The 62699-nt window shown below is 42.2% G+C and overlaps 3 protein-coding genes, 1 long non-coding RNA gene and 1 other non-coding gene across 5 annotated transcripts; 4 read left to right on the top strand and 1 right to left on the bottom strand.

Annotated features, from left to right (window-relative positions):
• Positions 1 to 14563: 14563 nt before the first annotated feature.
• Positions 14564 to 16824, top strand: znf706 (zinc finger protein 706). Its single transcript, XM_048229558.1, has 3 exons — positions 14564 to 14687; positions 15389 to 15536; positions 15768 to 16824. Exons 2-3 carry the CDS (start codon positions 15402 to 15404, stop codon positions 15861 to 15863), a joined length of 231 nt encoding a protein of 76 aa, XP_048085515.1. The 5' UTR covers positions 14564 to 14687; positions 15389 to 15401; the 3' UTR covers positions 15864 to 16824.
• Positions 16825 to 33705: 16881 nt separating this feature from the next.
• ywhaz (tyrosine 3-monooxygenase/tryptophan 5-monooxygenase activation protein, zeta polypeptide) lies at positions 33706 to 44287 on the top strand. Its single transcript, XM_048229484.1, has 6 exons — positions 33706 to 33808; positions 35692 to 35994; positions 38676 to 38799; positions 42561 to 42724; positions 42906 to 43001; positions 43162 to 44287. Exons 2-6 carry the CDS (start codon positions 35704 to 35706, stop codon positions 43219 to 43221), a joined length of 735 nt encoding a protein of 244 aa, XP_048085441.1. The 5' UTR covers positions 33706 to 33808; positions 35692 to 35703; the 3' UTR covers positions 43222 to 44287.
• A 1640-nt stretch (positions 44288 to 45927) lies between these two features.
• On the top strand, positions 45928 to 52476 carry pabpc1b (poly A binding protein, cytoplasmic 1 b). The gene is made up of 15 exons (XM_048230073.1): positions 45928 to 46714; positions 47612 to 47805; positions 47949 to 48064; positions 48348 to 48487; positions 49202 to 49296; positions 49471 to 49608; positions 49973 to 50068; positions 50197 to 50469; positions 50611 to 50701; positions 50848 to 50958; positions 51080 to 51216; positions 51422 to 51506; positions 51607 to 51737; positions 51873 to 51971; positions 52070 to 52476. The coding sequence occupies exons 1-14, from the start codon at positions 46522 to 46524 to the stop codon at positions 51963 to 51965; spliced, it is 1893 nt and encodes a 630-aa protein (XP_048086030.1). The 5' UTR covers positions 45928 to 46521; the 3' UTR covers positions 51966 to 51971; positions 52070 to 52476.
• LOC125285904 lies at positions 49740 to 49873 on the top strand. Its single transcript, XR_007192090.1, has one exon. It is a non-coding gene; the product is annotated as a small nucleolar RNA SNORA5 (small nucleolar RNA).
• A 5899-nt stretch (positions 52477 to 58375) lies between the features above and the next one.
• On the bottom strand, positions 58376 to 60912 carry LOC125285749. The gene is made up of 3 exons (XR_007192054.1): positions 60826 to 60912; positions 58867 to 58924; positions 58376 to 58474 (listed from the first exon to the last, which is right to left on the bottom strand). It is a non-coding gene; the product is annotated as an uncharacterized LOC125285749 (long non-coding RNA).
• Positions 60913 to 62699: the final 1787 nt, after the last annotated feature.

Raw genomic sequence — 62699 nt, 5'->3', positions numbered from 1 at the left:
AACAAATCTGGCAAAATGATGGTTTGAGTAAGGGATATGTATTGTCCACCAGTCAGTACTGGAAAATTAGATCTAGAACTAGAACTACAGCTGGAAGGTATATCTGAAACTAATTACATTGTTAAGACAACACATCTATCTATATGGAATATTTTAGTCATTTCCATGATCATATTCTTTATAAACACTTTTTTGTGATGCACAAACTTTCTTGAATTGGTTCCTGTGCTGAAAATGGAAAATAATGGAAATAAAAAGTACTTTACAGCAAAATCTAATTGAGATGTGTTGTGATTGAGTTATGAATGTTCTGACTCAGCCCATGCAGCTCTTTCTAACGACTTTCTGTGTACATTACCTTTTGGCCATGAGGTAATCCCATAGTTAACTTGTGTTGGTCTCTTTTTTGGCAGAGGGATTTTGACGTGTCCAGGCATGACCCAGTCATGGTGGATTTTCCTCCTAATGACATACAGTCCTGATAGAAACAGAGAGTGGTTTTATATACCCTGCCATGGTATTTGTCACTCGTCATATATGATGTCATGTTGGAATATACGTCAGGTGATGTTGCTCTCCATATTCTTCACAAAGGTTTTTTTCACTTGACTTTTAATCAAGTGTGTTGGAGTGCAGTCAGTAGGGTTTAGTATGCTGTGCTGTGGTGCAATGGCCATACCATATTCAGGTCCAAGTGCACATGGGACAAAGGGAGAGAGCAGTCACCCCACTTGGCCTCGAACCTGGGTCTCCGGGGTACCAAACCTTCAGCTTGACTGCGACGCCAAAGAGCCAGTCAGACCGTATACTCAACGTATAGTGACGGTAGTCCGTCATACTGCCCTCCCCTTTGGGAAGTGTGCCCATGCGCTTCAAGCCCACTGGCGTCCCTCAGGCGTCCACCAGCCGTGCTTCTCCCATCCCAGGGTGCCCCACATACAAGCCTAACCTATGTATCCTTGGGGTGCCTCATATGGCTCATACATTGAGCAAGCCATCCCACGTCTGACAGCACATATAGCAGAGGGAGAGAGCAGTTACCCCACCTAGCCTCGAACCAGGGTCTCAGGGCTACCAACCCTGCAGCTTGACCGCAACGGCAAAAAGCCAGGCTCGGTATGACAGTCAGGGCACATAGAACTTTCAAGATAAGGTCTCTTAACAAGAAAACAAAAAAGAAGGGGTAGGGAAAGGGGGGTTAGAGGCCAAAGGCCTCAGTCAATAGGTGTGCTGTTAGGAGTCTTTGGAACACACATAGGGAGGGGGCACTGCGTGGAGGGGTAGATTGTTCCATAGACTGGGGACAGCAGCACAGAAGGCTCTGTCCCCAAAGGTCTGGAGTCTGGTACAGGGGTGGGGGGGGGGGCAAGCTGATCCTTGTCAGAGGACCAAGGGCTGTGACTGAGAGGCCGTTTACACGACACCGCCGGGTGGATTTTCTCTTACCGCTTTCACACCTTTAACGACTCCGGCAAGAAAAAACCTTGCGTGTACACACAGAGGTGTAACCGGCTAAATGTGCTGTAGTGCATATGCCAGACCAGTCGATGGCGCCGCTGTGCAGAAGCTTCACGATAATTTCGTGTGAATCGCGTAGAAGAAAACATTGTTGAAACAGTTTGTTAAGCCAGAGAATGTCTAATAAGTGCTCTGGTTAAGCAGTTGCATGAAATAAGGAGACTACAGACAATTCGGTTTTCAATTCAACTGTTAAACTAATAAAGTTAATTTTCAAGGTATGTGACTGCTATGTGAAATTTCAAATGCTTTGCCCACGCGATTGCATTAGGTCTGAGCACCACTGGAGAAAACACTAACATGCAGTAAGCAAGTTAAGCTAACGGTTAGCTTCTAACTTAGCCACTAAAAAAAGCTGATAGGCTACATTGTGCACATAAATCATGACAGGGAAAAGAAAAACATTTTAGTATGATAAATAAATGGTTTGGTTTGTTTTGACAAGCAACATGTCAGATCGAGTGCGTGGTGGCTGAGTTGAGAGGTGGGGCTATGTCGTCATAAAGTTGCCGGCTTTGCACCTACAGGCGTCTACATGGCGAAAGTTAGCCGGCGGTTTCAAAAGTTCCCACCGGAAGCCGGTTCAAAAGCTATCGGTATCAGTCTCCTAAACTGCAAGTCGTGTACATGCAAGGCGTAACCGTTAACAAAACCTCACCGGTTTCACAAAAACCGCCGTCGTGTGCACGGCCCCTGAATGTAAGGGTGGAGGAGATCAGTGAGATTCTGGGGTGCAAGTGTGGAGAGAGATTTGTTCAAATTCAAGTTCAAGTGATGAAATGGTGCGTGGGGGTGGGGGTGGGGTGCCTGTGGAGGGCATATGTATGGGGGAGGGGGGATTGTGTATTTGGGGTATGGTTTAATGGTGTGTGGGTGGGGGTTGGGGTATTAATTGGGGTGTGTGGGGGAGAGAGATATGTACTTGTAGTATAGGTGTGTGTGTGTGTGGGGGGTAATGGGGTGTGTGGGGGAGGGAGGTGTACCTGTGTGTGTGTGTGTGTGTGTGGGGGGGGGTGAGTGATGAAATAGTGTAAAATGGGTGATGGGGGGTGTTGGTGTGGGGTGGCATAATGGGGTGTACGGGGGAGGGGCAGTATTATCAGTTTATCAACTTCTGACATTTCAGAAATAGAGTTTATCCACCTCTCAAAAGACTTTATTCATCAATTGCAACTTTTAAAATTCAAAAACCACACTGTATTATCCACATTCACACTATGTACACTCATCAACACTCACCTTTAATACCACTGGTCTGAATGGCTTTTTAAAAAATTTGATACCGCATGGCGCAGATCACCTCACTGAAATCACAGAATTCATAGTTTACCCACCTCTTGTTTTACTACTACACCCCTGGGGAGGGGGTGTACCTGTGTGTGGGGGGGTATGCTGTGTGTTTGGGTGGGGGGTGATGGAATGGTGTGTGTATGGGTGGGGGGATGGTGTGTGTGTGTGTGGGGGGGCGGGGTAATAGGCTGTGTGGGTATGGTGTGTGTGTTTGAGGGGGAATGGTGTAATTGTGTGTGAGTGTGTGTCTGTGTGTGTGCGTGGGGTGTTATGGTGTCTGTATGTGTGAGGGGTTATGGTGTAATGGTGTGTGAGTGAGGGGTGGGGGGCAAGTGTATATAGTATACTCTTTTGATCCCTTGAGGGATTTGGTCTGCATTTATCCCAATCCGTGAATTAGTGAAACACACTCACCACACAGTGAACACACAGTGAGGTGAAGCACACACTAATCCCGACACAGTGAGCTGCCTGCAACAACAGCGGTGCTCGGGGAGCAGTGAGGGGTTAGGTGCCCTGCTCAAGGGCACTTCAGCCGTGCCTGCTGGTCGGGGTTCAAACCGGCAGCCCTCCGGTTACAAGTCTGAAGCGCTAACCAGTAGGCCACGCCAAGAGAGATATAGAGAGAGAGAAATATATGGTAGGAGGGTGAAGAGACTGTGGCTGGGATGACTGGGGTCAGCGAGGTTGTAGGTGTAGGTGAGGAGGAGGATTTTATAGGTGATGTGTGACTTGACTGGCAGCCAGTGAAGTTGCATGAGGATGGGGGTGATATGCTGCCAGGGTTTTGTGCGTGTTAGGACCCTGGCAGCTGAGACCTGGACGTAGCTTATCAAGGGCCTTGCTGGGCAAACCAGACAGGACACCATTATAGTCCAGAAAGGAGGTGATGAAGGAGTAGATGAGAGTTTCAGTGACAAGAGTCCGAGCGTGAGGGTCGAAGTCTTTAGATGTTTCTGAGGTGATAGAAGGTAGATTTGGTGATGTTTTTGATATGTGACTGGAATGAGAGGGTGGAGTCCAAGATAACGCCCAGATTGCAGACTTCTGGGGATGGAGAGATGGAGCAACCACCCACATCCATGAGGAAACCACGACCTTCTTGAGCGGTGCTGCAGGAGCCCCCACCATGAGCATTACTGCTGTTGAGTTTGAAAAGATTAGCAGTCATCCAGGTTTTTATTTCTCACAGGCAGTTGACATGTGGCGTGGGTTGGAGTTGAATGGAGGGTTAGGTGCTGAGGTACAGTTGGGTGTCATCAGCATAGCAGTGGAGTAAAGCTGAATCTATGGTGACACATAATCTGACTTCAGCTCACTCTTCACTGTCCTATTTGAATAAAGCTGAAAAGGCCAAAAAACATCTAAAATAGTGTTGAGTATGTACTCTGACTGCCCCACCAACAAGCCTGGCTTTTTGGTGTTGTAGGCAGGTGTAGGTTTGGTACCCTGAGGACCTGGGTTTGATGCCCGGTGGATTGTATACTATGCATGACTTCATGACTTTCCAGGCCCTAGGAAGAACCTTACAATGCCATCTAGTGGTAAGTAATTATACTCCTAAATGTACAGCTGGGGACTGCAAGGTTTAAACATTGTCAAGTCAAGTCAAGTCAAGTCAAGTCGCTTTTATTGTCAATTTCTTTACATGCACTGGTCATACAAAGAATTGAAATTTCGTTTCTTACTTTCCCATGCAGACATAGACATGCTTTAAATACAGACATAGACATACTATAGACATAGCCATAGACAATAAACATTAAATTAAAGTGCAAGACTGAAATATAGCCCAGTTCAGCCAGCGTCTCTGTTTTTATGTCCAAAACATCGATACTGTTGTTTTCCTCCCGTATCTGCAACAGTTGCTGTCGGCTGTACATGCGTTCCGCACGAAGTTTCATCGCGATAAACATTCAAAAAACACATTTTAACAACAAAAAAACACTGCACGTTCAGGAGAAGCAAGGAGTCGCTGCATCTACATGCGCCACTCAACCGGAGAACATTGCTGCAACTATGTGCGCCCTTGTGCAAAAGTTGAAGAGGGACACAGGGTCTGATTCTCCAAAATGCAAAAGAAATTCACTGTAGTCATAACAAGTAAAAAACGCTACAAGACGATACATTTGATCTAGGAACAATGGCAAGATAAGTGATGTACTTTGATAGAGATTTAAAGAAGAAAGAAATTGTGATCAGTGTTTCCTCTGTTCTCAGACTGCTGCAAATTTGAATTTAATTTGCACAAAGGTACACATTTATTCACAATACAGGAGAAAGGAGAAAAGAAATAGTGATCAGTGCTCCCTCTGTTCTCAGACTGCTGCACAATTCAATTTAATTTGTGCAAGGGTACACATTTATTCACAGTATGGGTCTAATTACAGTGCATAGGCCACTTATACTGTCCAGTATTGCACAATACAGATACGATATCTGAAACACTACGATGTGTCTGTAAGAAATACTACATCAGGCTTAAATGAATTGAGCAAAAACAAATGTTACTGTAAAAAAATCACCCAGCACTCATAGAGTGTGAGCACAGACCACGATAACAAAAAATGTTTTGATAATAGGCTGCCATCTAGTGGTAGGTTTACAAAAAACGTGTGATGTGATGGTCCGACTGAGCAGTGATGACAGCATAGGATGACAGTCAGGTACGAAGCACTGCACCATGTTGCTAACGTTAACGTTAACCGTTTTCACACACACACAATATAAAATACACAATGATAAATATAAAATTCATAATAAAATGGCAATATAAACACAGCTAACAATGGTATTACAACAGTCCATTACATTTAATCATTGGCTACTGTAATATTGCAGTAGCCAATGATTAAATGTTGTAGTCGGGTTACCCTCACGGCGGTGGAAAAACTGGAGGCAGTGCATCAGATGTTTGGGCAAAGGCAGTTGTATGCGTTTTATTTTCTTTTGCCTCAGGTAAGCATCAGTAAGTCAGTCAGGAGAAAAGGAAAAAAAAAATAACTAACTGAAATAAACAAACAAAAAAAAAAAACTCCAATGCAACGACTCTCAATTAACCCTAAAACAGTTCTAATAATTACAACTCAAAAATATAACAATTCTCCCCTCACAAGGATTGACTGATGTGTACCACTATTCAATGTCCAGGTGTTGTCTCAAGCTCACTTTAGACCCTTCTCTTCTTTAGACCCGTTTTGGCCAAGAATATATTTTGCATGGCCTAACCCACCATCATAACCAAAATGAATTATCTCTACGAACATACATTTCTGGTTCAAATATCACCACGTCTCTGTCCATGTTTGTGAACTGTTCGTACCATGTTTCATTGTCTTTGGCCTTTCAGTAACGTCGCGATTTATGTTTGTGTTGCAGGCGGCGTCCTGAATGCCTTGGAATGTCATGTTTGTGTGTGCGCTGGAATACTATGTTTGTGCTAACGTGCTAATAAAAGGGTGTTTGTGAACCACGGTCTCAATCCCGTTCGGATCAGCTGTATTCACTTTAGGGGTAGCGGGCAGCCGCACCGCTACACTTCCCCCCTCCCATACAGACACCGACGCCTGAAAAGGGCTCTCCCAAGCCGGGCTCCATGCTCACTCCTCCCCCCCCCCTCTTCTGGGATGCGGGAAAGAAAATCCGCCACTCTGTTTGAGGCCCCAGGCCAGTAAGTCACGGTGAAGTTGTATGGTTGGAGAGACAGGTACCACCTGGTGACCCTGGAGTTAGTGTCACGCATCCTCTCCAGCCACTGAAGCGCTCTGTGGTCTGTCTCCAGCTGGAACGGTCTCCCCAGGAGGTAATATCTCAGGGAGTCGAGGGCCCACTTAATCGCCAGACACTCCAGCTCCACAGCCGAGTACTGCCTCTCCCTCGGGAACAGCTTTCGGCTGATGAATGCCACAAGCCTCCGGAACCCATCCACCTCCTGAAGCAGGACCGCACCGAGCCCCACCCCAGAAGCGTCTGTCTGGACAATGAATGGCCTGTCGAAGTCGGGGCTAAGCAGGACCGAGTCGCCGCAGACTGCCCCCTTCAGGTCCTGAAAGGCCAACTCGCACTGCTCCGTCCAGACCACTCTGTTTGGTGCTGCCGCCCTGGTGAGATCAGAAAGGGGAGATGACCTCTCCGAAAAAGTTAGGAATAAACCCCGATACCACCCCACTAGCCCCAAAAAGGATCTCACCTTCCTTTTTTGTGGTTGGAGGTGTGCAGCTGCGAATGGAGTCCACTTTCTCCACCTGTGGTCGGATCACCCCCGCGCCAATCACATAACCCAGGTAGCTGACTTCTCTCTTCCCCAGGGCACACTTCTTTGGATTTATGGTCAGCCCCGCTCCCTGGATATGCTCAAAGACCTGCTTGAGGTGGTACAGGTGTTCTTGCCAGGTGTTGCTGTATATCACCACATCATCCAGGTATGCTGCCATAAACTTGTTGACTCCCGCCAGTACGGTGTCCATGAGCCTCTGAAAACTCGCTGGCGCCCCCTGTAGGTCGAAAGGCATTACCCGAAAGTGGTAAAGGCCAAACGGGGTCCGGAAAGCCGCGATCTCTTTTGCTCGCTCCCTCAGTGGCACTTGCCAATAGCCCCGGGAAAGATCAATCGTTGAGATGTACTTCGCTTTCCCCTGGCGTTCTAGCAGATCGTCAATCCGGGGCATGGGGTAGGGGTCCACCTTGCCGGTAGTCTACACAGAATCTGATGGTGCCATCTCGCTTCGGCACCAGCACCACTGGGCTGCACCAGTCGCTGGAGGATGGCATCACGACTCCCAGCGATAGCATAACCCCCAGCTTTTCCCTCAAGGCGCCCACCAACCTTTCTGGCACCCTATAGCTCTTCCGCTGAGGGGACGCGTCTGGTCGCAGGATGATGTCATGCTTCACAGCAGTCGTCTGCCCTGGTGTCTCCTGGAACAAATTGGGGTCTAAGAGCTCCTTTACTTGACCCTGCTGGCCCTCCTCCAGGTGGGCAAGGTCCACCGTCTGTGAGGTAGTCTTGACCGGGAAAAACTGCTCCTCTGGCTCCTCTTCCTCAGTCACTGCCCGGACAAAGAGCGTCTCCACTTGGTCTCTGGAATGAAATGCCTTCAAAAGGTTAACATGGAAAGTCTTTCTTCTTACCCCGCTCTGGCATATGGATCTCATAGGTGACCTCTCCCATTCTCCTGGTGATTTCATAGGGGCCATGCCACTTAGCCAGGAGTTTGTTGTCATCTGTGGGTAGTAGAAGCAGCACCTTCTGGCCAGGCACGAAAGTCTGCTCTCTGGCTTTTCCATCGTACCAGGTTTTCTGTCTTTTCTGCGCCATCACCATGTTCTGATGCTCCAGCGCCGACATCTCTTCCAGCCTGTTCCTCATCTGGATGACGTACAGTGCCACATTCCGGTTCTCTTCCTTAGGCCCCTCCCAGAGCTCCTTCAACAGGTCTAACGGCCCTTTCACTTGCCGACCATAAAGGAGCTCAGAGGGAGAGAAGCCTGTGGAGGCCTGTGGCACCTCCTGTATGCGCAAAACAAAAGGTATGGCAGCCACTCGTCCCAATCCTTTCCGGGTTCTTTTGAGACAAAACGACGACGGATGCGGTTGAACCGCTCCACTAACCCTGTCTGTCTGGGGGGGTGATAAAGGGTCTTGATGCCTTTGATGCCCAACAGACTGTACACTAGCTTCAACAAAATTAGTGCCCTGATCTGTCACTACCTCTCTTGGCACCCCCACCCGTGAAAAAAGCTGCACGAAGCAATTGGCCACCTGTCTTGCTTTGATGTTTTTGAGAGGAAAGGCTTCCGGATATCTAGTCGCATAGTCACACAGTACTAGGATGTAGCGGTACCCCCCTTTACTTCCAGTGGGCCAACTATATCCATCCCAATACGTGAAAAGGGTGTTTCAGTGACCGGAAGAGGATGTAGGTGTGCACGTGGGACTGCTCTCCCTGAGGTAAGCTGACATTCTGGACATGTAAGAACAAAATTGGATATGTCAGTGTACATATTGGGCCAACTAAACCGGCTCCCTATTCTGGCAAGTGTTTTGTGTTTTCCTAGATGTCCTGACCATGGGATAGAATGGGCCAAGGTCATTACGCTCTCTCTGATAGGGCTGGGCACCACTAGGTTCTCACACTCTCCTTTCACTTGGTACAGGATATCCTTCCTAAGCTTGAACCCCCCTTCACCCCTTGTTGCCTTCTGAAACCATAGCTCCAGAGTCTTATCCTGTCTCTGCAACTCAACAATGTTTGTAGGTATGTCAACCTGCAATGCCATGCTTGGTTGTGGCCCCTCTTGCTTCTCCTGACCAGCCTCAACTGCCATTTTCTGTCTACGTTTCTCCTGTCTTGACAAATGTTTCCGCTCTGGTCTACTCCCCACATCCAGCACCAAGTCATCATCAGCAAAAGGAAGTGCCCTCATCTCACTAGCCCTCTGGGCCCTAGTGACTGCATTACAGTGCTTAATACTCTGGGGTACTAAATCACACAAGATTGGTAGATCATGGCCTAACACCACTTCATAAGGCAGCTGGGGTGCTATAGCAACAGACATGAAGAAGGTCTGGCCACTCACAGTAAGAAAAATTTCAGTGGTAGGGTAACTCTTCACATCACGTAGGTTGGACCCTACACTCCTCCTCTGCAACTAGACTTTGATGGACCAGTGTTTGTGAGCTGCCGGTATCCACAAGAGCTTTTGCAGATTCTCCATTAACCAAAACCTGGACTGAGTGCCCTGTGCTGTAAGATACATGTTGTGTATGTGGCGTGTGTAGTCTTGGTGTATAGCAAATGTTTGTGCCCTGTGTTTTCCTTACCTGACAATTTTGTCTAGTGTGACCGGGTTTCCCACAGTTAAATATCCTGTCTAGAATTATCTGACCATCTATTATAACTGGTTGGCCTACCCTGAGACTGACCACGCTTCTCATCACCCCAATCAGACTTCTGGCTGAACTCCACTGGCTTGTACTGGAGCCTCTCATGCCCAGGCGAGCAGACTGGAACACTTCCGCCAACCTGGCTGCCTCATCTGCCGTCTTTGGGTCATGCTCCCGGATCCAGATGGCCATATCTGTGCTCAACATCTCCATGAACTGTTCCAGGATGATCATCTCTGTAATATCTTGCACCGAATGCAGCGACCTGCAACCTGCAGGTCGCTGCAACCCTCTCGAACGTGGCCAGGAAATGTTCGATGTCGTCTTCTTTCGATAGCGGGTGGAGCTTAGGATCCTTAAACCTTGTCTCTCTGGAATCTCCCGTCAATGTAAGTGGCTGGGGTGTGTTGGCTCTTGAAGGCTCACTGCTTTGAATATCTCCCACTTGGCCTTGGAGTAGCTGGAATTGGTGGTTCATCGTCTTCCAGCGCTGATCCTGGGTCTGCACCACCTTCTCCCATCGGTTTTCCCTCGCTTCTTGGGCCTGCAGCAGCGTCTTCATCATGGTCGCCAGCTCCAATACTGCTCCCTCTGCTGGGCCGATGGTTCCTGAGGCTCCATCCCCCTCTGTTGGCCTTGCTGGTGGTGCTGGTGGTGCCCACTTGTTCGTCCTCCTGCTGAGGACAGGCATCAATCTCTTTGGCTGGCTTGCCTTTAGGTGGCATCTTCCACACTGCCCCCTGTTGAGGCGCTCCAGTTTCTTCTGACACCAATTGTAGTCGGGTTAACCCTTTAGGCGCCAGAGGTTTTTTTCGAAACGTTCAATTTTGACATCTTCATTTCAAAAGGCTATATCTTAAAAGTGATAAGAGATAGAGACTTTCTGTAAATTAGAGAAATATTAAGGATGATCCAAAGTTTATGTAGGGATTAAATGTTTATATCTAATTTGCATATTATGACGTCATATGGTGGCGGCCATCTTGGATTATAGAATTTTCATGAAAAGTCGCATGTTTGAATGATAAATGCACCACTTCTTTTCCCCAAAATGTCCCTCACCTTCTGTATGCTATATTGCACAATACTGAATGCTCAGGTAAATACTAAGTAGTAAACAAACTATGTAAATCATTACTAATAAATGGCAGAAACAAACCAAATGCATGTAGCGGTAGGCGCCTTTTGCTGTAGAGATTTTCCATTTACTACATTCAGTAGTCACTCTGATTCCATGTATGGGGCAAATATATATATTATTCAGATGACACACAAACACAAGTAGACAAGACCTGTTTAGTTCAAAAAAGCTCACTTGCCACGGCAAGGCACAGATCAGAGTGAGGTGACGAGACAAGACAAGAGACAATGTTAGTATTTGTTTTTTTTTATTTGTTTTTTGTTGATGTTTTTTTTGTTGTTGTTTTTTCTTAGCTGACAAAGACACACACATCACAAGGACATGAACACACAAAAAAAAGACCACATATATGTCCTAAATGGTCAGGAAATAGGTAATCAACAGTGTAAATCATACTCAATAAATGGCTGACAATTTTTTTTTTTTTTTTATGTAGCAGGCCTTTTGCTGTAGAGATAATGACTATCCATATCCATATCCTATCCATACAGGGCCGGCATTCCCATCATCTTGTGATAGACTATGCATGGCCTAATGGCTCTCCTGCCCCGCGTCACCACCTCTGCTCCTGCTGCAGCAGCATGGCCAGATCTGCCCGCGACTGCGATCGAAAGTGGGAGAGAATTTGCCGCCGATTCAGGCCTACTGTCATTCTCATTGCACTCCCCACACTGCCTCTACCGCTTCTCCCCTAACTGTCCTATGAGCACTTCGACCTCGTCTAACATACCCAGTGGCATTAGACAAAGGTTCCACCATGTTACATTGTCGGCCAAGGATTATGAGAGGCACACGCTCAGAAGACAGAAGCTAGCGCTTATGGACATTAGGGTACCTCCAGCCTCGTCACTCACACCACTAACACCCTGCTAACTTCCCCGGATGAACACTCCAACCCGCGGAAACATTATTCCCAATCAGTGACATTGGGCAAACGATTCAACGCTTGTGCTTTGGTGTGTGCTAAACCATGGAGTAAACTCTCACTTTGTCCAGCTGCATCATTGCAAGGCAGGGACGATCTGAAGCCTCACTAAACGAATCACCGCCATTTTCTGAAGGCAGATATTCCCCTTCAGAAATCAGGGTCCACCTAATAGAAGACCCAACACTTAATTTCGGGTAAACTTTTTTTTGATGCCATTAGACGATAATCTAATGCAAATACTCTGACGCTGGACAATATCGCCTGGACAAAGTGGCTCACACGCACACTAGTCTCCAGTATTTCACGCGACTGATTCAATGCGCTGTAGCTAGAAAGTTTTGTTTAAAGCGTGCCCCTTTTTTTCTCGACTTGGGGATGGTTTTATGACATGTCTGCTATCTAGTGGAGTGGAGGTCGAACGAAATATGACACCCTATTTGACTAAATCGGCCGTTTTATTCAGTACCGCATCTTGTCGACTAAAGTCGACCGTGGCGCCTAGAGGGTTAACCTCACGGCGGTGGAAAAACTGGAGGCAGTGCGTCAGATGTTTGGGCAAAGGCAGTTGTATGCGTTTTATTTTCTTTTGCCGCAAGTAAGCATCAGTAAGTCAGTCAGGAGAAAAGGGGAAAAAACTAACTAACTGAAATAAACAAAAACAAAAAAAAACTCCAATGCAACGACTCTCAATTAACCCTAAAACTTAAACTTCCAAAACAGCTCCAATAATTACAACTCAAAAATATAACAATTCTCCCCTCACAAGGATTGACTGATGTGTACCACTATTCAATGTCCAGGTGTTGTCTCAAGCTCACTTCAGACCCTTCTCTTCTTTAGACCCGTTTTGGCCAAGAATATATTTCGCATGGCCTAACCCACCATCATAACCAAAATGAATTATCTCTACGAACATACATTTCTGGTTCAAATATCACCATACATAGTCAACACAATACTTTTCACATATTTAACTGCCTAGCATCATTATACATCCTCTGTATCCCCCTTAAATATTCCCCCAACACATGAAAGCCAAAAACACCCCTCTTATCCCACACACTTGATCCCCGCACCTCTCTGACGTCACAACCCCAATGCACAAAGTCCTTCCCGACTTCACGTCGGGTCCTTTCCCAGCCTACAGCACCCGGAAACCAGCGCGGCCGCAGCGTGAGTGTTTCCTAGTCTCTGTCCATGTTTGTGAACTGTTCGTACCATGTTTCATTGTCTTTGGCCTTTCAGTAACGTCGCAATTTATGTTTGTGTTGCAGGCGGCGTCCTGAATGCCTTGGAATGTCATTTTTGTGTGTGCGCTGGAATACTATGTTTGTACTAACGTGCTAATAAAAGGGTGTTTGTGAACCACGGTCTCAGTCCCGTTCGGATCAGCTGTATTTACTTTAGGGGTAGCGGGCAGCCGCACTGCTACAAATGTAATGGAATATTCAACTAAGGTAGACTGTTGTTGTTCACAGCACTAAGCTATTTATGGTTACTGATATACTCTGAGTCTCTGGCCCTCTCTTAGAGCCAGGCATAGTGAGCTGGCCCTCAGGGAAAAAAAAGTTTGGGGACCACTGAGGTAAGATATTGCCTCTAAGAAGTCAATTTGATGGTAAATGAACTTGTAATAGGGGAATCGTTCACCTAGCATAGCCATACAGCACACCCAGCGAGTGCTAACGAGAGAACCAGCCATATAACTTAAAGAATAGCGCCCGAAGACATCGCGAGAATCGTAAAACAACTTTGTCAATATAGATATATCTCTTCGGAGATGGTTTTTGCCTGTTGTTAATCCTTCACCTCCACAACAAAAGCATTTTCTGTGTGTACAGGGGAAACAAGCCACAAGAAGCATGCTGGCAGAGTAGCCTACACTAAAAATATATTGCGACTCTAGGGGGCCCGGGGCAGAGACTTTCTATTCTTTCTTTCTATTTTGCATTTCTGCCAAAACGGATGCCTGATGCATGAGTGCCCAAAAAGTAGGGTTGGGCGAATGAAGGCCCACGAGGCTTTGGAAGGTTCTTCCTGATTGTATCGTAAGTGTTTCGAAGTGTCAAAGCATCGAATACAAAACAGTGACATCTGGTGGTTAGCAGACATAACGGCGGCTCTCATTAGCGATTAAACAATCACAGAAAAAAAGCGTTGCAATATGGCTGCCGAGTGGAGGGACTTGCCTAAAAGGACTTTGGTAGTGGGGACTCAGTGGTCAAAATACCTGAACCTGCATAGCGTATACCAGAGCCCAGGAGGTGTCATTTCAAGATAGCCTATGTGCGCTCATTTTAGTAAATTGTGCACTCATTTTACTAAATTGTGATCTCATTTAGTAAAACATGCGCACAATTTAGTAAATATTGTGCACGTTTTACTAAATAGTGTGCTCATTTTACTACATTGTGCTCTCAATTTAGTAAATTTTGCACAGATTTTACTAAATTGTGCGCTCATTTTACTATATTGTGCGCTCAATTTACAACAATTAAAATGAGAGCACATTTTAGTAAAATGAGCGCACTATTTAGTAAAACGTAGCACAATTTACTAAATCGTGCGCACAATTTAGTAAAATGGCTGCACTATTTAGTAAAACAAGCGCATGATTTAGTAAAATGTGCACACAATTTAGTCAAATGTGCGCACATTTTCTGGATATATACCAAAAAATATCTTGCAATGACCCCTCTAGGGTTTCGTATTAAATAAATATGTTTTTTTTTTATATATATATTAATGGCTAATTAACTCTCGGAGCTGTATCATCAGGCCTGCTTCACGACATTCTGTAGGGGCTTTTATTTTGAACCCTTAACGTCCAGGAATCATTTCCTGGACCCAACGACGTTCTCTTTAGCAGCTGTCACATTTCGAACAAGAGGTTTGGATTGTCGGCCCATAACATAACCTGCCAGGTACCCATCTACGTTAAAAGTTGACAGTTTTTTTGTCGCAAATGTCGCCCGTCTGGAAGTATCGAGTTATAAGCCAGCTTTGGGGAAGACCCATGAACATTTCAGATCTAGATAGATCGTTCTGAGTGAAACCATATGGACAACGAGAAGCTACGTTACGGTTAGCTGAATCAAGCTAAGTAGAAGGAGCACGATGCCGATTTGAGATAAGACGTCTATCGTCAGCTGTATCCAAATATTAGTTGTTTTTAATCTTGTGAAAGGTCTTAAGCTATAATGGTTCAGTCAACTTCAGTATCTTGGGCGTTAGTTAACGTAAACGTTAGCTACTCAAACCTGATGCTACCGACGTAACGCTAGCCTACGGAGGCTAACAACTCTTTAGAGATTCACTTTTGCCTGGATTGTGAGTGCATTTAATGTTATTAGCTGGCTGCGCTCATAGATATATGCGCTACCATTGCACTCTTGGTTCGCACATTTGCTCGGTGAATTCATGTAGAGAACTCACTATTTCACCACTAACGTTATATTAGGTGCTTAATTAAAAGTAGCATGGAAGTTTGTGTGTGGCTAGGTTTTGGTTTCCCAGAGGTCTTTGTTATGTTGCGGTGAAAGTGGGATTGTAACGTTAGCCTGCTTTGTAATTGAGCTGCTGTGCGAAAACGATAATCAAAAGTAATCCCGTCTTTCTTTTTCAGCGAGCAAACAGCCATGGCCCGTGGACATCAGAAGATTCAGTCCCAGCAAAAGAACGCCAAAAAGCAGGCAGATCTGAAGAAAGCCAAGGGACATGACCAGAAGACCGCCGCAAAGGCAGCGCTGGTCTATACCTGCGGCGTCTGCAAGGTCCGTTCCGAATATAGAGCTGTTTTATATCCCACTAAATTTAGCGACCGGTTGCTACTCTGTTATTTTGAACTTACTTTATTTTATTTACTCGTTTTTTGACATGGTGTGACAGAACTAAAACTATTGCCATTTAAATTGTTGAAAAGACTTTTGATTAGGGTCCAATAGGGGAGAAATGTAAGTATTGTGGAAAATGTCTAATTATTATTTTCTATCTTTTCTCCATAGTCACAAATGCCAGATCCGAAAACATTCAAGCAACACTTTGAAAGCAAGCACCCCAAGTCCCCCCTCCCTCCAGAGCTTGTGGATGTGGAGGCGTGAATTGTCCTAGGTGTGTGTTTGTATGCGTGTTGTGTAGGTATGTATGTGTGTGTGTTTGCAAGCGTGTGTATGTGTCTCAGGAAAACCACCGTACAGCAGGCTTTGTTCTCTGACCATCAACACTGGAAGCCTCTTTTTCACTGCTTTTGAAAAGACATCTGCCTACAAAATCTCTAGCCTGCAACATATACAGCAATCCTTAATACTTATGAAATGTGTACCTCTAAAAGGCCTAAGTGTTCTTACAATCATAGCATGCTTGCAGAGCCAGACATCTCGTGGATTTGCTCAGTTGCCCACAGTTGTTGACAGGATAATGCAAGCATTGGGTTTCAAGTAACACGATAAAGAACCATTCAACACCAGCATTAGATTGAGTAATTACTCTTTACTCTGTAGCATTTCATGCTTTCATTGTGTGTTGAATCAATCTAAACATTATTGGAATGGCCATCTAATGTTTGTAAAGAGTTAAAAACTGTAATTGAGATAACCACTAAAGATTTCAATATAAACTTTGTATTTATGCTGTGCTCTTTCCATCCCCTCCTTCAACAAAATTGAATAAATGTTAAATTTCTATTTTGTGTGATTTAGAGATTGGAGAGATTACAGAGGATGATTGAGAGATTGTACCGGGAACTTACCTTTAATGAGTGCATAATGAAGGCCTTTGTTGGTTGTATATGTAGACCTGTCTCATTGCAGTTGCAGACCCTTCTCCTGAAGGGTCTTCATTTTAAGTTGGTTGCTTGGCTTGCAGAGATCCCTGATCCAAAGAACTTGTTGTTTAGAGTGTCCACAGTAAATGATGAAGGGAACTCATTTCTCTGACATACGAGTTCAAGCTGATGTGTTAGCCTTGTGATCGCAAAAGCAGTTGCTGTGACAAAAAAGGCCTGTTGAATGCTTTGCGTCTGTCATGTCTGAATATGAATAAATCCTATAAATTCAAAAATGACAAATCTGCAGATCATACAATGAATTCTATATGGCACACCTTTTTTAAATGGAAATGTGGAAAACACATTCATAATTTCTGTAATTAAAGGTTTACTATGCAGTTTCAGATATTTTTTAGCGACTCTAGAACTTTGCCGTTGTAAATAGCCTACTTCTCATGGCTTGTTCCCGCTGTACACAATGGAAATGTTTTAAATAGCCTACTTCTCATGGCTTCTTCCCACTGAACACAATGGAAATGCTTTTGTTGTGGAGGCAAAGGACTAGCAACAGGAAAAAATCTCCAAAGAGCTAAATTATATCTGTATATACCTCTGAGGTAATGTTATACAATTCTGGTTAGATGTCTTCGGGTCGCCAATTCTTGAAGTTGCATTGCTGGTTATCTTGCCAGCGACCCAATATAGCTATGCAAGGTGACAATTCTCTTATTACAAGTTTGTTTACCATCACTTTGGCTTCGTAGAGGTTATATTAAGGTAAAAATCTTGCATAGTGTACCTTTAACTGAAATCTAATTTAAATTATATTTAAATAAATATAAGATGAAATTACTCTTGTCAAAAGGCATGAAAAACTGTCTTTTCATGTTGATAATACACTACTGGCTTAAAGGAAAATTCTGGTATTTAGCACTTTGAGTCCCTGTGTGGTGGACAAAGAAATTTTGACGATTGGTCCTGTCTCAACTTTTCTGACTCGTTTTGAATCGCCTTTCAAAACTGTGCAACTCACCGAGTGGTTAGTGGTGTTTGTTGATGTTCCAAAACAAGTAGCTTAGCGAAATACAGTTTCTGACGTGTTTTATTTGGCATTTTGTAAAATCCCATTGATTTCTGTTGGAAGACTCATTGCATGTTGATATTACTACGCCACCGTCTATGTTTCAGGCTCAAATATTGAGCGGAAGTTTATATGCGGTTGTGAGGTGTCTGAAAAAATAGTTCCACAATAGCAAATAAGAAGGCTGGAAATCATACATTGCGCCGATATATTTTATTTTAATAATCAACGAACACCACTAACCACTCGGTGAGTTGCACGGTTTTGAAAATGAACGTTAATGGTTGTTTTAGGACATGTTTGAGCATGCCTGTGGGCAGCCACTAGTCACTAGTCAAAAGCTATTCAAAACGAGTCAGAAAAGTCGAGATGGGACCAATCATCAAAATTTCAGTGTCCACCACTCTAGTTCATCCAAAACAAACCAGAAAAGGGACTCAAAGTGCTAAATACCGGAATTTTCCTTTAATGATTTAATAATACCAGTTGCTATTTCTTCCTAATGTCACAAAGCCATGTACAAAACTAAAAAAATAAATAAAAACAGATTTGGAATCTACAGAGAATATCTACATAAAACTAGCATGCCACATTTCAGAATTCTGGTCATACCAAAGCTCCAAAGATCAGAAAAATATCCATGATTGAAAAATGGTTACTGTAATGGCAGATTCTATGAAAACTAACAAATTTGAAACAAAAGTTATGAAAGTAGGATGCGAATGTTGGGATGCACCATGTCAGAGTGTCTTTCAAGGACATAAATGGCTAAATCCCACTTCTCCCCTAAGCCAGAGACTTTCTAATGAGGAGACACAGCACTCAAAAAATCCTCCATAGAAATGCATGGGGTTAGTTTGTAACGCCAAAAGGGCAGTTGTCTACACATATCCCACCCCTTCCGCGGCAAAACGTCGACATGTGAATACATTAAGCCAATCATGTGTGTTGAGTTATACTCCAGTAGTCAATGGGGAAATTGTATTGGATTCTTACTTTCAGAATCGGTAGTGGGCTGGACTGTTGAGCTTTATAGGCACTGTTGTTCATCTTTCCATCATTGTATAATGCCCACCCGGATATTTGATTGGTCGGCTGATTCTCATATGGCCATAGAAGCTGGTCAATGGTCAGGCTGGCTTCCAGGCTAATGGCTTGGTGAAATGATTACCAATTTGTTTGAAGACCAAGACCAGATGAAACCAAGACTGAACAATTGGCCACCTTGATTCTACACAGCAAGAGAGGAAACCAGGCACTGCTTATCACCTGCCTAATAACGTTCCAGCAGTTTAGCATGGTGGTGGCAGCATCATGTTTTGGGAGGGGTTTTCAGTGGCAGGGACTGGGCAACTACGGTGAAAGGAAAGCTGAATGGAGAAATCTACAGCAACGACCCTAAGTACACAGCCAAGACCACCCAGCAGTGGATTAGGCACAACTCTGAATGTGGCTTGGCCACATCCTCAACTTGAACCAAATCGGACATCTCTAGAGACCTGAAAATGGTTGTCCTGACTGTCCACTGGTTCTCATTCAGCTTGACAGCACTTGAGAGCATCTGAGTGTAACCCCTTCTTAATGGGTGTGCACAGGCACTAGTTACAATCAGTATGTAAAACAATGGCGCAAACAGGATCCTGAATTCTCAGCGGTGGAATGGTGAGCTGGCTGACTTTAATTGGAGGTGCACACTGAGCGGAACGTGTTTTGCGTGACGGAGCTCTAGACCGTTCCTTTACTGAGCTCCGGCAAAGTTTTCCTGCTGCCGTATCCTTTTAAGTAGTTTCTGATTCACCAACCTAAGGTTCTCAGAACTTGTACACTCTCGCTTGGTGTAGCCATCAACCCCACACTTATAGCAAAAGATGCCAGGCAAGGGAGAAAATGCAGCAGACTTTGGCTGGCTCAAGGAAACAGCCGTGAAAGTACTCTGGCTCAAAGCATTCTGCGTGACTGGCGTAGTGCTAGGAGTGACTGGGGAAGCGGTTAAAAGTCGAGTCACTAGAGACGTCAACTCCTTAACCTCTTTCCTCAAGCTATCCACCTCAGATGTCACCGGAGTCAAAGACACTTGGGGGACAGCAACAGCAGCAGTCACAGGGACCTGGGGAACAACAGCAGTGGCAGTCACAGGAACCTTTGCACTCTCTCTCACACCTACCCAGTGCTCCTCCTCTCTCACTGCTCGCATCAGCTGAGAAAAGGAAGGTGGATCTCTCAAACTGTACGTCACTCGCATGCACAGAGCCACTATGTCATTGGTGAGTGCACCTTTGAATAGCTGCTCAATGCGTGCATGATTCAAGTCCGCAGCATCAATGCCTCCCCTTGAAAGAGCACGATGGAGAAGCTTGTCCAAGCGATACAAGAACGCAGAAAGTTTCTCCCCATCTTTCTGAAAAGTATGGCGAAACGAGGCTATGAGATCTACCCCACTCTCTGTGGACCCATAAGCAGTGTCAAGAGCGGCTAAATACTCAGTAGCTGTGGCAAAAGGATTACTGACCTTCAAGAACCGTATAATGTCTGCAGCAGGCCCACGCAAACTCTCAACAATGCGTTGCCTCTTTGCGGTATCACCGCACTGCCATTCAGTAATCATCTGCGTAGCTTGCTCCATCCAGATATCATACTCTTCCTCGCCAGGGGGTACAGGTCTAAATCCAGCCTCAATTTCCTATAGCCAGGCGCCTCAGCAGAGGTATGGTTACAGCGGTCAACTAGCTTGCCTATGGCGTTCACCAAATCAAGACTGACATCAGGTTTAGAAGGCTGAGGGCCCATAAGAACAGCCTTCACATCACCCATTGACTTACCCTCCTGCTGTAACAACGCCAACAGTTTGGCCTCAAAATTATCCCCTTCAGGCACAGGGTTAGCATGCAGTATGCTACTCATCGCATGAACAGCCCACGGCCCTGCCTCACCTAGAATTCCTATCTCAGGCGGTACAGAACGCGAATCTACCTCAGCACAAGTCTACTAAAATGTACATGTGCCTACCAGTCTGTCGCCACGGGCTGCACCAATTAATCCTGTGGGACCCATCCCGACTGGGACCCAGGACCTTGACTGTATCAATACGGTATGTTTTGTTGTAGTTTCCGGGCTATGAATATATAAAACATTAAGCTAGTAGTTACTAGGCCTAGTATGTTACTGTATCACAATGTTAGGCTGAAGATGATGATATTACTGGTTCCGCGTTAGCGTGAGGTTTAGCTGCTACCAGCTAACTTGTAGCGTTAACTCATCGGTAATCAATTACATATTAAGGTTTTGCACCCACGTCCTTATGTCATGTGACCGTTTGTTTACAACTAGAGTGGTAGGCAAGACGCTTTGTCCATATTTTTACAGTCTATGCAAGAATGGTAGGCAGGCACTGTAGAGAGTGGTAGGCAAGCCTACAACAGTCGGGTTGCATGGCTACACATAGTTACAAATAGCTTCAAAATTGAAATTTTAATATCAAATATTGACCGCGATGACCAATTTGTGTAGGCCCCAACAGTTGGTTTTTACAATAAGAAGCAAAAAGGCGTGAATCACCGTTTAGCCTACCCATCCCCGTGGTTATGGAGGATGATCGTTAGCAACTGTGAAGTCTTTTTATTCTCAAGATAGTCTAATGGTGTAGCCTACTGTCTACTAAGACGTGGGCTAAAAAAATACAATATCTACAGTCATCCAAAAATGAATTGCCAGACAGGCTATGAAGGGAAAAAAAGTGCAGCATTTTAAACATGGCAAGATTATTTTTACCGAACAGTTTGTTTCTAATTTGTCTATGAAATTCGTTGCTTTTGGACATCAATCACCCTTCTGTCCTTCTATTTCAAGTTATCATGTGTGTCATTTGATTATATATAATCACAACAAATGCTAATAAATGAAAACAGAATAGGCTTTTTGTGCTATAGACTAACGTTACAGGTCACTTAGGCTAACTCCCGATATAAAATAAACTGATTTGATCCTAATAGTTTAGCGATCACAATACCGCAACAACACAGCAACCTCAAACACCACTGTTGAACCTAGGCTACTGCTTCAGTCATGTAAGAAATAAGCGGTTTATGAATTATCTTTACCCGTTTAATCAAGTCCACATGACCAAAATAACAACATATTTAAAAGGCTGAGCTAGCATAACAGCCCAATATAGAAGCGATGCTGCAATGGATAACTAATAAAGTTTCACACAATTAATGAACTTTATCACTCACATTCTGAGTTTTTCTGGGTGGTTATATATCCATGCAGATGTCGTCTTGGAATGCAACCATCGCTGTTATATGAAATAATATGTTACAGGATTCAAGGACTAGCGCCATTAATGTTATGATGCTGACTGGCGCTGGCTATAACAGTAGCTTCTAGGCTACCGTTTTAAAGTCTGCTGAGTCTACTGCCTACCAAAACCTGTCGCTGTTCAGTTGAAGTTAAATGATCAAATATTGTTTGATTTTGTGTCAGCTTTCAGAAGGAAGACATGTTCCTTTCTGGTCAATTTCACAGCTTCTAAGAAAGGCTATCGTCTTCGTGTAAACCGAGTTTTGAACAGAGAAAAAAGTTAGGCTACCATTAGGCTACATGCAGGTTTCTCGATACAGATCAATGCACCAAATCAGGGCGATTTTAGCGAAACAACGTTCCTGTGACAGGCTATCAAATATTGAACAATGGGATAACGTTTCATCATCACCTTGTTGATGCCTGAAATGTTGACATTGCTGAAATACAGAGATGTAGCCTACTGAGAGGCAGCTGCAGACAACGATGTTCAATGGGTTCAACTTTGTCCCTTGCCTACCAGCTGGATGTAAACAAAGCTATAGAACCTAGAATACGTCACATGAAAAACGTTATTATCTATGTGTTGCTGCAAACAAACATCATCAATGAGCTCACCCAGCTGGCTAACGTTAGCAACTAAATAAATATACCTTTGTGAAACTGAGTTATGCTAACACCATCTTCAGCCTGGCATTTTGACAGTAAACTCAAAAACATACAGTATATATATAAATGATTATTCTAAAGTTTCACTTGTAAGTAGCCTTCAGTTTCAGTTGAAATTGTTATCTAACACTGTTTATCTTTTTTCTTCTATTTGCAACACACATGACTCTTTTCACAAGATCATCGGTGACATCCAATGGCACTCTGCTAAGTAAAATAGCATGAGATAACTCCACATTCTGCTCACAGCTCCACTCAACAGCATGGCTAAGGTCCATATTGAGTGCCTCAGGTAGGATAACAATAGCTAAAACAAATAACGACTAATAATTTACAAACAACCTACTTGTCTTGGTAAACAGAAAAATCCCAGCGGTGCCTCCAAAATGCAACCCCTTCTTAACGGGTGTGTGCATAGGCACTAGTTACAATAAATAACACAATAAAACAGTGGCGCAACAGGATCCTGAGGTCTGAATGGCGAGTTGGCTGAGTATAAAATTCAAATAAAAGCAAACAAACAAAGACATTTGATTGGTTGACATGTACAGTATTCCATCCCAACATAACCATGACAAACCCAAAGCATTGTGGTCATTGTAGGTCATTGACAAAAATTAAACAGTGCAGTAATAAACACTAAACAGATTTTACAGGTGCTTACATGACGAAAATCAAAAAGCATGGAGAAATAAAGAACTGAGTGATCACAAGTTGTACTCAGAGGCCTAGGATCATGCTAGTTTGGACTTGTTCCATTGAGAAGTAACTATGCCCAAACTAGAGCTGTTTAAACCGATCAAATTGTTTGGGTGGGTTTTGTACAACGATGGACAGATGAGCAACAGTGCCTCGTCTATCACGTCACCTGAGCTCTGATTGGTTACGTCTATCCAATTGAGTGCAGAGGCATTTTCCGCCCTGTATCAGTTGAAACACGCCCCATAATCATGTCCCAATGGAGCAGTATCAGACTCAAATTCTGACTAGAATTGAGTATGACGACGTCAGGCTAGAAAATTGCTAATAACAGAAGCAATGATGTCTTTGTGGATGGCAGCAATATATTAATAATAAATTTGTGCTAATAAGTCTATATCCTGGAAAAAAATGTAAAAGGTGTACCATTATTTTAAGAAAACCCAAGTGATCAGGCAAAATATATTATTTTTATTTATAGTATTAGTATATATACTTATTTGATCCCGTGAGGGAAATTTGGTCTCTGCATTTAACCCAATCGGTGAATTAGTGAAACACAAACAGCACACAGTGAACACACAGTGAGGTGAAGCACACACTAATCCCGGCGCAGTGAGCTGCCTGCTTCAACGGCGGCACTCAGGGAGCAGTGAGGGGTTAGGTGCCTTGCTCAAGGGCACTTCAGCCGCGGCCCACTGGTCGGGGCTCAAACCGGCAACCCTCCGGTTACAAGTCCAGAGTGCTAACCACTGGGCCACGGCTGCCCTCAAAGTTAATGGGTGACAGCGGCGGACAAGGCTGCTTGCCGGATTCGAACCGGCGATGCTAGCACACTCATTCAAGAAGCCACGTCTTTTCAACAGAGCTACAGAAGAGCTAATTTATTGTATATATCTATGTAAAAAAATATATAAGTATATATTTTTGACCTTTTAATGACAGGACAGTGAAGAATGACAGGAGGCGAGTTGGAGAGAGTCAGGGTGGGATCCGGAAAGGACCATGGGGCGGGAATCGAACCCGGGTCGCCGGCGTATGGTGCAGGTGCCCCAGCCAGTCGTGCCACAGCTGGGGCCTTTTATTTTAATGGAATTAAAAAACAAGGCATCACAGAATAAGGCATTCGACAAAACATAGCAATAAAGAAAACTAGATGTACCGCATAGCGGTACAAAATATGACCACCACTCAGTCCTGTTCTTCCTCTCCCACTTGTCACGCTTTACAATTTGACTCCATCTCCTACTCCACCCCCTACTCTTCCAACTTTTGCGTATGCTTGTAATCAAGGTGGGGCATTATGTATTTGAATAGGCCTCTAGATTCCTAACGAAAGGCTCTTCAAATACAGTAATGTGTTTAAGAAATAAAAGATTGTATAAAATAGAACCACATGACCACATTGCCATAAACTACATTGTGAGCAGTTTATACTTGCAGTGCCCGTTCAAACATGGTATTCCTGTAGAAAACCCATAGCTGGAATATGGAAAAGCATCATTCCAGCTAAGCATTCAATAATGAACATTGAATATTATATTATAATACATTAGCCTTAAATAAATGTGCAGTGAGCAGAATTTAGGCATGGCTGCATGTGACATTTTTCACAGATCTGATAAGCCTAACAGCAAGTTTGAGTTAAGGCTATATGTTTATTGATAAGCCTATTGAATAACTAAATGATAGAGAAGACAAACCATTTTGTGGAATGGTGCATCATCATATGAAATTTGCAACGATATGACCTAAAAACAGTCTCTAGTAGGCAGCATAAGTGACATCTCGTTCTGCCTGCCAATCGTTGTCTGCAGCTGTGTGGCATTCTGAAACTTCCTTAAATTCAATACCTTTGATAGCCTGGAAATATCCATTATTTGGCATTTTTGGCAAATTCTTATTTGATCTGCAGGTCTGTCTAGCCTAGAGGCCATTGACCCATTTCCAATGTTCCTAAAACCCAATTACAATCGCTAATCTGGCATGTGGCGGGCTTTATGTGATGAGAGATTTTCACTGCTAGTTATGCCCCTGGAAGTCGTTAATCAATGAACCCTTTCCAGACCCAGACACAGAGTTTACTAGTCAAGTCAAGTCAAGTCAAGTCAAGTTTATTTATATAGCACATTTCATACACAGAGGTCATTCAATGTGCTTTACATAAACAAAACCAAACAATAATAACAAATAAAAGCATAGAAGGGCAATATAGTCAAAGAATAGTTAAAAGGTAAAGATCATAATGAAAAGAAAACATAAAACACAAGGTAAAATCATTTAAAAATAAAGAATAATTAGTAAGCAAAAACAAAGGCAAAAGTAGTAAAAAAAAGTAATAACAGACAAAGTAGAATAATTATCAAGGCAGATTCAGAATTTGTAACTCGGCACAGTTAGCAGAAAGCATCTGAGAACAGTTTGGTCTTAAGTCTAGATTTAAAACTTGCTACAGTTGGGGCCTTTTTAATGTCATCCTAAAAGTTGGTTCCACAGCTGAGTCAAGATACAGTAGCAGCTAAAAGCTGCTTCACCATGTTTAGTTCTAACTGTAGGTTTTACTCGCAGGTTTTTCAACTGGGACCTGAGAGGACGAGAAGGTGTGTACTGCTGAAGCATGTCCGACAAGTATTTAGGTCCTGCTCCATTTACTGATTTATAAACAAGCAATAGTGCTTTAAAGTCAATTCTGTGACTTACTGGAAGCCAGTGCAAGGACTTAAGAATTGGAGTAATGTGGTCAGTTCTTTTAGTTTTTGTTAGAGTCCTAGCTGCTGCATTTTGTATCACCTGAAGCTGTTTAATAGTCTTTTTAGGAAGGCCTGTGAACAGTCCATTGCAGTAATCAACCCTGCTGGAGATAAATGCATGAATGAGTTTTTTCTAAGTCATGTTTTGACATCAGCCCTCTGAGTTTGGCAATATTTTTTGAGGTGGTAAAAGCTGATTTAGTTATCGCTTTCATGTGGCTGTTGAAATTTAGATCACTGTCAATTAATACACCAAGATTTTTAACAGTATCCTTTGCCTTCAACCCTTTTGTGTCAAGGAGAGTGGCAACCCTAAGTCTTTCCTCATTTTTACCAAATATAATTACTTCAGTTTTTTCTTTGTTCAGCTGAAGAAAATTTTGAGACATCCAGGTGTTGATTTGTTCTATACACTGACACATAGATTCAAGAGGACCATAGTCATTTGGTGATAGAGCTAAGTAAATTTGTGTGTCAACTGCATAGCTATGATATGAAATCAAATTATTTTGAATGATTTGTCCAAGTGGGAGCATATAGAGGTTAAATAATAGTGGCCCCAAGATCGACCCCTGGGGAACACCACAGGTCAAGGACGTTGGTGTTGAGGTACAGTTTCCGATGGCAACAAAGAAGCTCCTTTCTTGTAGATATGATTTTAGCCAGCTGATAACTATGCCTGTAAATCCAACCCAGTGTTCTAGTCTGTGTAAAATATTGTGATCAACAGTGTCAAATGCTGCACTAAGGTCCAGTAGCACTAGGACTGATGTTTTACCTGAATCTGTGTTGAGGCGTATGTCATTGGAAACTTTAATGAGAGCTGTTTCAGTGCTGTGATTTGCCCGAAAACCAGACTGAAAGTAATCAAAATACCCATTTGATGTTAGGAAGGTGGTTAATTGATTAAAGACTACTTTTTCAATAAATTTGCCAATAAAAGGTAGATTGGATATGGGCCTGTAATTGTTTAGCATGGAGGCATCCAGGTTATTCTTCTTGAGAAGTGGCTTTACAACAGCTGTTTTCAGTGACTTAGGAAAAGTGCCAGACAGCAGTGATACATTTACAATTTGAAGGACATCCACCGCTATGAGGTGAAAAACAGTTTTGAAGAAATTCGTAGGCAGAGTGTCTAAGACACATGTGGAAGAGCTGAGATTCTGTACCGCGTTTTTCAAGTGTTTAAGTAGTCTATCAAGCTGAACTCTGACATCAAGTTTAGTTTCCCTCTGTTTGTTGCTGGAAGTTCAGGTTGTTGAATTTGTAATTGAGCAGATATGTTGAGTCTGATTTTGTCAATTTTACCTTTAAAAAAAAGATGAAAACTCATTGCATTTATTAGTTGAGAGAAGTTCAGGCTTAATTGTGAGGGGGGGGATTTGTTAACTTATCAACAGTTGAAAATAGAATCTGAGTGTTATTTGAACTTCTATTGATAATGTTAGAAAAGAAAGACTGTCTTGCTTTGCATATTTCAGAGTTATATGTGCGGAGCATCTCTTTATGGATTTCATAGTGGATCTGAAGTTTGTACTTGTAAAAAGAAAGGTGAAGGTGGCGAGCGGAGAAACCAACTGCTAAAGTCAGTTATTCAAAACCTTTCTTTCTAGTACTTTCAAGCAAAGTTTCATGTTATGTCGAGCCTTCTTAGTGTTTTAAAAATAGTGATTTTGATGCGATCATAGCCCCAGTGCCCCTAGCACTCCCATTCAAAAGGCCATTTGACCCGAAAACAACAATACAGTCAATCTTAAAAGTGGCACTTCCGTCCTATGCTTTTAAACGAAAGTTTGAGTCGGGTAAATTCACAAAAAGATCCTAGGTTGCATTTTGGCGAAAGATACGCTTTAATCAAGAACTAAAAATAATTTCCCCCATAGTTTTAACATGGGCCATTGTGACAACATAATAGGATAATCAAGCACCTGTAGAGTAATCAAGCACCTGTGTTCTTACCCTAGATTCATAAGCTTGCGTTGCGTTACTGCATGCCAGTGGGTTTTTCCCGACATTTGTAGGTGTGTATATGGTGTATTTTGAAGCACAACCGTAATTTGATTGGCTGGTGCCTTGCGTTGCTGAAAAAGACATTTCTCAATTTTTTCACGGAGGCGACGGAAGCAAAGCAATGCAACAGAACCACAGTTCACTTGGACAACAGATGACGTAAGCCCACAAACAAGATGTGTCTCCAGCACTGCATTCACTGCAAGCATGTGTAGTCACCGTTACTCACTGTGCAGCAATTTAAAAGGAACTTTTCCTCTGTGTCTCTCTCTCTCTCTATTCAACAGGATATCTCACCAACTGGATCCCACTTTTCTCATTCCCACTTTCTCTCACTTCTTTGATTGACATTTCACGTTTTTATGTTTTGCCTTTCTTTGCATACACTGGGAATTCATTGGGATTACTCTCTAGTTATTATTTAAAAAGGGCACGCACAATGTTATGACAATAAATGGCTTCACCTGACTTCACTATCCCTAATTAAAAGAACAGTTTTCTGTATGATCAATCATATTTTCCAACTATTGGAATATTTCACAAATTCTACCAAGGTATGTAAACTTATGAGTACTGTTCTCATGCAACAATATGCATGAGAAGTTTGAATGTCACTACTCCATTCATTGCACTAGATGGCAGCACTTAACATAAGTCAAGTGTGTGAGTTTAAGGAACAACATACTAAACACTAAGCCATGCATATTGTGACATTTTGTTGAAGCATTCAGTCCTACTAAGAAGGCTTTGCTTTAAGGTTTCGATATAAGAAGTATTGATTTGTTTGGCAAAGATGGTGATGAAAGTCCGGCAGAAATGCACATAGTTCCTCTATAGTTTCGTAGGAGGAGTTCAACTTAAATCTTTGGGGAGTGCAACCCTGATTGAAGGATAGCTTTTAAATACAAATGTTCCGGTTGTTTTCTTAACTTGCAGTACATGGTGTGCCTTGCGTTATGGTCAGTGTCTAGCATTTCCCTGTTGTCACTGTCAGACAGCCAGCCTGGTCCTCTAGTTCCTGGTGAGGTGCAGAGTTCTGTCAGTGTTTCCCTGTGGTGGACATTATGTCTGCATGAAATTCCTCTTCTCTCACCTGACACATGTTCTTCCTTCCTCCTCATTTGACTATACTCACAAATGTCATGTCATCAATTGGGGATCACATACAAATGTCAAGTTTGTAACCGCAATGCCTTTTGGGTCCATCATTGTAAATGTGAAATTCTCTCAGAGTCCCAAGATTCCATTGATGCTTAGTAGATCAGCAAGAACACGTTTCAGGCTGAGGTGGGGTCAACACTTGACGGCTCAGTGGGGGAGGTGGCAAACTCACACAAGAGCTTAAGAAGCAGTCAGACAGGTTTGACAAAGACGAGGATCAAGAAAGAGAGTGAGACACCAGACAGGGACATGGGGCAAATGAATGAAAAAGAAAGCTCTGACTCATATCTTGCCCAGGCTCTTTTGACTCAACGGAACTTTACCAAGGGAACCAGGAGCATTTTATGAATTCCTTTAGGTTTTCACAATGTCATGTCAGAGTGACAAAATCCAAAAATTTAGATATGAAGTCATTATCAAATAGTAATAAACCATATTCTCATCAGTAAATGCTCACAGATGATTGCATTTGTTTCAAATCCATCTCAATGTGTAGTAGTGTGGACAGAGGGAAGTCATATTGTGTGAGTTTATCCAAAGAAATGTTATTTTTCAGTGTTATATATGGGTATCTCACTATTATGCTGCCTGTGGTGTGTCAAATGCATAGTAGGTTTTTCAGATGTTAATTTTTTCCCTGTTTAGATCTCAAATTAATACTTTAACCCATAAAGGAGTACACACGAAACGAACGTTCTAAAGAATATCTGGGTTCATTGAATTCAACATATAATTTTAGAACCTTCAATTGTTGCGGAACTTAGAATGTTCAAAAACCTACACCTTTAAGGGTACATACACATTTATTTGGGGAGTAGAGAGCAGCTGAGGAGCCGCATCACTTATTTGACTATTCATTTGGCTATGTCACAAACTTTGCTTCATTATCTTTGCTGTCTTTAGGGCAGAAAAGGACTCTCTTAAGATCCACAACTCACAGGACAATCCAGTTCAACCTCTTGACAGTTGAGATTCAGCACAGATAAGCTGCTTTCCAAATGACATAATAGAGCCTCTTTCCCACCCATCTCCATTTTTTTTTACAAAATCTTTGGTTCCCACCATAGGTTTCTCATAGTCAAAACCTTTCCAGGTGTGGCAGGGGAGGTGGAGTGGGGGAACCCAGTTTGGCCGGACCGTTTAGCTCAGAGAAGCATTCCATACAGGCCTCTCTCAGTCGTATACTGTATGGATGACTGCTATAAATGCTCCAACTGTGACACATTTCTTTCTGTACGTTATATGCATTGGAATCTAGCCTACTGTATAAATTACATATCTGGAATAAGCTGTGTAAAATGGTTTGCTTTAGCCTCTAACACTGAGGTCCAATGAGAGCACACGTGACCAAGTGTTAAAAAATGGAACACTTTTTCCCCATGGTAACAGGCTGAAAGATAATAGAATAGTGCTTTTATTAGACATCCTCTGTCCTGTGCTCTAGTTTGAGAGCTTTGCCTGAGGAACACTCCACCACTGTTGATAACACTTTCCTTGCACTTTTTTACATATATATTAGGAATTTTTTTTTTAATCTCTCATCTTCAGCATTAATCATCTGACTATTGGTTCACGTAGATGGTACAAAAAAGCTTTCACTATAATTTGCAAGCTCATTGCAGACTTGTGCAAGGACATCTGACTCCATATCATGACTCAGACAGACTATTATTTGATGCATTTTTATTTCACCTCATTCAGTATTTGGCAATTTGGCATTCCTTTACATATCTGAAGCATAGTCGAGTGTGGACAAGCCTTTAAGTGTCTAGTGTAGTTAAGCCTCTACACTCATGAAAAAATGAAGCTGTCAAAGAAAAGAGCATATCTACTGTGAAACATGGAGGATGCTTGGTTATGTTTTGGGGCTGCTTTGCTGTGTCTAGCACAGGGTGCCTTGAACCTGTACAAGGAAAAATGAAATCTTAAGACCAGAGGGCATCCTGGAGTGAAACATACTGCCTAGTGTCAGAAAGCCCAGTCTCAGTCCTAGGTCATGGGCCCTCAAACAGGATAATAACAGAAAACATACAGCTAAAAGTACCAAAGAATGGCTAAGAAAAAAACATTGAGCCACTGAGGGCAGTGAATGCTGAAAATTGCAGTCTGCAGGAGGCACTCTTCAAAGTTGAGATAGCTAGACACGTTTGTTCAGGAAGAGTGGGCCAAACCTTGATCAATTTAGGCTCAGAATTATAGAATTTGAAAGTATATGCAGATAGATATAAATACTATATTCATCCCGAGGGAAATCTTAGAAATTTCTGCTCAAAATTTAACTGGTATGGTCCAAGCTACACTTCCAGCCATTTTTATGATAATCGAGCGAATAGTTTTTGCATAATCCTGCTAACATTAAACAAACAGCTAACCAACAAACTGACAGGGGTGAAAACATAATCTCCTTGGCGAATGTAATAAGCAATTATATTGACTGAAATGGGTATTGCAATATCGGTGAATCCCCACCCTCACCCAGTAACGGATAAAGTATCTTACTCCATTTACTGATAAGTGTGATTTATTGATAGAGTCTCAGAGTTACAGAGTTAAGGGCCAGTGAGGGGAGAAAATAGATGTTGTTCCTGTGCTCCTCTCACCCGCTGTGCTCCTTGCACCCTCCTTATGGGTAGTTTCTCCCCAAGCAAAACTGTTTGACATTTTTATTGGTTGCAATTTTTTCAAGTGTAATCATGTTGTAATTGTAACCTACATTGACAGGCAGGCCCTATGTTCCCTAGCCCTAACCCACCCACCCACACCTCAGGCCTAACCCTAACCCCAACCCTAACCCTAACCTTAGAAATGTGGGAACATAGGGCTGGTGGAACATAGACCCCCATAGAACATAATGGTTGGGATAGTTGAAGCGATGTGAATCTGATTCTGCAAAAGATTGTCTAGATGTTGCTCTGATAAAATGGACCTGTATCTTTGTTAAGGAATGTGTAAATTGAGTTATGTTGTCGACTGCACGGCCCAGCCCTGTACCTTGCTCAGGCGAACCTGCAAACTAGGAGCATCTCGGATTGAAAGTCCGGTGTGCTAGCAAGGGGGCTAAAACCCATAAGTGCTAGCATCACTAGCATGTCTTTACAGTAGGTGTCAGGAGGAGGTTGACGTACTTAAAGCACAGCTAAAAGCTGGTTACTGGTACAAGTCATGTACTATGTGGAATGACAAGTCTACAGAAGCCCAGAGGACACACCATATGTTTTCTTTATTTCTGTTATTTCGAAATAACAAGCAATCTTTTGCCTCACATGTGGTATGAGAGAGAGAAAGATACTGCTGAGCCTGGCTTAAATGTGTGCCTTACAGCTTAGGACAGGTGTGTAAGCTAGTGACATCAGCCTATCAACCTAGTCAGTCTTATGCTTTTGAGACAACTCATAACATGAAATGTCTCAGTTCCAGCAGGCCTACAGTTTTTGTCAAAATCAGCCAATTTGGTTGTCTTGCTGTAGTATGCTCAGTAGGCTACAGCACTGGTGTAGCCTACACATTCTTGACTCTGTAACTGGGAAGCAAAAAAAGAGGCTTAGACTGATGCACGTTTTAGCAAAACATTTCAGGACCACAGAAGGTACTGGTGTAAACTGATCGACTGTTGATCAACCAAATTGAACTAGCCAAAATTAGGTGCTGTGGGGAGTTCTAGGCATCAAATTGTCTTGAGCACAGCCACGCGGCACTCTTCCACTGACTTGCATTGACTTGCATTGACTTGCACTCTTCCACTGACTTGCATTGACACAGACCATAGGCATTTTTAAAATGTTTGTCAAAATGGTTGATTCTTCGCATTTTGTTGATATTTCTTGGTCATTTTTAAATGTTTTAAACTAAACAAAAAAAAACCTACATCCCAGTAAAATCGTACCACTTTTGGTCTGCTGTTGGACCACCATCACCTTTAATTTAACTTGTTGTGAATATTAAGGGAAAACTCATAATGTTATTAAATTGAAGGAAGAAGTAACTAAATAAATTTTTTCATACAAGTGTGATACAAAAAAGTGTGTTGGACCACAGTTGGCCAGTTGTTCAGCAACCCGCCGGTCGACCTATCAACAAAATGCCAGCGGACCACCAGATATGTCCCCAGAGGGCCAGTAGTGTCCAGCCTCTTGCTATCTAGGTAGAAACCTTACAATCAATCAAAATCCATCGATTTTAAAACATCACATTCATGAACATGGAGAGAATAGGCTACTCACTGTTGGCCATGGAATTATAGTTTTAGCCTACTATGGGGCATTAGAGATCCTAAAAAGACCAAGCCTTTTACCCTAGTTGACCTGATTGACTGCAAATATAGACAGTTTAATGGCAACAAACTAATCATATTTAATCCAGATTATGCATAAGGTTGTAGCTGACACAGAAAAAAAAACAATGCACGCTGTAGGTCATTTTTTCGAGCAATGAGGGCACGTCACACCTCACGTCGATCAACGGTTGCCTTGGTAGCATTTGACGTCATTGCTCCCAGCCCAGTCCCTGCTCTTGGAGCCTGTGATTGGAGGGAAACCCCGTGGATTTGAGCGAGACAGGCAGCTAGAAAGAATCAGCTGTGTAGCCGGACCAAGAATACCGTCCCAAACTCAGGTCAGTGCGGTCAAAATCATGTAATTTATATAATTCCAAATGCATAATATTTAACTGTACACGGTGATGGGTTTCCCCCCTCTTTTAAAAGCGCGAAATGGTTCCTTTAAATAATAGTTCAATGGATGCTAGATGTAGGGCGTAGTGTGGACAGCCTGTGATGCTTTCAAGCTTTTGTGTAAGGAGCGTTAGGAGTATCGTGGGCACGCAGCAAACAGTTCGATATTAACCCAGTCTGCATCAATAAGGTATATGGCTCACCGACTCGCCTCTCAGAGATTTATGCATAAAACCTACATTTTCTTTGGTTGGGGGCCTAATAGGTTTTATTTTAAATGTAGTCTCCGAATTCAGTTTGCCATTGTGGCACAGACAACGGAAGGATCCATGGTCTCATCACCATCAGACAGAACCGATGTGACCTGACTAGAAGCGGAGCGCATTTCGTTTATTGTAACGCATAGCTTAGCTAAGACGCTTTCAATGGGTTATATGCATGTCCATGATTAAGATGCATTGTATGCACAAGGTAAATCTGACTGTTCTCCCGTTTTTCTTCCACGCACTAGTTACTCGAAGTCACTCATGTCATAAAAAATAGGGCGTTCATTTGTAGCCTAGCGACATCCTCGCCCAAATATAGAATTGACTGAGGTGATTCGACCACTGATGCAAACTTTATATCAATATCATATTGCATTTGTTTTCGAAATATCTTTGCCGGGTCGATTATATTTTACGGTGTAAATATGTTTGTGGTGTGTATCGTAATACTGGGCTGCAGTTAGGTTTCTGTTGAATAGAGTGTCTACCTTCGGCTAGTTAGTGGATGCAAGTCACGAGGATGATTTTAAGAGGAATTCTGTCAGGCTATGTTGCCCGCAAGCAAGCAGTTAAATAAACAAGTCAAGCCTAGCCTACAATTTGTAAGGCCTTTCGAACTTGGAACCTCTACTGGCTAATCCATTGGAACAATTGATTAGTCGTTAAATTGTGGTTTATCTTTGTAATATTTTTCTGCGCTACCTACCAAAATGCAAAAGTATCATTTGGCTACTTTGTATCTTCGACAATAGATGGTTACATTCCACACAAGTTATGTCGACGATCTCTCACAGGTAGCTGGCGGGTCGAATTGGGTGTGGTACATAAGTTACATCCGCATATTTCACATCACAGCCACAATGTAGGATAGGCTAGTAGGTGGCCTCGACGAACCTTCCATGCTTTGAATCGTGGTCAGGAGGGAGCCTGAAACGGGGTTCTCGCCCCGGTATGTTTATAGTAACATCCCGTGGTGACCGCGGTTCCTTTGAAAAAATAGGTTGGTGTACAGCACGTGCTGTCATTCCATCGATGAGTCCGGTTGAAACATGGAAAATCCCAAATTGATTCCGAGCTGCAATTACGGAATGTCACAGAAGGTGAAAGACCCCGTGGGTGTCTATATATGCAAGTCGGCCAGAGTGTATCGATTTACTCCAGACCGGATGCGATTCTGTTCTTTTTCGGTTGAATAAGTAGCTGGCTGTAGCCTAATGCTAACTGATGTGAAATGGACCCCTCATCTGCACTACAATTGAATTGATGCGATGCCACTACACACGGATTCTTTTAGCATATTTTAAAGATGACTATAGACTATAAAGATGACTATAAAGACTATAAAGAAGATATAGTTTTATATGTGATGTTAAGGGTGGCCTTATGCTGTAGGTTCACTACAAGTAGATTGAATCACAGTAGTGTTCAAGCCATGTCCCAGACGGTGCCTAAACGGGCACAGTACTGCAGTGGACCTGAGCATTTTATTAAAAAAAAAAGACCTCAAACTTACCCCCTTCTGTCTTGTCTGTCTCCACATTTTACATACTCCCCTGTAGAACTCAGCAGCCATGGACAAGAGCGACCTGGTCCAGAAGGCCAAACTGGCTGAACAAGCAGAGCGCTATGATGACATGGCTGCTTCCATGAAGGCAGTGACGGAGATCGACGAGGAGCTTTCCAATGAGGAGCGCAATCTTCTGTCAGTGGCCTACAAGAATGTTGTGGGTGCACGTCGCTCCTCTTGGAGGGTGGTATCCAGCATCGAGCAAAAGACAGACGGCACCGACAAGAAGCAGATGGCACAAGAGTATCGGGAAAAGATTGAGAAAGAGCTGAAGGAGATCTGCAATGATGTTCTGGTGAGGAGAAGCAGATGTTCTCTGAGTAGATGCTCTCCCTGCTTTTTGACCAGATGTTTTTTTTTGTTTTCTGAGCCATAGCTGGGTCTGGGTCTGTAGTGTTGCAAGTTTATGTTTATGACCTTATTCAGATTCCACTAGTTAAAGGTCCTGTATAGATCCATATCATTTGTAGGTTAGTGAAGTTTACTGAATTTTTAAATTTGTCTCAAGACTTTTTTTTTTTTAGTGAAGGTCAGAGAAAACCAGCAGATGGTGCCCTACTCTGGAAAGGACATGGTTCTATTTTCTGTAAAGGTGACTGTTACAGCTGGGAACTTCAAAGTTAGTCAAGGATGCTTTAAGAGAAGCCATAGCATGGCTTTGAAAAATCAGTTCACTTTAGGTTTATTGGGTGTTTACAACTATTATTTGTTTGCACCACACATCTTTTCAAACATCCTGGTTGGTAGCATAACGGATTACTGTGGAGGTGCCAGGAAGGAGCCCTTACCCTTGAATAGGGCAGTATTAATGTAACTCTTAATGCAGTACCACAATGGATGCCAGGCATTCGTGGGATTCCTTTCTTCTATTTTGACTGTGCCTGTAAAGAGCAGATATAATCCCAGAGGCTGGTACACTCACTACTGTGGAAACAAAGGAGTTATTTAAAAAGAGCACATGCCACAACTGAGGGGATCCCTTATGTTGCCTGCCATTGCCACAACTCTCTGACACTAACTTACTTTTTTCTTTCCAGTTTTAATTTATCCTCTTTAAGCTTTTCCAAAATTGGGTTATAATAATCTGCTCAGCCAAGCTCCACATTGTAGAACCTCCAAACTTGTCCAGTCAGGAGTACTCTTATGGTGATGCATAGATATATTCCTGAAAGCTACATGGCCAGTTCCATGTGTTCTGATTGGATGATCATGATCATTTGCCTACCGATGATTTAAGATCCAGATTTTTTTTTGCCCAATATCAATGTGAACATGCCAGAACAACAGCACTCCGGAGCATTGCCCAGCAATACTGCTCAAAAAGTTGCATATCAGTTGTCTATTACCGTCTTAAAAATATTCTATTGAGAACCTTTAAAAGGCAGGTGTTGTATTAAGTGGTCCAGATATAGCCTTTTTTATTTTGGGTTTTCCTCTGAGGACAAGGGGAACAAGCCTACATGGTGGTACATGTCGCTATATTTTAGGTAAGGTTTAACTAAGGTACATATTCTGAATGTGTATGGTGAAGGAAATGGAGACCGAAATGTTGTGTATTATCCTCTGTGGTGAGTCATTGAGTTATAATCCCATAGCTACAGTGTCGGAGGATCAGCTACTGCTCCACTGTTCCAGTAGCCTGACCTTCAGAGCTCAGGTGGGGGTCATTCTTCATACAGAAGAACTTGTGTGAGCATGCTCAGTGAGCGCAGTCTAAGCCCCCTTCTTTTCTTGACTTCAATACACCCAACTACAAAAAGACATACTTTAAACAATCACTCTGTTAACTTCAGACCACTCAATAAATAAGTAAATGTGAAATATTGTGAATGTTAGGTTATAGCTTGCTCAGACCATAAGTGCCTCACACATAGAACATGTGATAGACATATTAAGCTAATGGGAGTCATGGGATGCTCAGTTTGAAGCATTTTACAAATTGTTTAAGGGCAATTCCTATCTGTTTCTCTACCATATGCACTTTTAGGATTGTGAGTATTTTTGTGGACACCCTTGAGTCCCCCTCTGGCATTTTTTTGTTGCCATGGCAAGTTGTCTAGTGGAGAGGAATGCTTCTGAGCATTCCCCCCGCCCTCCCAGTAAGTCCCTTTTGAGTGAAGCAAAGTGGCCTCGCCTCTGCTGTCCGAATGTCTGCCTTAGTGCTGGCTTATGTAAGTATTCAAATCAGACCCAACTCCAGAGATCAGGATCCTGCTGAATTTACCATGACGGCAACTTTTTGATTGTCATTGATAATGGAACAGTTCCCAACTTAGTTCCCAACTCACAACAAGATGAAAGACCACACGCTTCTTTTCCTCACCCAGTCACCCCTAGTCTCTGTGACTCATTACCTTTCGTTGTCAGTTAGCGTTTGCCCAGGGTACGAATTCACTGGTTCAGTGTTAAGGTGGGAAGACTGTTTCTCTTCCTGGGTACAACATATCTTGTCTGAATGTGTGCCTTCCATTGTTAGGTCTGTGAAAATGGTCCAGAGTATTGGTGCTTGTATGTTACTTTGTGTCTAACTGTGGTCAGTTGAGTTACATCAACCTGTAGCTAAAGTAGGGAAAAAAAAATGTGGGGAAGTGCAACAGCCTCCCTATAGTGAATTCATGAGTCAATCAGGTCATCATATGAACTATTTTTTTTTTCCACAGCTCAGCAAAAGCGCCTTTGAGCCTTGTGGGGTTTTTTTTTTGTCTTTCAATCCTGCCATGTTTTGTGTGAGCCTTTGGATTCCTAAACAGTCCCCAGCAGTGTCTGTGAAGAACAAGAGTGATTGTGACAAAGTCCAGAGTCCCCCAGTGTCCATTCCCTCCTCCTCTTCTGTCTCTTTAGTGCTGAATGAAAGAGCAGTTGTGTTTGGCGGGGATTCACTGCGTCTGTCAAAGACTAGCCTTTCTGTCATTGATATTTGAGAAAGGGGTAACTGTATAAATACAAGTAAACATGCTTTTTTTTATTCATTCACAGGATCTGCTGGACAAGTACCTTATACCCAGTGCCACCCCTCCTGAGAGCAAAGTGTTCTACCTGAAAATGAAGGGTGATTACTACCGCTACCTGGCTGAAGTTGCTGTGGGAGATGACAAAGCTGGTGAGTGCCCAAACCTTCACCCAAATACATAAACATACGCACAGCTTAAATCTGACGTCAAAGCTAATCATTTGTCTTAAGCGCTGCACGATTCAATACCATCATCTTAACTCGCCACCTCACCCTGTGTTTGGCAGTTTAATTACGGCCCAGAGTTAGACATAATATCCACATTTTTTGGCCAGTCATGTAGTGTTTGTGAAAAGGGAACATGTTATGCAAGCATATCCAGCTGAAGCTGTCGTCAGTGTGGGGCAGAGGGCATGACCTTGAAGGCTTGAGCATATGGAAGCTGTGTCAGCCATGTGTCATTATTAGCATCCCCCTGATCCATTTACTGCAGCCACCATATGCAGGCATACACACCCCAGTCACTAGATTCATGAATCATGACTTATGTTTTGTGAGATCACATCTTCAAAGCAAGCAAAACCAGATAATAGATGGATAAATAGTAACAACATCCACAGATACTTATATGAGGATGGCATGTTAGGGCTAGAAACGTGATGCACATTGCACTATGCCTGATGCACAAGCGAGTGGCCTCACATGCTCCATCATGTGCTCTGCTGTCTTATTAAAATAAGTGTGGAAGGTCATGTGCAAGTGTGACACAGACTACAGTTTCTTGTGTTTTCCCCCCTGCCAAATCATTTTTTTCCCAGCAGCTTATTGCAGACTAATGCTGATTAGAACTCTTTAGGCCAGAACTGTAGGTGCTGTGCTACAAGTTCTGGCATGTACGTTCCCGCTCCTGGAGTATATGAATGGCCTAGGGCACAAACATTTGCATTTTACCCCAGAACGGGTTGAACAGTCCACGGATTTAATAGAAAATGGTGATTGTTGCATCCCAAAAAAAGAATGTGAGAGTAACCGCCAGGCCAACCAAGCAAGAGTGAGTAAATCCCATTAAGCTGATAGAAAAAGTCCTGCTAGCAATAGACTGAAATAATGTTCCTTTGAAGCACAGATTCATGATTGAACATGCTCACAACTATATTACACAGCTAGTGATGGCAAGAAATATCAGTCCCTTTCACCCTTTGGTGAGTCTGCTGACATTTAAACTATATTGTATTAATTGCCATCTCAGTATAGCAGACTGATTCCTCACCCAGTGGGAAAGATAAATACCCATGCGGGTGTGTGGTAGTGAATCACTTTGCATATGAGGTGTGGCCTTTTACATGTTTTATCAGATATCACTGCTGCGTTTTCCATGTCGTGTCTGAATGGCCATACATTCAGCATCACAGGTCACTAGTGCCCGTCAAGCAAGTAAGTAAGATGAACGTTTTGCCTACTAAAGGGTTTAATTAAAAATGCAATAGCTGAAAGCTTGAGGGATGGGGACATTTCAATGTGTCCTCTGAAAATATTATATTATATAAGGTTCTAATTAAAACACAAAATAATAATTGAATAAATAAGTAAACTGCTTATACCAATGATGAAGGTAAGGAGAATTAAACTCAAAAAATCTCAAAACAAGTGGAGTAATTAAAAAGTATATCAGTAAATCAGTTTCCAGCAAATACAAGTAGAACTGCTTCAACAAAGACCAAGAGAATCATATTGTGGAAATCCTACTCCTCAAAATCATGCGGGCGTTTGAACGCATCCGAATGCAATGGACAAAACGTGAAGTGACCCTCTTCCATCCGTGAGGGGTGATGGTGCTCGGGGCGGTTGTGCCCTAGTTCTGGAGAGGACGACTTGCCGTCTCCAGGCGCCTGGGCTGACATCAGCAGAGTATACTCTCCTCTATGGCCACTATAAATAAATGAAGAATCCTCACAGCTGAACTACTTTTTCTCGAAGCTTCTGTCCCCCTTATTTAACCGGCCTGGAAGCAAAAACAAGTACAGTTGCAGTCCCATACATAAATCCACTGCAAGGGTCTACTGCTGCTCATTAGTTCTTCCTAATGCAGACCACAAAATAAACATGACATTAGATATTGAATGTAATGGTATGGAATGCTGAGAGATGGTTAGGTAGGGACTATACAGACTTTTGTATGCGCATGGCTTTGTTTTAATTAGTTATCATTGTTGTGAGGGTCACATATATTGGCCGCTATTTATCAGACCCCTTGGAATTTTGTGTTCCTAAAAATCTGTTAAAATAATGTCCTTCACTTAGCCTGACTAACGTCAGACCTCATCTCATTTTCTCGTATTTGAAACGTGGTTTACGAACGCCCAAAGCTGTTTATTGGCTGCTACGAATGTCTTATCAAATGAGTTTGTACTTAGCTCATAACCACTTCGGTGTGTTGTCATCGTCTTGCTGTCCCCCCTCCGTTCTGTGATTGGTTCCTTTGTTGAGGTGAAAACAAAGTCCATGGAATCCAGGCTGCCTAGCAGCGTGAATAAAATCACGCGCAAGGCAGCATGGGAAAACCCAGGCTGTCCTTCACATGCAAAATAACAGCAATTGTACTATTTATCACCACCAATAAGGGTTCATATGTTTTACCTCGAATTCCAGAGGTGAGGGACCACTGCTTAACCAGAATAACCCCACAGGTCTTCCCATTCGGCAAGTGGGCTGGATTTCAGCAGCATTGCCATTTTGGTGTGCCACACGCTCCTGACCTACAACTGTCATCATAGCAGATAGTCTTGAACTCGTTGCCAAGGCAACACCAGCAGCAGCAGGTTTGAACAGTCAAATGGGGGGTGGGGCGGGCGGTTGGGAGGCGCATATATGCCTGTATGTAGTTGCTAGGCACCCATGCTCCTCGTGTGTGTGTGTGTGTGTGTGTGTGCGTGTGTGTGTGTGTTTTCACACACCATGACCACACTCATCCTTAGCTCTTGTGTGATATGAAATTCCAGACATGTGCCTCCCTGTGGGCATGGGGTGTGAGGCGTTCTTGAGTGAGAGTGGCACCATCAGCCTCTCCACCAGCACCCGTCTTCGAGCTTCCTGAGCCCTCTGAAACATTCATGTGTTTCTCTCAGCACTGCGATCAATACAGGCCGGCAGCTGCATGGCTGCTCTCAAGGCCCACGTGGATGAATGCAGGCAGAGCTCCTGACAGAAAATAAAGAAAACCTTTGATAAGACAGTGGCCCATGGTAGTGTGCTGGCTGTGGCAAACAGAGCGTTCAGCACTAGCCCACTGCTGTTTGGTCTAGAGTACGCTATGGTCCTTGTAGGCAAGTCTCAACACTCGGCAGCCATCTTGGATCTTGGTAATGCCCCAGGCAGTTCAATTGGGCAAACAAGATCAGGCTTGTATCAATTTGGAGAGAAGCATAACTCTTTAGTAGGATGGTCTGACTTAAACAGTGTGTGAACATTTCCTCCATTCTCAAATAAGGCAAAAAAAAAACCTGACAAGCCCATTCTGATCACACCAAATTTTGCAGTGCAACTATTGCTATCATAATGGTGGAAATAAACAGAATGATCAAGTAAGGCAAGGTAGATATGGTCTTCTCCAAAGACATATTTTTTTGTATGAAATGAATGAAAAGCTGGTGCTACATATTGGTTGAATTGGCAGCAGTGACCGTTGACTTATAAACCCAGCCTGTTAGGACATCACAGGTCAATTACTGAGGAAATTCAAACGCAGGAAGAATTTACACTTACAAAACACTTGACAGTTATTTAATGAGTGAGGTTCACTGTATCTGGCAATGTTGGAGATCATGTATCCACACTACAACCTCAAATGTCTGTATAGGGTTAGATTCTTAGAATCTAAGATTACTAAATGTATTTATTTTTCCCCCAAACAGCCATCATCGCAAAATCTCAAGAGGCCTACCAGTCAGCGTTTGACATCAGCAAGAGCAACATGCAGCCCACACACCCCATCCGTCTGGGCCTGGCCCTCAACTTCTCTGTCTTCTTCTACGAGATCCTGAACTCCCCCGAGCAGGCCTGCAAACTGGCCAAGACCGTAAGGCTGACAAAGCATTTGCATCTAGTTCTTTTTCACTTATTAAATGATGTGTTATGTGTGAAAGCAAGTGTTCAAGCTCCATTCAGCTAACTATTTTGGTTTATGTTGTTTGACTGAAATGAGTGTAGAAGACTGTTTACATTTCTCAGGTATCTGTAAAAACTTTTCCTTTTTTCAGGCTTTTGATGAGGCTATTGCAGAGCTTGATTCACTGAATGAAGATTCGTATAAGGACAGCACACTGATCATGCAGCTGCTGAGAGACAATTTGACAGTGAGTAGTTAATGCTTTTCCTCTGCACAACAAAACATTTAATGCCAGTTGTTTCCACAGAAAAGGGAACTTGGTTGAAAGATTCAGTTATATGGTTGTAATGCGTCATTGGTCTTGTATATCAATTGTAGTATTGATTTTCTCTGTTAATCTCTTGCAGCTGTGGACCTCAGACAATCAAGCTGATGCGGAAGACACGGAGGAAGGCAGAGAAAACTGAGTCTGCTCATCAAACTTTCCTGTCTGCTTACTGAGGCAAAAAAAAAGAAAAAAAATGAAACACTGAGACCATCATGGTTCCAGCTTCTTTCTCTTTAACTTCTCACCAGCCTCTGTCACTTGGATACGTGTTTGTGTGCGTGTGTGTGTGTGTGTGTGAGAGAGAGAGAGAGAGTGTGTGTGTGTGTGTGTGTGAGCGAGAAAGTGTCTGAGTATGGAAGTGTTGGTGTGTGAGTGTGGATTATGATATGGGATGACAAGCAAGGGTGTTTGGGAGGGGTGGGATGGGTAGTGTCTGACCTTGTAGTTTTTGAGGCACAATAACAATGATTTGGGAGTCAGGGAGTCATACAGGGGCTAATTTTAGCTAGGCGTTATACATGTGCATTATACATATGTGAGACATTGATGCATCCTTTGACATTGTTGTTTAACATGTCTGTGGTTCACCAGGAAACACACATGAAACAGTACAGAGCCTGTAGACAGAACGAGTGTGAACGATTTTAGTTGAGCAGGGAATAGGTTACATTACGTTTTTCCTCTTTCCAGAAGAATAATGATAAATAAAACCAAAAGTAAGTCTGACATCATGGTTTCCATTGAGAGGGCTGGCGAGAGACATTCCATTCTTAGTGCCATCTGCTCAAGATCATTTCCTTACCTGGACTGACATGTCAGGGTTCTTTACCTGCTGTCTGAAATCATGAGACATAGAAAACCTGCAGTTAGTCGCAAGGGTTCACCGCAGCTCAGTTCTGTCATTCGGATAATGTCCCTTGAGCAGTTTGGTAATATTTTTCCCATTAGCTTACTTCTATCTCCTGTTAGGGTTTATATTTTGTCTTTTTATTTTATTTTTTCTGTTTTCTTATCTTTTTTGTTCTTTTCCTTTGATATATACCCATTGCATTGTTCTAAGTTTGTAATGGAGGTAGCCATCTGGACGGGGTAGGTTTCATGTCCTTGGAATTTTCATACTGTACACCCAAACATAATTGTTAATGTCAGGGGAGGGGGTTGCAATGTAATTTCATGTATGTGAAATAAAAGAAAATCTTAAATCACTTATCGCCTCTGCAGTGCTTCATCTTCAGCAAAAAAATGGGTCGTGTGTCCTCTACCTTCCTCTGCTCTGACGGTTTTTGCAATGGCCTTCCAACATCCCTCGTTATCATGCAGAGCAAGAACTGGGTCGTTAAGTCTCAGTGGGAAAATAATGGCTGTCATTTTGTGAGCACGTGTAAAGGCTTGTGGGCCATGCACCAAATTTGGAAGGGAGAGTGCATTCCTGAAGTGATCTACCTGGAGTAACAGTGTGACGTGATATATTTTCAGTTATTTGTTCATTATTTCATGTAAAGTGGACTCACGCCCATTAGTTTTGTTGTGTCAGTACACTTGATGAATGCCAAATGCCTTTATAAGCACCATTACCTTTCACTTTCCAAAGAATCACAAATTCTTCAAATGGTGACCACACTTGGTGCATTTTTATAGCAGGCTACTTGACTAAATAAACAGGAGTACAACTTAAAGAATGTCAGAACCCTGATTGCCCACATTTCCATCGAGACAATAACAGGACCACAATCTACAATGCCTTGGGGGCTGGTCAATGTAAGTTTGGGGGGAAGGGTGATCTCTCATTGGGGGGGGGTTACATGCCCAGCCAGTAAAATGTGAATTAAAAAAAAAGTCTTCATTTGCAGCTGGTTTGAACATTTAATTATTGGTAATGGGTAATGTGCATGGTATATTTGTATGGAGTTTCTTGAATTTCTCTTTGGGGATCAATAAAGTATATATCTATGTATCTATCTAGTTTCTTTAGACCTTTTCACAGTAAAAAATACCATATCCAGCACTGCTGTGCTCTGATGATAAGCTCATTTACTGAAGGCTATTGTAGGCTTTTAGTGGCTGAGTCTGATGAAGAAGAACTCTTATGGAAACAGCTGTAATGATCATAAACAGAGTGATTTATGATTATGAAATATGCACACATCCAAGTTTCCCTTAGTAAGTCTACTGCTCCCCCTTCTGGTTAATTTTTGACCTTGAGGAAAAGGTTGGTTTCAGTGATGATGGCATTGCTGTTTATGTCCACATAATCTCTATTATGCAGTCTACACAAGCAGTCAGACACTTCAAATAAGGGATTGTTAACTCTTTGGTGTAGATTTCCAATTCCGCTTTATTCCCCCTTTCTTTTTTCTTTCATGCATGTACTCTTTTGATCAGGCAGGTTTATAGGCCTACTCAGAGAAGAGAACCTTCTTTGATCATTTGGGCAGTAGGCCTATTATAATCTGAAGATTTATCTTGATCATTTGGACACAGAGACGAGTCGATCAATGTCGTTGATACTAAAAATGAAATAGGAAAATGTGTCAAATGTATTTATTTGTTCATAAAAAATTCAAGGGGAACTTTAACCTTCAGGCCTAATAGGCTAATCACTTCACCATTCTTATGTAGGCTACTTGACTTTTTCGGTAGCTTGCACTCCTGTTGTGTTTGAAGTGTTTAACTAAACTGAAAAATGATTGTGATAATATGATCAGCGGTTTTTAACAAACCAATTAAATGCTTAGCATTTCTATGCGTGGATTTCTCTCTTGCTTTTTTATTTCACCAACAGCTTGCACATGACTGGTCCACTGTGATGACGTACACATGGGTATATAGTCATCGACGGCCACATTTTTTCCCTCCCCAAACCCCGGCTGTTAGTGCTGTGTGAGTGCGTGTGTGCTCCTGAGCTTGCCTCGGCACACATTATATAAAAAATCTAAAAAACAAAAAAAAAACTTAAAAACCTTAAAAACTCCAAAAAATCATTTTTCTTTTTATAATAAAATCGGTGAAGCAGGAGTCGCTTATCGTGGTCTGGACGGTACGATACGGGGAGAAGCAACGTTAACGAAATTTTTAAACCGACGTATGTTGCTAGCTAGCTAGTAAGCTAATCATTGGCTAACGTTACCAGCGAATTCGAAAGGCCTTGCTGCTGGCATTCATTTACGATACGTTTATCCGGTCCTATCAGCAAGCTATTTAAGTACACCGAACAGGTTGTATCTTGACAGTGATAGTATTTTAATATTGATCTATTTTAGTGTCATTGCATTTTACCTTTTAGCAGTTTTGAAGTTGCTAGCAGCGTTAGCAGAAAGGCGTATACGCGCTAACGGCAAGAAGATCCCTCAAACCACGAGTGGTATCTTACGCAGAACGAACTGAAGATTTGACGACTTTTCGCTATAACCACTATATTTGACCAAATCAATTAAATAAAATGAATCCCAGCGCTCCAAGTTATCCGATGGCCTCACTGTACGTCGGGGATCTCCACCAGGATGTGACCGAGGCCATGCTGTACGAGAAGTTTAGCCCCGCTGGGGCCATCCTCTCCATCCGTGTCTGCAGGGATATGATAACCCGTCGTTCCCTTGGATATGCCTATGTCAACTTCCAGCAGCCTGCTGATGGTAAGATCCGTTTGTTACGGTTCATTGTTTGGTGTTATTATATAATTAAATGTGTGCGTTAACATTAGCGAACAGCGCTAACGTTAGCAGAAATGCTAACATGCTTGCTATCATTAACGTTACTCGTGGCACGAACGTGTTGCATACGCACACTGCAGTATGTTAGCATGCTAGCTTGATAGGATTATGTTGGCCTCCACCTAGCTTAACGTGGATGTCTCGAGAGGCCTAAAGAAGTGGTGTCAGGTAGCTTTGCTCTTAGAGTTAGCCTCACTAACGTTACCGTTGGCTGCATTAAAATTGTGTTTTAGTAGAATCACTGGCCTTAAACGGAGACGTTTTCTCTCATTTCCCTGTCTGCAACGCTGTATTTGGATGTAAAACATGCTACGCGATGCAACAAAATTGACGACACGGACATGTGCGAAGACATTTCATGGCATACGCCATCTGTGTAGCCATTCTGACATGACACACAGCATGGCGCAGCCATGCCGTAGTGGAGGTTTTTCGTGAATCGCGGTAAAGAAAGTTGGCTACCTCAGCAGACCACGCCTAACCATAATCACAAATTTTTGCACATGGTCTATTTAAGTTATTTGAACATTGGTGTTGTGGAACTGAGTTGTCTGAATGCGCAAACTGGGTGGGGTCGTGTATGTGCCAGATAAATGGCACAAGGGTTAACATTTGGCAACCATTCTCAACTGTTATTATATAGGACAATAGATGACAGGACATTAAATATATTGTCATGATATGGACATAAATGGCCTCGGTTTAAATGGTTTAATTCCTGCTAAGAACATCACCCAGAGCCATAGAGATGCCATGAATTGCACCCATTTCAGTAAGGTGTATTGATTTGTACATGCGTATTTGGGTTGTCTCTTACAGCTGAGCGTGCGCTGGACACCATGAACTTCGACGTTATTAAAGGTAGACCTGTCCGCATTATGTGGTCCCAGCGTGATCCTTCTCTGAGGAAGAGTGGAGTTGGCAACATCTTCATCAAGAATCTGGACAAGTCCATTGACAACAAAGCTCTCTATGACACATTCTCTGCTTTTGGCAACATCCTATCTTGCAAGGTGAGTTACTGTGGTCTTCACGGAGTGTTCTTCACGGGTCTTCACGAATGGGTTGTTCTGTGTTGTCCAAATTCCTTTTACTTGCTTTAGTTAGTAGATTTACAAATGTAAAACGTTTTGTGCTTTCACATCTCCATTTTAAGGTGGTTTGTGATGAGAATGGCTCGAAGGGCTATGGCTTTGTGCACTTTGAGACTCAAGAGGCAGCGGAGAGGGCCATTGAGAAAATGAATGGCATGTTGCTCAATGATCGCAAAGTGTAAGTGTGTTGAATTTGTATTTAGTTGAAATGCATGCGTTAGGTACTACCATCACTTATATCGAGTGTGAATTTGTGCTGCAATTTGTACCATGTTTCGTGTACACTTGTGTACATGTGCTCCATGTTGGCTAACCTTTATTATTATTATTATTATTATTATTATTATTATTATTATTATTATTATTATTAATCCCCTAATGCATCGTGTACATGTCCAAGTGTTTTTCCTCATGTTCTGGTCTGCATGACTGATCTTGGCTCTAAACTGATGCTCCCACAGGTTTGTAGGCCGCTTCAAATCTCGCAAAGAGCGTGAGGCTGAGCTTGGTGCCAGAGCCAAGGAGTTCACCAATGTTTACATCAAAAACTTCGGCGAGGACATGGATGATGAGAAACTGAGGGAGATCTTCAGCAAATATGGTGATTTCACATATTCTGTTAGAAAAAAACATTAAAGGAATTATCCGGAGTAAAATGCACTTTAGATCAAGTTACGGATGATTGGGAGTACATACGTTGAGTTGACATCAAAATCATGTCATTCAGATGTGTTTTGAGAAAGTTCTATTTTACCGTTTTTAGTCAAAACTCGTTAGCCTGGGAGTGACCTGGGCATGTAATTTCCCCGCTACAAAACGCTATTTTTATACCTCTTCTACAGTTCCAAACAACATTACACTTACATGGTAGTGAGTAGAGGGTCCTTAAAGCCAAACCGAAGTATCCCGAGGTCTTAATGTAGTCGGATAGAGAGTCCAGAATGAATTTCATCAAGCCTGTCTGTCTGTAGGAGTTGATTGCCGAGTGTGGAGTAACACACTCTGGAAAGTCAGAATTTCGTTGTTTTTTTTTTTTTTTTTTTTTTTTTAACATAGTCCAGTCTTTTTTCCAGTCTTGTACTTTCTAAATAGTATAGCTACAGGTCACATCCTGTAAAAATGGATGTGACCTGTAGCTATACTAGAATTAGAGAAGTAAAGAAATAGCCATACTATTAGATGTGCTCACACATCTTGACATGTTTGAGTGCTGGAAGCCAGCAGAATGACTAGATTGTAAGCAGTCCTTGAAGTGAGTTAGGGTGAGAAGTCCCTTCAGTGGTGCTGATCAAGCCTATATTCTTTTAATTCACAGGCAATTCCATGAGCATTCGCGTGATGACTGATGATAGTGGCAAGTCCCGAGGCTTTGGTTTTGTCAGCTTTGAGAGACACGAGGATGCCCAGAGGGTGAGTCATCATCTTTCCCTTTTTCAGGTATTTGTGTTGCTGTATGTGAAATATGCATTGCAAACCATAATGTTATAGAAGTTGCACTGTAACACCTCAACTATGAGTTGAATGGTCGTATTGACCTTCTGTGCTGTTAGTTTCATTGTTAGTATGTTGTCCTCTTCCTGTCAGGCTGTGGATGAGATGAATGGGAAGGAGATGAATGGGAAGCTCATTTACGTGGGCCGCGCCCAGAAGAAAGTGGAGCGCCAGACAGAGCTCAAGCGCAAGTTTGAGCAGATGAAGCAGGACCGTATGACCCGCTATCAGGTACGGTTAGTTACAACCCTCATCCAAGGTTCCCCGAGTTGCTCTTGGGGTCTTTCTGCTCCTCGTGAGGATTGAGAACTTAAAGTATGCACACAATATAACCCAAACCACTTTATTATTTATTATCCACTTGCAGCCTTGTCAAATTCAGTGTCTCCTTCTCAGTGGACTACACTGGCCAAAATGGCTGCCACAGTAATAAGTAACCCATGGGCTCTACGTCCTTTGTAGTGGGACGCTGGAGATAGATGGAGTACTGACAGATTCTCCACCACCTTTACTGAAGGAGGAAGTGAGGGCTTATTTACATGTATTACTGCTGGAGTGAGACTAATCATTTTCTCTTCCCTCTCTCTTGCATCAGGGAGTCAACCTTTACGTCAAAAATCTTGATGATGGCATTGATGATGAGCGTCTGCGCAAGGAGTTCTCTCCATTTGGTACCATCACCAGTGCCAAGGTATGAGCATTTATTTTTTAGATTCATATTTTGTTTCTGGGTTAATTATGTCGAGCATATGTTCTGCCTTTGGGGCAAGATCTAAAGACCCTCCCTCTTAAACAAGCCTCTTTCTCCTTCCACTTAAGGTCATGATGGAGGGTGGCCGCAGCAAAGGCTTTGGTTTTGTGTGTTTCTCCTCTCCTGAGGAGGCCACCAAAGCCGTGACTGAGATGAACGGGCGCATTGTGGCCACCAAGCCGCTTTACGTGGCGCTGGCTCAGCGCAAGGAGGAGCGCCAGGCCCACCTCACCAATCAGTACATGCAGAGGATGGCCAGCGTTCGGGCCGTGCCGAATCCAGTCATCAACCCTTACCAGCCCGCTCCACCATCCGGCTATTTCATGGCTGCCATTCCACAGGTAAGAGTGATGAGTCATGCTGCAGGAATGTAGCGCACATAGTCAGGTGCTTCTGCTGAATGTAGTCAACTTGGTCCTTAGTTTATGCCAGCTGTATGAATAATGTGAATGATGTAACATTATTTTCTATTGCTTCTGTAGGCCCAGAACAGAGCTGCATACTACCCCACCAGCCAGCTGGCCCAGCTGAGGCCCAGCCCCCGCTGGACGACACAGGGCGTCAGACCACAGCGTAAGTTCCTTATTCCATGTGGAAGTGTGCCATTTCTAAACCTCAAACTCGAGTCTCACTCGGAACAGCCTAGTACACATGTGAAACTTTCCTTCACTGAGGGAGGTTCTAGACTTTAAATGGCAGCTTCTTTTTCGTCTCCGCAGACTTCCAGAACATGCCAGGTGCCATGCGGGCCCAGCCACCACGGCCCCAGACCTTCAGCACCATGAGGCCAGCCTCCCAGGTGCCTCGCATGGTGTCCACTCAGCGCGTTGGTGAGTGTCTTTTGTACTCCACATATACATAGTTGACAAGTTGAATGTATACCGTTTTAAGTTGTTATTTGCTATTGCCTTGAAGTGTTCATCTAACTTTTTCTTTCTTGTCCCTCTTCAGCGTCTATGGGTCCTCGCCCTGCTACTGCAGCAGCAGCCGCAGCCCCAGTGCGTGGCGTGCCCCAGTACAAGTACGCCCCTGGAGTGCGCAACCCCCAGCAGCACATGAACACCCAGCCACAGGTTGCCATGCAACAGGTAAACACCGAAGAAAAGTTGTAGAGATGTCATCAGTGCCATTGTGTGGGATCAGTAGTTTGGTTCATTGACTCTCAACTGGGCAATTTTTGCTCTTGCCTATTTTTGCTTCAAACTGTTTTAAACTTTGACATGATGGTCCTTTAAGTTGTGTTAAACTTATGACCGTGCTAAAGCTAAACATTGCATTGGGTTTCCCCTGTAGCCTGCTGTCCATGTGCAGGGCCAGGAGCCTCTGACCGCCTCCATGTTGGCAGCTGCCCCTCCACAGGAGCAGAAGCAGATGCTGGGTGAGTCAAATGATATGCTTTAATTACACATTATTGTGAGTCATGGTAGATGTGCTATGCATAGAACATCGGGTCCTAAACGGTCTTTCTCTGGCTGCAGGTGAGCGTCTCTTCCCACTGATCCAGAACATGCACCCAACCCTGGCTGGAAAGATCACAGGAATGCTGTTGGAGATTGATAACTCTGAGCTGCTCCACATGTTGGAGTCTCCAGAGTCGCTGCGCTCTAAGGTCTGTGAAGCTTATTTTTATTTATGAATAATCCATAATCCATTACTTTCCAAAATGCCCTGCAAAATGTTGACTTTCTTTTGTCAAACCTTGTTCAGTATTTGATTTTGGGCTCAACTGTTAATTTTTCTTTAGGTTGATGAGGCCGTGGCTGTGCTCCAGGCTCACCAAGCCAAAGAGGCTGCTCAGAAGAATGTGCCCAACTCTGCTGGTGTCCCAAGTGTCTAAGCCAAGGTGAGGAGCCCATCTTTTCAGCTTGCACTGTTGATATTACTGATCATGTGGTCAATTCCTACAGAAAAAAAATTTGTTGTTTTCTCTCTGTTTTATAGGAATGGGGAACCTTGAAACTTGCTTCACCGAGGAAAATAAAAAATTAAACATTGAAAAAATGAAAACACACAAAACATTGCAAAAAGATCTTAAAACATTTTAAAAAAAGGAAAGGAAACTAGGTCAGCCAGGTCTGGAGATGAGAACGCTAGGCCTTGTTTATTTTAAAAAATGGAGAAAAAAAAGAGAAAAAATTTTAAAACATAAAAAATGTAAAATCTGCGGTTAAAAATATTCCAGAAAATGGGTTTGTGACCCGAAAGCATTCCTTCCTTGTTTTATTCCTTTTACTTTGTGAAGGCCAAGAGTTTTGGCTCTGAGTGGACAGGAGAGGGCTGAGAACTTGGCATTGTGAAGTTTCTCTTGAATTAAAAATTTGCTTGCTGAAATAAAAACCTATTAAAACATATTGAAGTTTCTTTTATTTGTATAATTCCATATCAACACACATGCAGGTACATTTACATTAGATTACTAGATTGACATTCCTGACTTCTGTGTCTGGATTTCGCTCACATGATGCATGCCTTCTGAGGCTGTGAACATGGAAATGGTGCAGTCTATAAGCCAAGATTGACCTAGATCCCTTAGAGGGCTTGTCATCCAAGCTGTTGGCACTGCCTTTTATTGTACATGTAGGTATTTAACTTGTGTGATAGCTTGGCCCAGTCTGACTAGGATCCCCTCATTTTTATTTTGTGATGCTAGTCTAGCTTTTTTCATGGGTCTGTTTCCCTCCGTCACGAGGATGACGGGCCAATCAACAATGAGGGGGATCATGTTAGTTTTCAAAGTGGCTGTGGAAAATGGTAGTAGGTTTTACAAACCTCTAAATTGCAGTTTACGTGGTTTCCTGACATGCTCTTTGTAAAGGTTAGGCGAGTATAAAGAAACGTTTGGAATCCCATATTGATTCATTGGTCAGGCTGGACCACTGATTTCAGTCTTAGCACATTTCCTAATTATGAGTACCCAGACTGGTCACAAAGTGAAACTCGATGAGTGATGAAACCAGGCTACACATGTTCTATAAAGTCTCAATTTACGTAGATGGTTTGACTGGAAAATAAAATGTTTCCCAACTTGACTGAATAGATATAATAGAGTTCAAACTGAAAGAAAGAGGTGAGCGGTTTATTAGATTTTGCAACTCCACTGATCATTTTAGTGGTCCCCTTGCTACAATATCCCAGTAATCTACTTTACTACTGTAAATATTACAGTATCCCTGTACAATATCCCAGTAATCTACTGTAAATATTACAGTAACCTACTCCATGGCACCCCTGGTAATGCAGAGTAAAAAATAGGTATAAAAAATAAGCTTTTAAGAATTTATCTTATGATGACAATTCAAACACTGAAGGGAAGCAAATTTATTTTGAGAGGGAGGGAAAAAAACAATCAGTTCCAGGCAATACCCATGGCACCATCACCAACATCCATATCTAAGTTGAATAGGAAATGGCTCCATAGTCAAACTAAGTAGTCTGTCAGTGAACTGTGCAAAGGTGGATATGAATTTTAAGACCCATAGTACACTTACACTTGCCTACTATACTATGTTCTCCACCGGCAGGCTGCTTTTAATGGGTGCAAGTGGCGTAAGGCCTTGAATGTCAGCTCCACTAAAGCCATGGTCATAGGAGACATAGGTGATGTGTAATATGGCATAGAACCACTAGGGGGCACAACAGCCACCAGTTGTCTTTCCACCATGGATACGGGTAGGCCTAGTTGTCAAACCCAGTGGAACAAAATGTTGGTTGCGCTTGCATTAGTATTTTCCTCAACATTATGTGAAAGAAATTGGTTTGTAAATTAATCAGTACTCGCACGATAGCTCAAGTGGAAAGTAAGTAATGGTTGAATTATGGTTGTCATTGGCCTCAACAATTGTTTAATGTAAGGAGACAGAGACTGTTCAATGTTGTTGTTGCTGTCAAATCTGTTAATCCTGGACTGTTCAGTGGCTGTGGTGGTTGATGTTAAAATCTAATCTATTCCAACGTCAGCATTTTAATTACATAGTTTTCAAGACACAGTAACACATATGTTTCATGCATTCATGTCTCAGTGTGTGTGTTGTTCTGAAGCACAGCACTTCTAGGATGGGGTTTGATGTCAGCCAGTGACCTGGTCATCATGGAGGGAACAGTAGGCCTTTTGTTTGTACATTAATGATAACGATGGAAAACCTGACTAACCTTGCATCAGACCTTTTCTCAATGCATTGTCTGGAAACATAGAATTGAAGAGAGATATTGTTTTTCCTTCCTGAAAGCAATGACAAGTGATGAAATTATCAGGAAAAGATTCCTGAAAGCAATTTGGTCTAAGTTGAGGCAAATTGTGCAGGATGCCTCGTATAGGGCCTTGTTTAGATAAATCACACCTCATTTTCCTATTATGTTCAGAAAGTAATTTATTGATCCAACCACTTATATTAAAGATATTGAAACTGGATTGACACTATCAACATGCCCAACCCAAACTGATTTCAATGGCATTCCTGTGTCACCACCTGTTTCAGAGATGACAGAAATCAAGTCACAAATCACATGCTTTAAGTGTACAGCTTATATTCGGCCAAAAATCAAAAGACTGATTTTATATTATAAGTATATTTTATGTTCATCAATCTGTGGTATATTGGCGATAGAAAGCAAGAAAACAGGCTTTATAAACCCTATATAATCACCTTTTTACCACCATCTTTGCAGACATTTGACAAGCCTTTATTTATTTATTTTGTCTTGTTCTTTGATATCTTATCGGTTCAGTGCCATGATCTCTTGCAAGTCAACAAAATGGATCAGATAAACGGGCTGTGTGAAATTTTTATCATGGTGAGTCATGGCAACTACTGGGAATAATTCCCACTGGATCGTGAATTCATGATTAACTTGGGAGCACATCGCTGCTTGTGACTGTGACTGAAGGGTTGGAATCGTATGTGTAGCCCCCACCACTGTTCACATAATGTTAGGTCTGACATAATGGGAGACAGGTGGTCAGACTGCATAAAACACGGGGAGCTGAGAACTCTGACTCATGCTGCCTGCTCTCTCATTTCCACTCCCTCTCATTTAGTCCGTCTCACTTTTCCTTGTGACTGCCTCTTTCTTCCCATCTCCTCCCCTCCCCTGGTGCCACTTGGCGTCTTCAAGATAACCTCCAATAAAGTAAAGTACAGTGCACTTATACTACAATTTTTCGTAGTACAGTGCAGTACAATACTATTTTCATGTCAAAAATTTCATGTCCATTTCTGGAATAAAATACTGTGTGCAATGCAGTTTTTTCATGTCCAAAATATTGCATTTCCTGCATAAGAACTGCAAATAATTCCTCCAAAACGACTAAAATTGCAGTAATTGACAGCCTTTTGTGCAATTTTGTGAATGCTTTTTGGAAAACTTTGGAATTTACATCCACACCAAGTAACATTTTATAGCCTAATCTGCTTTTCACAACCCCACATGCTCCTTCAACAGCAATGTTTGTGGTTAAGGTGGTTGCCATAGTTGTAAAACAAGCTGATGCATTCAACCAATTAAATGGGCACTTTTATTCATTTATGGCTTCAATTACACACTGTCAGCTTTTCCTTTCTTTACAAGGAAAAAGGAAGCTGATTGTATGCATCTACATAGATATCACTATGTATTTAGCATATGGCTATTTGGGAATTTACCCATAAAGTCCACACAAATTAATTTTAAGTTGAATCTAAGTATGACACCAAATGTATTCCTTCCTTTTTTTCAATTGTACACACACACCTGTTTGTTGACATAGACTTGACTAGTTAATGACATTTGCCTAAATAAATCAGGAACTTCTCTTAAAAGCATTTTAAATATTTAATTGTTAACCGATTTAAGACATGACTAAGAAAACTCCTCTAAAGCTCACATAAACACACAACCATCTGTCACAATTTCCTGTTCAGAACATGATGTTCGAACACTTGAAGTCCATGAAGTCCAGTCCAGGCCTTATCCGATATGCAACACAATGCTCCAGTGGCTCACTTCCTCCACTTTTCCATTTGCAGTAGCCCAGCTCATTGTGTTTCCCTGCAGGAATAGGAATACAAAGTCCCCATTACTGTCTGGCCAGTGACATCACCTCAGCAGTGCTTTCTGGCTAATGAACAATTGTTCTGCAAAATGTTAATAATTAAAAAATAATCCTCAGTTCACATTGCATATTGACATTAGCAACAACATCTTAAAGGCGTTGTTACAGTGACTTTACAGTAAATGTCAATGTTTTGTGTCTCTTTGAAATTTCTGTGATAGGCCTACAAAGCTATTATGTTTATCCTGTTTCCTATTATTCTGTGTATCCTATGTACACTCAGATTGCATTTGAGAGTGTGAGTGCAGATTTATTCAAACAGGAACAGAGCACTTCAGTTGCTTCAGATAAGATTAATTTGCTCTGCCTTCCCTGTAATCCACAAATTGTTCCTAAAAATTCTAACCCCAATGGAGTTCATCACCAAAAGTATATTTCAAATGTTTCACGTTTACCACTGTGTTGCTTCATCTCTTTTTTTCCAGTCTGTAATGTTTAGGAACTGAGGAGACCAGTTGCTGGAATTTTGAGAATGAAATGTTGTCTCATTCTTGCCCAGATTTCATCTGCTGAAGTCTGGGGTCTTTGTAATAATCTTTTTCGTTCCATAATGCACCCAATGTGAAAGGGTCTACACTGCTGACAGACCATTTTAGCAACTTGATTGTTCTACTTTGAAGTCATACTGTTGTAATGTGTGCAGAATGTTTGGCACTATTTTCCTGAAATATGTTGTCTGGATGACAGCATATGTTGCTCAAAGCCTGTACATCATTCAGGATTAATTGTACCTTTCCAGATATGCAAGCTATAGGCATAATACACCTCTATGCCTGCATAGATGCTGACATTTTAATTGTGCAACACGTTGGATGGTCCTTCTCCTTCTAGAGGATGCAGAGCATGATTTCCAAAAAAGAATTCAAGAAGCATTTTGATTGGTCCAACCACAGTTCTCCACTTCTCCAGTCATATAACACACACACTATTGAAGATGTATTGCATTTATCCACACATTACATTTTTATTCTATCACTGTGTTGGGGGTGTGGAGATTCAATACATCTTTCTCTGAAAGACATAAGTTGTTTGGTGTTCTGGCTGGATACCTTTGAATATTGCCACCATAAATTAAGAAACAGCATTCCTTCACCCTCTCAATCATTATCACATTGATATAGAAACATTATAATCTTTTGCCATTTTCTTTATTTCTCACATAGTTCATGTAAATAATTTGCACATGAGGTTAGGTGCAATCTGAGAGTTGATTGGCCTGTCTGCTGTTCTCTTATTTTTACTTTACCTGGTGCAGGTACATGTTGCACTGCTGAAGACATGTGTTTGCATTGCCACACTAAATGCTCCTGAAGCACCACATGGCTTCTGCTGCATTGATCCTCTGTGATCTCTGTTGCCATGGTGAAGGAAGGAAGGTAGCTCACATGCATGGACATGTGGTTTCAACCCCAGACAGAACTGAGCATGCCCATAATCCACCTGCTAATTACCCTAACTTAGTCTCCCTGTACACTAACTTAATCCTCCTATATTTGCTGTTGAATTGGATGGCAAGTTCTTTCAGTGCTGGAAATATTATCCACTTTATTTATAGATTATTATCATTATCATTAGTTTGGCCTATGTAGACGCTGTTTTTTCTGTGAAATATTTGTGGAAGATAGCAGTCTATTATTGTATATGTTATAAAAATATGGATTCCAAATTGACAATTTATTATCAATCATATAATCCAAAGTAAGTATGAATATTACATTCTGTATGTTGATGTGTGATTTTTTTTTTTAATTGTACAGATCATAGAAATTTGTTAAAAGAGCAACATGCTTAGTCAACAGACTGTATCTGAGGTCCACTGTCGATCACTTTACATTATTAGACAGGGCATGATCATAGTCCTTGCCTGTATGCTACTAATCACCCCTTCATCTTCTATTCTTTGGAGGCATGAATGAAACTGGACATAACAACGGAAACAAAAAGATGGAATGCTCCGTTATCATTCAGTGTTCACATGCTCACGTGTGGCTGAAAGAAGTTATCTAACTTGCATTAACAATAATTTGCTTATTTACATCAGTTATGACACATATTATTAGCTTTATTTTGTCACAATTTTAGCACAAGTGAAATAGTAGGCCTACGTGATGGCATACCTCTAAATGCATGAATGACACAAAAATACAGGGTTTAACCAGAGAGCGTTGAAGCAGAGCAGTTAGTAATCAGGTATCTTTGGTTTAACTTTCATGTCTGTAATAGAAGTTGCAATGTCCATAAGCTGATTTTGGCTTAGCCTAAGAAAAAATGGGCACAACATGACCAATTAGCATGAGCCTACATCATTAGAATATTCAGAATTCTATTGACACAACAGTATGATGCTGTTTGACAGAACTAGTTTATTTGCACTTTTGCTGTGTTGATAAAAATGTGTCAAGCTATGAGACTGTCTTCCTGACTAGGCAAGGGGCCTGAACATACTGTATGTGTTGCTGGTCAGACAGGGAAATACATTCTGCCTCATATACCCAATTGGAAAATTAAATTGATTTACACCGTGTGTGTGTGTGTGTGTGTGTGTGTGTGTGTGTGTGTGTGTGTGTGTGTGTGTGTGAGTGTGTGTGTGTGAGAGAGAGAGCTCACACTGTAGGCTTAGGCTAATTCTAATGAAATATGCAATACTAACATGAATATATGGTGTCTGGATGCCATTCATTAAATTGAGTTGCACCACATCAGTAAATCTGAAAAACAAAACAAAAAGAACAAGATTTAAACACTGCCAGAAAATTATGGCTGTAGACGTGCTCTGACCAGGGTTTATTATAACGCGATAATACGAATTTATCACTTTGCCTATCTGTGTTCTCGCGAGAGAATGTGAATTAATTTGTAAAAGGGAATCGGAGAGAGGGTGGTTTCTGTGAGTCAGAAGGGGTAACGTTACGGGACAGGGAGGTGCCGAAACGCTGGAAGTTTTGGGGGAAAAATAGTAGTCAAGCTCTAGTAAAACAAGAAGATTTTTATATTTTATTTTGCTGTGCGCGGCATCTTTTGTCCTAGGAATGAAATGCTGTTACACGGATGATTTGAAAGGTATGTTGGTTAACGTTAGCGTCATTGTTTAACGTTATCAAGCTTCTAGTTCTACAGCTTTCGACAGAAAACGGCCAACGTTTACAAGCGGAGACTGGACTTCAGGTGTTCAAAAATTGCTAACGTTAGTTGACTAATGTTCATGTTTTATTATAACGTTGACTAGCTAACCCATACCAAATGTAACTTATTGTAGTGTTACTTTAGATACAGACAGGTCTCGGATGCTAACGTTAATGTTAATGGCTTTTCGGGACAACTGAGGTGTTTAACTAGCCTAAACACTAACGTTAGTTAAGTTAACGTTAGAAGCTAGCATATTATTTAGATCACGACAGCTAACGCTAGCTGGCAAGTTGAATCTGGTGAATGGCCTTCAAGCAGACCACAGCTCTGCCGCTGAGGTAACGTTAGTTTACATTGTTGGCTTAGGTGAATGTGCAGGTAGCTGCTAGTTCTAGGAGTCGAGCTTGTGTTTACTATCGATAGCTAACTTAACGTTAACGTCAATAGCTCATGGTGCTTTGTTTATGTTGAAATGGCAAACTAGACATATCATAGTATCATAAATTCACAAACTATTGAGCAGGGTCCTGGATGTATGAGTAAGTAGCATTAGGTTATCATAATCAAGGTTTATACCACAACTGGATATGATTTGTTAAAGTAACGTAAACATTAGATAGATTTCTGGAAAACTGTGGACGTGTCATCACGCTAACGTTAACGATACAAACATTAACATTAGCTAACCTAATGTTAGATTGTTAACTTGTGCTAGCATTGTTTTTTTTTTTTTACTTTAATGGCCCGCTAACGTCAACTTGCCTTAATGTTTAATTATTAGATATTAGTAGTGAGGCAGTTGATTTTTCACGGACAAACATATATCAAACTTTGTCGTTGTTTGCTAACGTTAGATTGCTAACGTTATAGCCAGTTAATGTTAACCTCCACCAGCTTGCTGTCAGATTAGCCCGCTAACGCGACTTTATACTTCTGTGTGCTGGATTTTAGGGAAAAAGAAAATGTATTCAGACATTATTACTTATAATGCTTTTCCAACTGGGTTTCATATGTGAATCATTTGTGTCTACTTTGCCTTGTTAAGCGTTAGCTAACGTTCTAGCAGTTATCAGGCTAACATTAGATAAACGAACGTTACTGCTAGCAAGCTAGCTTGGCAGCTAACGTTAGATGTAGTAATAACGTTAATGGTTGTTATTAGATTGCTTGTGGGGTTGTTTGTCAACCACGGGTAGTTTGTTTTGATGTCGGATACAACCGGTAAATCTCTTGCGCAAATATTCTACAAAGTCAAGCTCGTCAGATGCATAGCAGCTATAGACTCATCGTGGTGATTCTTCACTGTTCAAAAATACGTAAAGTGCATCTTATGAACGTGCGAGATAATTTAACATTTATTCCAGCCAAACACAGTATGGCTTGCGTCATTTGCTGACAACGACTAACGACAGCACTGTTGTTAAATCATAGCAGTTTCCTCGGCCAAACTGTGCCCGGCGTAACGTTAATGGTCTTTTCTCACCTTCCTTCTTGGCAAAGGCTTGACCAAATGCACGGTTATGTACCGTAGTAGACACACTGTGCACTATGCCCGTGGAATGCGTATACAAGCTGTTTGGAACTTGTTCGTTTTGATAGTGCAATACTTTCTGTAACCCGCTCATAAAACGACGAATGCTACCTTGAGTTGCATACGCCCTGATGTAGTCGTGCTCTTTTAGTACGTCATTCTATGCTCGATCTGTTTGCTGACTTTTAATCAGTCCTACATTTGTTGTCCTTCTTGTGGGGTCTGAAAACACTGAACCCTTTATGTTTCCCCATGCATAACCCTTCTGCCAGATGAGCAGACTGATGGCAAGAAAGAACTCCACACAGATTGGCTGTGTGTGAGTGTATGAGCAGGTCAGTTTTATAGGCCTGTTCTTCATGTGTGGAGATCTCTCCACACAGCTGGGCTCTTTGGTGTTTTGTTAGTTATGAGAGTTGATGGTGGGGGATAAACCCCCAACAACCAGCTGGTGAAGACACATGGTGTTAAGCACAGGAGATAATTGTTTACACCCTATTTGTTCCTCGCTGAGAAATATCTCACTTTTTCCACCTAAATCTGCAGCATCCAAAATCAAAATGTTTGCTAATGAAGGGGAGATTTAGACTCCTGTAGACTGTACCATTCATCAGATCAGTGTCTGTGACGAGAAACATTATGTTCACAGGGGCTCTCTAAATTAGTCTGTGTCTGCTGGGGTCAGGACCTTATTAGTGCCATCACTGTTTTACACCACATGGTTTGCTAAGCCTCCTGAGCGGAGCATGTTAAAACAGGCCTCTGGCCGTCATCTGGGGAGCAGCCTCTTATCTAATTCGCCATTACTGTTTAACCGGGCCAATCTTGGTCCTGCACAGCTATTTCTGTAAGGCCAGGGTGGACCTGGTGGACACGCCTGTCATTCATTCCTGTTGCAACATAGGCTGCAGCTTGACATACCCATTTGTTAGGCTAGGCCAATCAATAACTTATGTCCGAAAGCTTCTTTATTGCCCATGAAAGAATAGAATTGTTTCATAGAATTGTTTTCATAGAATTTGTGCATTGTTTTGTTCTGTGGTTGATTTGAGGCTTTGTTTTTCTTCTATTATGTAAAAGCAGGTTTTTTTTCTTGGCTAAGCCTTGATCTCAAAGGTTTTTGGAAACCAGGGTAGATAGATCTGTAGGTTGAAGATATTGCTTCAAAGATATTCATATTCAGCTGTTTAAAAGTGGCTGTATCCTGCTGCTTGTAGACGGCTCTATTGGCATTAAAATGCATGGCAGGCAAAATTCCAAATGCGATGGCGAAACATGATGCTTTTAATGACTCCTTCCTAGGTTTCTTTCATTTCAAATTCACATATTCTCGCCCATGTGTTCATGGGCAGTCCCTGGAATCTTTCTTGGCAATGGACCTTGATCTCGAGGACTCGAGCACACACATACTCGGGAAGAGATCAACATCTAGGTCATCTACCTCTGAAAGAGTTGGGTGTCTGCTGTGACATTATTTGGATTTGTTGCATAATATTGTGATTTTTTTTTTTTGTAAATTTTTTTTTACATTTTTTTAAAATTTATTTATTTATTTTTTTAATCATAGTTTGGAACAACACATCGATCAATACGTTTATTGTTTATAGTGCAGCATCACCATGCGTCATGGTCTTAATACACCTTACACAAACAGCTTAAAAGATAATTGGGGCGGGGGGCTAACAAAAACAAAAACATGATGCTGTGTGTTGGACGGAGCGGTGAGAGTTGCCAGTGTACCCGTAACTCAGCACAACTATTAAAATGAATAATAATACTAAGTTAATACAAATATCGGCAATTCACAAAACACACCAAAAAAAAAT

The sequence above is a fragment of the Alosa alosa genome, chromosome 20, assembly GCF_017589495.1.
Source record: "Alosa alosa isolate M-15738 ecotype Scorff River chromosome 20, AALO_Geno_1.1, whole genome shotgun sequence".
In the NCBI taxonomy this organism is placed as follows: Eukaryota; Metazoa; Chordata; class Actinopteri; order Clupeiformes; family Clupeidae; genus Alosa; species Alosa alosa.
This window is presented reverse-complemented; position numbering and strand designations above follow the sequence as displayed.

Bases quoted from the DNA above. Each gene is read 5' to 3' on its own strand.
- znf706 (XM_048229558.1), top strand. From the start codon at position 15,402: ATGGCCCGTGGACATCAGAAGATTCAGTCCCAGCAAAAGAACGCCAAA. The intron at 15,537-15,767 runs GTCCGTTCCGAA...TTTTCTCCATAG, and splicing joins ATACCTGCGGCGTCTGCAAG to TCACAAATGCCAGATCCGAA.
- ywhaz (XM_048229484.1), top strand. From the start codon at position 35,704: ATGGACAAGAGCGACCTGGTCCAGAAGGCCAAACTGGCTGAACAAGCA. The intron at 35,995-38,675 runs GTGAGGAGAAGC...ATTCATTCACAG, and splicing joins AGATCTGCAATGATGTTCTG to GATCTGCTGGACAAGTACCT. The intron at 38,800-42,560 runs GTGAGTGCCCAA...TCCCCCAAACAG, and splicing joins TGTGGGAGATGACAAAGCTG to CCATCATCGCAAAATCTCAA.
- pabpc1b (XM_048230073.1), top strand. From the start codon at position 46,522: ATGAATCCCAGCGCTCCAAGTTATCCGATGGCCTCACTGTACGTCGGG. The intron at 48,065-48,347 runs GTAAGTGTGTTG...ATGCTCCCACAG, and splicing joins TTGCTCAATGATCGCAAAGT to GTTTGTAGGCCGCTTCAAAT. The intron at 50,702-50,847 runs GTAAGTTCCTTA...TCGTCTCCGCAG, and splicing joins ACAGGGCGTCAGACCACAGC to ACTTCCAGAACATGCCAGGT.